This window comes from Selaginella moellendorffii, unplaced genomic scaffold (assembly GCF_000143415.4).
Source record: "Selaginella moellendorffii unplaced genomic scaffold, v1.0 SELMOscaffold_18, whole genome shotgun sequence".
Lineage (NCBI taxonomy): Eukaryota > Viridiplantae > Streptophyta > Lycopodiopsida > Selaginellales > Selaginellaceae > Selaginella > Selaginella moellendorffii.
This window is the reverse complement of record NW_003314279.1, coordinates 1,161,433-1,225,878: the sequence shown is the minus strand read 5'-3', so window position 1 is coordinate 1,225,878 and position 64,446 is coordinate 1,161,433. Positions and strand designations below refer to the sequence as shown.

The 64,446-nt window shown below is 46.0% G+C and overlaps 13 protein-coding genes and 1 long non-coding RNA gene across 19 annotated transcripts in view; 9 read left to right on the top strand and 5 right to left on the bottom strand.

Annotated features, from left to right (window-relative positions):
• Positions 1 to 2,339, top strand: part of LOC9650173 (3-phosphoshikimate 1-carboxyvinyltransferase 2) — a 2,473-nt gene extending 134 nt beyond the window's left edge. Inside the window, exons 2-9 of one of the 2 annotated variants that reach the window (XM_024676945.1) lie at positions 22 to 378; positions 448 to 692; positions 755 to 908; positions 968 to 1,182; positions 1,248 to 1,365; positions 1,427 to 1,637; positions 1,706 to 1,767; positions 1,899 to 2,339. In XM_024676945.1, coding sequence (XP_024532713.1) covers positions 58 to 378; positions 448 to 692; positions 755 to 908; positions 968 to 1,182; positions 1,248 to 1,365; positions 1,427 to 1,637; positions 1,706 to 1,767; positions 1,899 to 2,117 — 1,545 coding nt within the window. In that variant the 5' untranslated portion in view covers positions 22 to 57 and the 3' untranslated portion in view covers positions 2,118 to 2,339. The remainder of the gene's footprint in view (positions 1 to 21; positions 379 to 447; positions 693 to 754; positions 909 to 967; positions 1,183 to 1,247; positions 1,366 to 1,426; positions 1,638 to 1,705; positions 1,768 to 1,898) is intronic. The other variant, XM_002972077.2, reaches the window with a different exon arrangement.
• A 5,130-nt stretch (positions 2,340 to 7,469) lies between these two features.
• On the top strand, positions 7,470 to 8,981 carry LOC112347004. Its single transcript, XR_002992635.1, has 2 exons — positions 7,470 to 7,722; positions 8,413 to 8,981. It is a non-coding gene; the product is annotated as an uncharacterized LOC112347004 (long non-coding RNA).
• A 7,423-nt stretch (positions 8,982 to 16,404) lies between these two features.
• Positions 16,405 to 17,940, top strand: LOC9640496 (nodulation-signaling pathway 2 protein). The gene has a single exon (XM_002972075.2). The coding sequence runs from the start codon at positions 16,405 to 16,407 to the stop codon at positions 17,938 to 17,940; it is 1,536 nt and encodes a 511-aa protein (XP_002972121.2).
• Positions 17,941 to 18,206: 266 nt separating this feature from the next.
• Positions 18,207 to 19,106, bottom strand: LOC9650171 (photosynthetic NDH subunit of subcomplex B 5, chloroplastic). The gene is made up of 5 exons (XM_024676944.1): positions 18,871 to 19,106; positions 18,747 to 18,810; positions 18,631 to 18,696; positions 18,510 to 18,568; positions 18,207 to 18,435 (listed from the first exon to the last, which is right to left on the bottom strand). The coding sequence occupies exons 1-5, from the start codon at positions 19,093 to 19,095 to the stop codon at positions 18,268 to 18,270; spliced, it is 582 nt and encodes a 193-aa protein (XP_024532712.1). The 5' UTR covers positions 19,096 to 19,106; the 3' UTR covers positions 18,207 to 18,267.
• Positions 19,107 to 20,430: 1,324 nt separating this feature from the next.
• On the top strand, positions 20,431 to 21,932 carry LOC112346932 (replication factor C subunit 1-like). Its single transcript, XM_024676892.1, has 7 exons — positions 20,431 to 20,449; positions 20,500 to 20,608; positions 20,672 to 20,832; positions 20,883 to 20,925; positions 20,987 to 21,057; positions 21,108 to 21,278; positions 21,337 to 21,932. Exons 1-6 carry the CDS (start codon positions 20,442 to 20,444, stop codon positions 21,253 to 21,255), a joined length of 540 nt encoding a protein of 179 aa, XP_024532660.1. The 5' UTR covers positions 20,431 to 20,441; the 3' UTR covers positions 21,256 to 21,278; positions 21,337 to 21,932.
• A 266-nt stretch (positions 21,933 to 22,198) lies between these two features.
• LOC9650170 (probable F-box protein At5g39490) lies at positions 22,199 to 24,473 on the top strand. Its single transcript, XM_024676701.1, has 2 exons — positions 22,199 to 22,397; positions 22,457 to 24,473. The coding sequence occupies exon 2, from the start codon at positions 22,516 to 22,518 to the stop codon at positions 24,442 to 24,444; it is 1,929 nt and encodes a 642-aa protein (XP_024532469.1). The 5' UTR covers positions 22,199 to 22,397; positions 22,457 to 22,515; the 3' UTR covers positions 24,445 to 24,473.
• Positions 24,474 to 24,477: 4 nt separating this feature from the next.
• On the top strand, positions 24,478 to 25,075 carry LOC9640495 (cytochrome c oxidase assembly factor 6). Its single transcript, XM_002972073.2, has 3 exons — positions 24,478 to 24,609; positions 24,669 to 24,803; positions 24,882 to 25,075. The coding sequence occupies exons 1-3, from the start codon at positions 24,541 to 24,543 to the stop codon at positions 24,981 to 24,983; spliced, it is 306 nt and encodes a 101-aa protein (XP_002972119.1). The 5' UTR covers positions 24,478 to 24,540; the 3' UTR covers positions 24,984 to 25,075.
• LOC112346879 (triacylglycerol lipase 1-like) lies at positions 25,046 to 26,977 on the bottom strand. Its single transcript, XM_024676702.1, has 9 exons — positions 26,624 to 26,977; positions 26,468 to 26,563; positions 26,275 to 26,415; positions 26,103 to 26,213; positions 25,902 to 26,045; positions 25,803 to 25,843; positions 25,654 to 25,745; positions 25,484 to 25,579; positions 25,046 to 25,426 (listed from the first exon to the last, which is right to left on the bottom strand). Exons 1-9 carry the CDS (start codon positions 26,801 to 26,803, stop codon positions 25,125 to 25,127), a joined length of 1,203 nt encoding a protein of 400 aa, XP_024532470.1. The 5' UTR covers positions 26,804 to 26,977; the 3' UTR covers positions 25,046 to 25,124.
• Positions 26,978 to 27,086: 109 nt separating this feature from the next.
• LOC9650169 (chromatin modification-related protein EAF7) lies at positions 27,087 to 28,546 on the bottom strand. The gene is made up of 7 exons (XM_024676703.1): positions 28,148 to 28,546; positions 28,029 to 28,091; positions 27,862 to 27,969; positions 27,740 to 27,803; positions 27,565 to 27,686; positions 27,401 to 27,511; positions 27,087 to 27,336 (listed from the first exon to the last, which is right to left on the bottom strand). Exons 1-6 carry the CDS (start codon positions 28,508 to 28,510, stop codon positions 27,455 to 27,457), a joined length of 777 nt encoding a protein of 258 aa, XP_024532471.1. The 5' UTR covers positions 28,511 to 28,546; the 3' UTR covers positions 27,087 to 27,336; positions 27,401 to 27,454.
• Positions 28,547 to 28,599: 53 nt separating this feature from the next.
• Positions 28,600 to 36,445, top strand: LOC9650168 (protein SHOOT GRAVITROPISM 6). Of its 5 annotated transcripts, XM_024676700.1 has the most exons (51): positions 28,601 to 28,692; positions 28,746 to 28,836; positions 28,883 to 28,937; positions 29,011 to 29,154; positions 29,207 to 29,278; positions 29,347 to 29,437; positions 29,493 to 29,588; positions 29,642 to 29,720; positions 29,772 to 29,835; positions 29,884 to 29,987; positions 30,047 to 30,146; positions 30,193 to 30,282; positions 30,330 to 30,407; positions 30,465 to 30,535; positions 30,591 to 30,690; positions 30,748 to 30,924; positions 30,974 to 31,069; positions 31,119 to 31,184; positions 31,240 to 31,338; positions 31,385 to 31,459; positions 31,533 to 31,592; positions 31,642 to 31,722; positions 31,765 to 31,886; positions 31,939 to 32,068; positions 32,121 to 32,200; positions 32,251 to 32,383; positions 32,437 to 32,518; positions 32,570 to 32,727; positions 32,795 to 32,875; positions 32,928 to 33,028; positions 33,082 to 33,233; positions 33,285 to 33,394; positions 33,442 to 33,570; positions 33,616 to 33,690; positions 33,746 to 33,879; positions 33,926 to 33,998; positions 34,046 to 34,177; positions 34,226 to 34,401; positions 34,449 to 34,568; positions 34,615 to 34,675; positions 34,734 to 34,832; positions 34,880 to 34,980; positions 35,037 to 35,142; positions 35,195 to 35,308; positions 35,360 to 35,434; positions 35,489 to 35,587; positions 35,636 to 35,707; positions 35,763 to 35,848; positions 35,903 to 35,996; positions 36,058 to 36,165; positions 36,235 to 36,445. In XM_024676700.1, the coding sequence occupies exons 1-51, from the start codon at positions 28,656 to 28,658 to the stop codon at positions 36,376 to 36,378; spliced, it is 5,073 nt and encodes a 1,690-aa protein (XP_024532468.1). In that variant the 5' UTR covers positions 28,601 to 28,655; the 3' UTR covers positions 36,379 to 36,445. The 5 variants fall into 5 exon arrangements, with proteins under 5 accessions (XP_024532467.1, XP_024532466.1, XP_024532463.1 ...); XM_024676699.1 differs by having other exon boundaries at positions 28,600 to 28,692; positions 28,886 to 28,937; positions 33,082 to 33,394; XM_024676698.1 differs by having other exon boundaries at positions 28,600 to 28,692; positions 33,082 to 33,394; positions 35,040 to 35,142.
• Positions 36,446 to 40,131: 3,686 nt separating this feature from the next.
• Positions 40,132 to 42,505, top strand: LOC9650167 (acetyl-coenzyme A carboxylase carboxyl transferase subunit alpha). The gene is made up of 10 exons (XM_002972071.2): positions 40,132 to 40,608; positions 40,747 to 40,821; positions 40,872 to 40,979; positions 41,058 to 41,218; positions 41,275 to 41,389; positions 41,447 to 41,601; positions 41,658 to 41,709; positions 41,769 to 41,837; positions 41,893 to 41,970; positions 42,022 to 42,505. Exons 1-10 carry the CDS (start codon positions 40,291 to 40,293, stop codon positions 42,298 to 42,300), a joined length of 1,410 nt encoding a protein of 469 aa, XP_002972117.2. The 5' UTR covers positions 40,132 to 40,290; the 3' UTR covers positions 42,301 to 42,505.
• Positions 42,489 to 43,993, top strand: LOC9640494. Its single transcript, XM_002972070.2, has 5 exons — positions 42,489 to 42,548; positions 42,605 to 42,736; positions 42,796 to 42,933; positions 43,022 to 43,105; positions 43,254 to 43,993. Exons 3-5 carry the CDS (start codon positions 42,919 to 42,921, stop codon positions 43,914 to 43,916), a joined length of 762 nt encoding a protein of 253 aa, XP_002972116.1. The 5' UTR covers positions 42,489 to 42,548; positions 42,605 to 42,736; positions 42,796 to 42,918; the 3' UTR covers positions 43,917 to 43,993.
• A 262-nt stretch (positions 43,994 to 44,255) lies between these two features.
• LOC112346982 lies at positions 44,256 to 46,067 on the bottom strand. The gene is made up of 4 exons (XM_024677034.1): positions 45,919 to 46,067; positions 45,522 to 45,731; positions 45,276 to 45,355; positions 44,256 to 45,145 (listed from the first exon to the last, which is right to left on the bottom strand). Exons 1-4 carry the CDS (start codon positions 46,065 to 46,067, stop codon positions 44,256 to 44,258), a joined length of 1,329 nt encoding a protein of 442 aa, XP_024532802.1.
• Positions 46,068 to 63,779: 17,712 nt separating this feature from the next.
• LOC9640491 (protein ecdysoneless homolog) overlaps positions 63,780 to 64,446 on the bottom strand; it is a 2,964-nt gene continuing 2,297 nt past the window's right edge. Inside the window, exon 5 of the mRNA XM_024676952.1 lies at positions 63,780 to 64,446. This exon is cut by the window's right edge and continues 35 nt beyond it. The gene's annotated coding sequence lies outside the window, so the exon portion shown is untranslated.

Sequence of the window (64,446 nt, the reverse complement as noted above, 5' to 3'; positions counted from 1 at the left end):
CTCCTCTGGTTTGGTTTCTAGGCTTGAGTGAATGTTTTGAGCATCGCCAGTTACAATATGGCGTCGCTCAGAGTAGCCACCACTCACTGCTGCCAATCGCAATTGAAGCAGGAATTTGGATCGAGTTCGCGGCCGCTGAGAGGAAAGGGCGCGGACCTGAGCAGAGCAGCAGCTAGGAAGAAGATCCAATTGTGCTCGTCACCGTCATTAGGTTCCAGGACCGCCGTGATAAGATCCGCCATGGCTGCTCCACTTGAGAAGCCGGGACATCTGGAAAAGCTGGAGCTCAAGCCCGTCACCACCATCTCCGGTACTGTCAAGCTTCCCGGCTCTAAGTCCCTGTCAAATAGAACACTACTTCTGGCCGCTCTCGCCGAGGTTGATACAAACTCTCCCCTCTTTCGTGCCTTCCGTTCTTCTGGAAGCTGCTAACTTCGTGGAGCACAGGGAACTACGTTCGTGGAGAATTTACTGGATAGCGATGACGTTCGCTACATGGTGGCAGCGCTCAAAACTCTGGGACTTGATGTGAGTGAAGATCGGCCGAATAACACTGCGACCGTGGTTGGCTGTGGCGGAAAATTCCCAGTCAAGGAGCAAAATGGAGAGGGAATAGAGCTCTTTCTCGGCAACGCGGGGACGGCTATGAGGCCATTGACAGCAGCCGTTGCTGTGGCCGGAAGAAATGCAAGGTCACTTATTCCTTCTTCCTTGATCTGGAGTTCTTATCAGTTGTTTGTGGTTTTATCACCAGGTATATATTGGATGGAGTTCCTCGAATGCGGGAAAGACCGATTGGAGATCTAGTCGACGGTTTGAAGCAACTTGGAGCGGATGTGGAATGCAACCCGAGCACAAGGTGTCCGCCTGTGACTGTGAATGCCAAGGGTGGTCTTCCCGGAGGAAATGTAAGCTTTTTTGCTCTCTTTCTTCTTTTTCATGGTCGAACATTGGTTTTGGATTGTAGATCAAACTCTCTGGATCCGTAAGCAGCCAGTATCTCACCGCATTGCTGCTATCAGCTCCTCTGGCTACGGGTGACGTCGAGATTGAGATCGTCGACAAGCTCATCTCGGTCCCATACGTTGATATGACTCTAAAGTTGATGGAGAGGTTTGGAGTCTCCGTGCAGCGCTACGGAGGCTGGGAGAAGTTCACGATTGCTGGCAACCAAACTTACAGGTAACCTGGTTCTATTCCTTCATTTTTTTTCGCCCTTTCCTAAGCTATGGGCTTTTGGAATGTAGATCGCCTGGGAAAGCATACGTCGAAGGAGATGCGTCCAGTGCGAGCTATTTTCTCGCAGGAGCCGCAATAACTGGAGGCACAGTCAAAGTCGAGGGCTGTGGTACTACAAGCCTTCAGGTAAATACAAAAAAAAACCCTCTTTGACAATCCTAGCATGCCTCACCGAAATCTTTCACAGGGTGACGTGAAGTTTGCCAAGGTTTTGGAGAAAATGGGAGCCACTGTGGAATGGACGGAAAGCTCCGTGACAGTAACCGGCCCTCCAGTGAGCGCCAAGACGGGCCGGAGGCTCAAGGGGATCGACGTGAACATGAACGCCATGCCCGACGTTGCCATGACGCTGGCGGTAGTCGCGCTCTATGCTGACGGCCCGACCGCCATCAGAGACGGTAAGGCTAAAGTTTCTATGCTTTGTCTGATTGATAGCTCTGTCTTTCATTTGTTTCTTTCTTTGCAGTCGCAAGCTGGAGAGTGAAAGAAACCGAGCGCATGATAGCGATTTGCACCGAGCTAAGAAAGGTAAGCTACATGATTTTCTCCTCTTTCTAGCTTGCTTGGTTTCTCTTTTTCTTTTTCTTTTTCTTTGTTTTGTGCTCTCCTTCGATCGATGTTGCTGTTCTGAAAGATCTAAATTTTTGGACGCGTTTCAGCTCGGAGCAACCGTGGAAGAGGGCCCAGACTACTGCATTATCACTCCGCCAAAGACCATCAAACCCGCAGCTATCGACACTTACGACGACCACCGGATGGCGATGGCCTTTTCTCTGGCGGCGTGTGGAGACACGCCTATAACCATCAACGATCCAAGCTGCGTGAGGAAGACATTCCCGACTTACTTCGACGTGTTCAGCAGCATGGCAACGCTGTAAAGCGAGAAGTTTGAACGAAGAACGAGGAAACAATTGACAGGACTTATTTAACTTCGCTCGGCAACCAAATTTCTTCACGGAAGAGCTAGAGGACGGAAAAGACAGTACAGTCAGGCATTGGAAAGATTAGAGTTGTCTGTTTTTGTGAGGAGTTTCGGATGCGTTGAATATCCGACCGTTGACTTAAAAGGTAGACAAGAAAAGCAGTTATTTTGCATAAAAGATGTTTAAACACAGATGATCCAGTAAAGCTGATTTTGATTAGGGTTTAGAGATTAATGACGGAGATCCGGGCGCTGGATGAGCTGCTGGGGCATGCCGAGTCGCGGCTTGCAGCACAGTGCTTCAGTGTTCCTTACCAGGGCCATGCGCACGAAGAGCTCTACCGCCGGGTGCGTGAGCTCCGTCGAAAGGTCCGGCAAGCCCTCCACTACAGCGTGTATGCTGCGTTTGTTCAAACGTCGGGCTTTGGCAAAACGAGGGCGGTGTTGGAAATGGCGTGCCTGGGGGTGTATATCTGCTACTGCAGCCTGGCAGCCAAGGGCTCCTCCGCATTTCCTCCCAGGACGGAGCTCCTTGCGGACAGGCTTTCGCAGGCAGCGAGCGAGATCGAGATGGTGCTGTATCTCAAAGCTTGGCTGCTTGTCCTGTACGAGGAACTCCAGCGAGGTGTCACCGCCCAGCAGTGGAAAGACATGCAGCTTCCCGGCGGTGAGAATCTGGCCAAGAGAGTCCACCAGGTGTGGAGTGATCTCCTTGACAAGCCTAACGAGGAGGAGTGGATGGTGTTAGACGATCCAGACAAGGCGAATGCTGCCATGTTGGAAGATGCGGTGAGTAGAATCAATGGCATGTTTCCGCCTTCGGCTTCTCGGCCCCGTGTGATCTTCGTGTTCGACGAGGCCAGAGGACTGCAGGACGACGCAGAGCTTGGAAAGGCTCCTTTCAACCAAATCCGGAGAGCTCTCAGGGTGTTTTTCAACCACAGGCGGTTCTTTGCTCTCATGCTGGACACGGCTTCAAAGATCTGCAAAGATTTGCTCCCGAGGAGGAGTGAAGAGGACAGCGCAAGAGCTTTGAAGCTTGCACTGGGGCTGCTTCCGCCGATCTACTTCATCCCCACCCTGAGCGTCAACAAAGTTGTGGCGGGGAAGACGAAGGAGGAGTATGTGAATCCGTTCACCTGGATGACATACGGCCGGCCTATGTGGGCAGCGAGGCTTGCAGTAGAAAAGGATACAGCCAGGCTTCAGGAGTTTGCAGTGCAGAAGCTGGTGGGTGTTGTGCGTGGCGAGTTTCATGGCACGCAGGTGAATGTTGCGGAAGGGGAGATGACGGAGAGCCAAGCCATTGCAATGCTCACGGCTTGTGCAGGTTTGCAAGTATGTGCTCGCTCGCCTCTTGCCGAAGTAATGGCTGCGTCGCATATGAACTTGGTGCTGCGGGTGGCAAAAGACCCAAGCCGGATATTCGTGGGGCTTCCAGTGGAACCCATCCTTGCCGAAGCAGCAGCAGGGCTTCTGCGCGACGACATCGTCAAGCAGAAGGCGCTAATGCACGTAGAGAGCGCATGCATGTCTGGCTACGTGACCCCAGGCCCCAGGGGCGAGTTCGTTGCCAAGTTCATTTTGGTGGCGGCATCATGGGCCTTGGCAGACGACAACTTGGACGAGCACTACCTCCGTCCGGTTCCCGTGGCTAACTACGTCCGCAAGCTTCTAGTCAATGGGCGGGCCGATCATGCCTCCTTCAGGGAGCTCGAGCGCAACCTTCCAGCCGGCGGTCTAGTTTTCTTCAACGCCTTTGTAGCCGTCAATACTGTTCCGGACGAGGCCATGCTCGGGAAGTGCTGTGCGAGTGGCTGCGCCATCATGTACAGCGCCGACAATAACTTGCCAGGAGCTGACGCGATCATTCCGGTATGGACACCCCAGGCGATGACGTGCATCGTCATCTCGGTGAAGAACTTGCAGAGGGCCGGGTGGCTAGAGAAGGCTTCGGTGGACAAAGTCAAGTGTGAGTTCACCAGAGTGGAGGTAGCACAGGGTTTACCAGTTCTCACGGTGGCAATGTCGCTCAGGGAACCCAGCATGCAGGACTCAACCAACTGGATATTGTGGGATGATCTTCCCGATATGCATAGTCATGTCACCTGCTACGGGATCCAGCACAACTATGACTACTTGTCCACTGAAGTGAAGCAGCTGCTGCAGAGCATCCTGGTTACCGTGCCTGATCCCATGCACGGTGCGAACAAGGAAGAGGCGGAGTGGATCAAGCAGATGTTGCCAGAGCGTTTTGAGAAAGCGGAGAGGCTCTTCCGTCGCTGGAATTGATAGTGTTTTCCTTTGTGAAGGTTAAGTGAATATCTAAGTATATGTGCTCTTAAACTGAACACTACTGGAAGCATTTTCATGCTTCTGTTTTCAACAATGTGAGTCTCTGTCACGGAGTTCCACGCATCACTGTGTTTGACAAAGTTTTTCTCTAGTAATCTTAAGAGGATGTTTTGCAGCATTATAGCTGAAGGAATTGATCCTAGCCATATTTAGAGCGAGAAATTAAAGAAAGTAAACAAATATAATTTTTAAAAAATATGAATAAATAAGTTTTGTTTAGACCCCAAATTATTTTATGGATCATCAGATTGATAAGGTTCATCTACACAATATTCTTGCTTAAAGGTTAGTAAAAATATAATATATGCAATCTAATGGTTCTATGGAAAGGGATGGTTTAAAGTTGAGTTGAATTCATGAGTTAAGTTCAGTGTAATTTTATTGGTTTGTTGGTTTATTATTACATTAATAATATTAAGAAGGATAAAGTATTATGAATTTTATTGTTGACAAAGAGTGCAAACTTAATAAAATAAAAGCTATTGATTGGCCATGTGATCTTAACAACTTGCTCAATTATACGTTTTAACTAAGGATATTAACGTACAATGGTAGTTCTATCTTTTAACTTTTATCCAAACCATCAAAACTGAAAACAAAAAAAAAAAACAAGAATATGAAAAATACTCTATTGACATCTACTACATTATAGTTATGCTTTTTATTGGGCATCCAAATACTTTTTTTATTACCATTATCAAAATTTTAATTATAAAAACAATCATACAATAGTAAAACATAACTCAAATAAAAAAATAGTGGAAAACATTTAGAGCTGCTATAAAAAATCTCTTTGTAAAAGATTGTTGCCACTTTAGTAAAATAGAAATAAAACAAGCTATGTAGTTGCTATTGGAAAAGATAAAGAAGTTATTTCTCTCTCAGAAGTAATATCAGAAAATGAATTATAAAATATCTGGACCATTAAAAAGTCACAAAATAAAATATTCTCAAAGCCATCTAGGTATACTTAAAAGCATACCAAAAATATAGACTCTTGGTGAACTTTAAACTATTAAATTCAATTTGTTACCACTTATTGTTATGTAAAAGAACTCAATTAAAACATAAAATTCATCAAAATCACACACATTCTAACTTTTAAAGTCTCACCAGCATGGGTATGAAAACTGGATTTTACTGCATGCAATAATAAGATTTATTATCAATGATCCAAATATAGGAAACTTTATTATTATTTAAAAAATAGTTATTAGGAAAAAGGAAAACACTTACTTTAATCCATCTTCCTTCATGTTTAAACATCACCAAATTTTAAATCCCAAGGCTTTCGAGTATGAAAATCAAATGTTTTTGGCTGGAAACAAATTTAGAAAGATCTATCAAGTATATTCTTTAGTATAAATGTTTAATGCTAGTTTTTAAAATTATTATTGAGACAAAGATCTACTTTGATTTCTCCCTTGGTTTGTGGCTTGATCTCAAGCGAGGGATTGTACTTATACAACATGGAAATACATTACCTCCATCTTCTCATGCTCTTGACATGATACAAAGGATCCATGATACGTACAATGTTCCTCCAAGTTGGTTCTCGTTTAGAATCAAGAAGGTGATGAAGTGATATATTCAATTGGAAGTCAGCAGTGCCCTTTATTGATACACAACTGTCCCAAGTTCGATGGCTCCGTGCCTGCCTGGAGCCTTCATCCTCAATAACGCGCAATATGCCTACAGTATGGCCTGGTCTTGTCACAAGCACTTTGTTGGTCCCCACAATGGTTACATTTACAAGGAGTACGACCGTGACATTGGAGTTTTGAGGATTTTCTTCATCAGGTATAACCTTCTGGGTGTGTGGTTCTTTGAGAGCTAGACAAGCTCACAGGAAAAGGGAAGCTGTCAAACAGGTGGTATGATGACAAGAATTGGAAACCGAGACAACACTTTGTCATTGCTTGTTAGGAGCACAATATTAGGGCAAAGAAGACTTTCGTTTTACTCTAGCCTTTGACTCTGGAGAAATAAGGAAGAATCGCAGTATTTGAAGGGTAGTATGATATTTTCTTTCTTTGGCCTTGTGTAAATTTTTTTTAATATATTAAAATATGTATGAGAAGTAAAGAGAAAACCCCTCATTATTTCATTTAAAATTTAAATATTTTATAATTAAAATGATCATCTTGATAATGAAATTCAATGTCTCCATATTTGTTGTCAAAATGTGGAAGTACTGTTTGTGTTGATTCTTCACTAGAATGTCATAGAAAAGCTTGATCCCAGTAACAAAAGTTCCTATTAATGAATCTAAGATAGTTTGTCCAGGCAGTCCTAGAATAAGAGTACATTTTTTTAAAATATTAAAACCATACAATTTCACACCAAGCTGTTCATCCTACTCAATCTAAACGGGACGGAAAAGCCTCACATCAGATGCCACAGAGGAACTTAACCAAGAGAAAGAGAAAAAACTGTCGGTCAGTCCGCATTGGGGCAAATTGGTCTTTGCTCGCTTTTCCTGTACGATGCAAAGAAGAATGGCAGTGGCAGCAAATTGAGGAGGAAGGAGTGATCTATTTTGTCGAGAACTTTACAAGGAGATTCCTCTGGAATGTCATAAGTACAAAGTTTACACTGCAGAAAGTGGACAGTCCTTCACTCTCTTTTGGCCTTCCTTGTGTTCAGACGCTCACGCCATGGACGGTGCATTAGATTAGATTAATCGCACTTAAACTAAATACACACTGCTTAGCACTAACACTCCCTCCCCAGTGTGGTCCACGATATGACAAACTTCGCTTCACTCATGAAATCGACGTTCGATTTGCAGCTTGTTGACGCCAACTCACGTCATTGACGGCTAGATTCCGCTGACGTGGCTCAGCCACGCTGGAAAATGCCCGGCCAGCGGGACGGCGGGTCATCATTTCCACACTGTGGCCATATTCATGCCAAGCGACTCAACCGCGGTTAGGTCTTGTAACCGCGGTCACTCCATCCAGAGTATAGCTTTCTTGTTCTTTTTGTGGATGCGAGGGAGGGAGGGAGATGGTGCGCCTACACGCTCGCCTCGCCCACCCGGGCGCACAGTTCTTGTTCTTGATCTCCCAGGCGCCGGGGCAGATGGATGGCGCCATAGATGCGCGCCGCGTCGAGATCGGCGGAAAAGATTTCGCTCGCGTTCTCGCCATTTTCGGCGCCGCGCACCGCAAATCCTTCGTCTTGGAGCTGGAATCGCCCCCGAGGTACGTAATATCGCGGTATCCTCCGCGGCGAGCGATTTAGGAGGCCGAATTGCAGTGTGTCGAGCCGAATTTCTTCGGATTCCACAGTGTCAGTGTCGCAATAGGCCCCGGCCTTGATCGCTAAACCTGTCGTGTGGATCCGGCCTAGAAGTAGAATCAAGTGTCGCGAGTTTCTTTCTTGGCAGGGTTTTTGGTGCTCCGTTCGTGCGTGGCACTGCATATAGGAAGGATTGTGATGCATGGCATGTGTTGATGGGAAGTTTTGCTTGCGAGAATAGGCTTGGAGAGCTTGCAATCGCTGATCAAAGAAGGCTTGAGGTTTTTCCAGGAGAAATCTCGAAGGTTTTGTTGCTAAATTGTGAGTGTGTCTGTGATATTGACAAGGCTCAATCAGGCTGCAATGCTACTCGAGCTAATTAGTGATGCTGCCAGCTTGAGCCGTGCCAATATCACATAGATAGCTAGCCATGTCTTCCCTGATCCCGCGTGTTCCTCGAGTCGAGCTTGACGTCTTGGACTTTCCATTTTCAAAGGCAAATTCTTATTTTTCTTCTTCGTCTTTTTTTCCATTGGACTTTGCTAGATTGTCATGGCCAAGTTTTCCGGCTCCGTATGTTTAGCTCTTGACTAAGTTGCTTAAACAAGTAGCAATCGCGCGAATGTGCTCTTTCCAGCTGACGTGCTTTGCAGGCTTTGAGTAAATCTGGCCAGCTTAGAATCCATTCTTGAAAGGAACGCGATGTTCATCATGCGAGTGGGGACTAGGCTATCACTCTGGGAGACCGGGCGGCGTGGTTGCAATGGAAGGTGAAAGAAGGTAATGTTTAAGCTATTCTTTTCTTTTTTTCTCCCCCGCGGACTAAATCGTATTCTATCATCTTTTCTCAAAATGTCAACTTCCGGGCTAGAAAGAGACCTTTGAATTGCTGCAAACCAGCTGTGTCGAAGGCGATCACCAATCGAGCGTTACGCGAGAAGATTTTAATGTTTTAAGGCATGGGCGACAAGATTGAAGCGGGGTTGACTAAATTCGAGTAAGAAACTCTTGGAGGATTTGAGGCCGCGCGCATGACACTGGGTGTAGTGAGCTATATCTGGGAGAAGTAAAATTAATCCTCGCGCGCCAGGGGGGAATGTTCGCAAAGAAATGGTCACAGTGCTCGAAGGATGGCATGATTTGTAATGCCGGATGTGTGAATATGTTTAAACAAGCCATGGTACCATTTCCATGCACGCTTGGATTGGACCTAGTTAAACTATGTGTTGACCCGTGAAATCCCAAGATCGTTTTGGAAGCTAACAACACAAGCTATAGTTATCAACACACACCAAAAACTTTCTTACCCCTTCCCTCCACGCGAGGTCAAGGCCGTCATGATGATTTACCCGGGTGTCGAAACAACCATCTCGGATTCTTTACTTTTTTCTAAGTTTTCACCCTCTCTCGGGAATCATGAATCCACGAAGGAATCCATTAAGGCAGCCTCGGAATTTCTCGAAAGTTTAATGAATGGTACATTTTGTGCTTGCATTGCAATGCAAGCTAAGGTAAAAATGTAAGCTTATAGCTGACCTCCGTGTTATTATAATTGTTTAGCATCTTTCTATGAAGATTTGCAGAGAGAGCTACTCTAAGAGTTTCTACCATGAGGGGGCAAAAAGGAAGACAAGCACAAGCTAGATAAGTTCTATAGCATGATGTATGTGGCATGTGGCGCATGCCACCATGATCATCATGATCTCCACCCCCGGAATTTCCACGCACGCCGAATTGTACCGTGGAGAACACCGACCGATCCCCCAAGGAAAGGCATGCGCCACCCCCATGCCATTCATGTGATCCCCATCTCCCATAGATTCTCTCCCCATGCAGCAAATGCCCAGTTGCGGCAAAAGCAAGCGCGCAAAACGCACGCCCCTTTTTCGTCAAGACGATGGAAGACTCTTGCTCCAGGTACGATGTCACGAAATACCACTTCCTTGCGCGAGGTGTCAATCTTTTGAAGTCTCCGTCCCAAAGACAAGAGATCGATCCAAGCGCGCTTTTCGTGAGAACCAGGATGATTACACGGAGAAATGTCTTTCGTCAAATGGCTGGCTTGACATGCTCGCATATATGACCGCCAACTTCCATTCGCTCTCGTTCTCTCGATGTTCGGAGTATTTTAATTCTATGTAGAGGTCGTATAGGCAGTTGACTCACTAATTTACTAGCATGCCTTGTCCTGATATCGATCATTCAAAAACATGGCGCTGCCTCCAAAGTGATTATCACAAATCGAAGCTGGTTTTCCTGATATACTCCATGGCCAGCCCTCAAGAACTTTCGCATTAAACTGTGTCGTTTCTTTGAGTGGGATGGGATCCATCCATTCCTCGCCTTGATCCCAGAGCGGTGATTCTATACTAATATATATATATATACACCTGCAACTACACGAAATCGAAGTATTCAAACGCAATAGCAAGTTATAGTCGTCGCGTACTGCTTGGATCTTCGTAACTGGATCACAAAAGGAGACCGCGACCATCAACATTGAGCCGCGCGAAAAGAAAGGTTTGCGCATGAATGAATGGAGGCGTGCCGCTGGGACCAATTTCCCTCGCTTAGATTATCTTGTATACAAATGTATTCCAGTTCCCAACAACAATAGCTGGGGGGCTTCACCTAAGTTTTACATAATTTCTTTGTTTTCTCTCCAGTTATTTTGGTGTGTAGATCACGGGATGGAGTACAGACGTACGCAGCATATTGTATCTCTACATGCTCTTTGAAAGTCAAGGTTTATGCTTGTATATACAGTGTTGAGCGAAGCTTTACCACAGCAATCATTCGCTTGTGCATGCTTGAGCTCGAAACTTCGAGATCTGGAACAAAATTATATAGCATAATGTTTGTTTAGCTTGTCTTTATTACTCCTGAACCTCGCCTGATCATCTAGCTAATGGATGGTGAGTGACTTTTGCAAAATGGGTGTGTGAAGAAAAGGTGGCCAAACAAAAAGAGGGGAAAAAGTGGTGGCTTGTCCAAGGCTCGCAATCATGGAGACAAAATGTACAGTGTTTGTTTTTCTGTGACTTTGTCTAACTGTTTGATTTTGAATGATCATTCTGACAATCTGCATTTCTGTGTTGTACTGGAGAATAAGTCACAGGAATAAAAAAGCTCAAGAGCAAGGAAGAAAAACATCAGATCAGAAAGAAAAGAACTAGCATCATTCCTTTTGATACCTGGCAATTGGCTTCACTCATTTCATCTCCCTGGCTTGGCTTGTGGTGGCTTAAACCTTAAAACTGCATAATTATACCTAGTTTGGCATCTTGGAACACATGAGTTATCAAGCAAGTATTGTTTATCTATGATACATTGGTGATTGGTGTGTACATTTAAAGTCAATCAGTCACAATTCCATCGAGAATTCCCTTTGAAGCTGCTGGGTGGATCTATTCTCGACTTCCAACAAACAGGATTTTCAAAAATTCGAATTCGGCATATTCGGATTGTTTTTTATGCGCCATTTTTCTGGGGGGACTAAAAGTTTGATTTTCCTCGGAAGATGGAAAGTGTGTGTGTCTTGCGGGGTGAATGAATGGGAGAACGAGGGCTATAAAAGCTGTGCAGCATGGGGCTTGATTGAGCATGCGTTTTAAGATCCTTTTTCTTTTGGGTTTGTTCCTCTTCTTGAATCCACACAGGGGCTGATCGATTCCTTTCCAGATTCCTCTTCCTCTTTCTGAATCTGAAGTACTGAATTCCTCCTTCTATTGGTGTGTTATTATGGAACAAGGTACCATAGATGTAAGATAAAGCAAAATCCATTCAAATCACCCCCTCCCAAGTGCAAGAAAGTCTATGATCACACATATATAGGTGAGGCTTTTGTTTCCATCCTTTTTGTGTGTAGAACAAAGGGTGTGGATTTTTTGGTGGGAATGAATGCAGCCCGGATGCCTTTGCCAACATGGGTGTCTGTGAAAGCTTGCAGGGGAATATTCGCATGGGTAGCTAGTCATTATGCTGGTTTCATCCTTTCTTTGTTGCTTGGGCAGGCAGCGAATTGTAAGTAATTGTCTGGGTGGTGGGGGAATTCTTGTGCTTTCGGTGTCTCCAGATCTTGGGTTCTTGTGAAAGTCTTTGAATTTGCGCCTCATAATGTGTGTATGCATATATAGGTCCTGATTTTGTTGGATTTTCATGGTTTTGATTTTGGCTCTCTCTCTTTCGGGTCGCTCTTGGAGGAACGGGCAATTTTTTCTAATCTCATTGCATTGAATTTGGATCTTGAATTTGTGTGTTGCTGTCACTGCAAGCTGGTTGCTGATTGGTATGGCGCGATGCAAATTTCTCCCATCTCAATCGAGCAGGCGCATTCATATCGATCGTTTTCTTTGCTCTTTCTTCGTGTTTTTGTTTGTTTGCTTGTTTTTCTTTCTTTCTTTCCTTCTCACACAGGCATATGTGCGGAATGTGTAGGTCTTGACAATGGATGCTCGCAACAAGGACGTCAGCAAGGAAAGAACAAGGTGAAATTTTTCCTTTTCTCCATTTTTAAAATGGACGAAAGATCGCATATCAGATCCTCTTGGCGATCACTTAAAGGTAACAGGTTAATTCTCTCACAGTCCCTCCTCTTTGGTACCGCGATGGCGATTGCCTGCTTGCGCTTTCTTTCTTTCTTTCCTTCCTCTCTCTTCCTGCATAATTGCTGATCACAAGCTCGAGTGGTTCTTCTTGCCTGCTCTTCACTTGACAGAATCCCAGCATGTTTTTCCCCGACCATTAACTCTACACCACTCCCGTAAGCTTCAAGCGAGCGAAAACGAGCAATCGTCTAGTGAGAAGCATATCATCTCATCAATCACTCACTGCCAGTCTAGACTTGTGTGTGTGTGTGGGTACAGTTGTTTTCCTTGTCCACGAGAGTGATGATACTCTAATCCAATCCAATGCATCCAAACAGTCGTCATCGCCCCGCTCTGGACAGTGCAAAGTCCTTGTCACCCCCCGTTTGTGCTCCCCCGTTTGCAACAGAAGCACACACACAAGCTTCACACAAACCTTTGTCATACAATTTGCCTCAAGCCTCTTTGTAGCCAAGGCCTCTATTCGAGCCAGCAGCAGGAATTCAGGCCGGAAGCACGCATCTTTCCACTGCAAACGGCTTCTTTCTTCATATCATTACCACACCAGTCCTTTTTCTTTTGTTGGGTGATAGCGGCAGAGAGAGCTTGCCAAAACCTCATCACAAAGAGTGTGAATGTATGTGTGTGTGTGTGTTGTGTTAAGAGCGAGTGCTTTCACCACTGCACAATTGCATTGAATTCCACCTCTCTGGACGACTGTTGCTGAGCGTGTGAGCGTGAGAGCAATTGAGAGAGAGTCACTGTGCGCGCTCTAACAGGAACAAACAAATAGTTTGTTTGTGTTTGTGAGGCACAGCAGCGGCAAAACAGTCGCAGCAGCAGCGGCAGATGCTCACGCTTTGCTCATTTTCGCATCGTTTCCTGCCTAGTATTTCTTGTGTACTGAGCACAGGTTTTCATTGTGTAGTCGTGTGGGAATTAACTTCCGAATGCCGCCTTTCCTTTTTCTTTCTCCTTTTTTTTCTCTGGCTTCTGCTTCTGCTGCTCCTGCTGGTCTATCCTTGTACCTATGCCGAAAATGAAAGGCGTACAAATATACACACGCAGTACTCTTGGGGAGGGTGTGTTCTTGTTGGTCTGCCTCGTACTGTCACTGAGAGCTATACAAGATGATAGATCCACACACATATACCCTCCTTCACTCTCTTCTTCACTTCACACTACAGTTGACTTTAGAGGCCAGTTTTTCACTTTTATTTTTGCCAAAATGACAAATTCTTGTGCATTGGCTGGCTGCTGCTGCAAATGCCTCCTGGTTGTCCTGCACTAGAGCATTTAGTACAGTTGCACAGGGAAGTTGTGAGTTGTGTGGCATTACTTGGCTCCCTGGCTGTTCATTGTTACTATTTAGCAATTTTCTTGGGATTTTCCTTTCTTTTTTTTTTTCGGTATTTTTGTTTATATAGGTGGCAAGTCATATGTCACCATTTGTTTCTCAAAGACCTTACAGGAGGCAGCATAGAGATCTTAGTTACTAATCACTGCCAGGGGGAGGATCAAATTTCTTGTGATAGCTACAGTTTCCATCTCTTTCTTTCTCTCTTCCTTTCTTTCCTCTTCCTTCCCGACCGGAGCTCGACTTTCTCTTCCATTCCCTCATGCATCGATCGAGTGACTTGTTCTTCGTCTTGTGACTCTCTTCTTCTTCCTTTTTTGGTTTTCTTTTTTCCTCTATTCTCTTCCTTCCTGCTCAAATGCTCTTGGGCCGAGTCCTTGCTCCCCATGAATGAAGATTGATTGAGTTTGAAAAAATGTATGCATTGAATTGCCTCCTCCTGGCCACTCCTGCAGCTCGACAGCAGGGAGACCTCCCTCCTCATCGTAGATCTTTATCTTCCTTTCTCTTTTACCCGAGTTCCTTTGTTTTACTTCCACTCTCGGGCATTTGCAGATGCTCGAGAGGAAGAGAGTGTGAGAGAGTCAAAGCTGAGATCTCCTAGCTCTTATTTTCCTGCTGGAGTGGAAGTATTAAATGAGAACAATGCTTGGAAGAGTCACCACGTTTCTTTCAAAGCATTCAAGGTGGCTGAAGTGCCATGCCATGCAAAGCCTTGACTTTTGAGGCACACATCCGGATTTCTTCTTTCTTTCACCATTTTTCTTTTCCACTGCTGCGACACTAGAGTCACTCTTCGCTCCTCCTCGCTGGTGTGGTGTGGTGAGAGGGGACCGGACCTGATTATAAATAGAGCGTTAGAGAGTGTGGGACTTTATTGCCACGGTTTAAAATCTTTGTGGTGGTGATGGTGGTGGTGGCGAGAGAGGTGAGAGCCGGCCGATCGATCGATCATCGGTAGAAACAGTGGCACAGCAGCAGGGATGGATCGGATCAAACAAGCTTCGGCTTTGTAACCGCTGGAGGTTTCGGTTCTTCGCTGCTGCTGCTAGTGTATATTCTTGTGCCACTGTTGTTCTTGCCGGGTCGGGTTGGAGAGATCCGTTTGAGAGAGAGAGAGAGAGAGAGAGAGATCTGTGAGAATCTTGGCGTGGTTTTGTTTCTTCCCGGCATGCTATCACTGCACTGCTACTGCAAGTATATCTTGCCTTTTCTCTCCTAACTGACGCTATAAATCGCTGCAGGCACCGCTTATCGATTGAGATCTTCGGACTGGATCTCCAGATCGTCATTTTTACTATTCCTTTCTTTCTCGAACTCTCGCGTGCTTTTGGTTTTCTCGTGAGCTAGCTCCACTCGGGACTCCACTAACGATTTGATATTCGTCGTCGATCGTCCAGGGAAATATATGCGAGGTATGTGATATTGGGATGGCTCAATCAGATGGCGTTCGCTGCAATGCTCAGCCAGCGCTCTCAAATTGAGCCGCGCCAATATCACATCCTTGGAAAAAAACCTCTTCAAGATCGCTGCTGGTCTCCAGGTTCCTTGTTTTCTTTCTTCCTCAGTTTTTCTGTTTCTCCTTTGCTACTTGTCTTTGCTACTTGGTGTTCTTCTTGCTTGTTTGGAGGATAAAACTATGCGAAGGTAAGGCATTTGGATCTACAAGTTCGTCGAAAAGTCCATGCATTTACATCTAGAACGCAGCTGCGGCGATCGAATGCTTCCAGCTTTCGTCAAGCCTTTTTCCAGGACCCCAAGATCATCATATCATTTCTTTCGTTTCAGCTCCTCATGGTCGAGTTTGTGGACTCCAAACAAAGACGTTTGTCAATGATATTCCTTGCTTCTTTTTCGATGAATCCTTCCTTCTCTCACTCAGGTATTACTCCAGATGGCTACTACCAGCTTACTTCCATCTAATCGGTCGGTCTTTACTCGTCTAGATAGACATTAATAAATAATGTGAGCCAAGTACCTCTAGAGCCTAGCTTTCAAGTAATAGCCTTTGAGCAATTTGGTTCTCTTACATTAAATAATCCATTTATGAGCACGTACTGTCGAACCAATCGTGGATATTCTTTTAGGGCTTATACAAAAGGTTTCCGATGTAGCGCCTGAGATTCCGGAATTGTCAAGTAGTAAGGTCCACGCCTTAAGAGAACATATTTGATACTAAATTGTTCGGGAGGCTTTTTCATGCTTTCGTTTGCAGCATCCAGACTCCGCGAGAATGTTTACGTGACATGTTCCAATCAGACAAAGCTTGATAGCAACATCTGAGATGCCTGTGACGAGCACGAAATGAAAATCTAGAAACCAGATCAAAGAGAAAATCAACGCAAGTGGCTCTTCCAAGAACAGAGTGGAAATCGTCACCTCTCTTTCTTATCGAAGTGCTGCATGGCAGCACACCTTAATTCCTGCGCTGCCGTCGCCCACAGTGGTGTTGAAAGTTTGTAGAAGAACACCACGTGGAGATCCCACCGTAAAAGCTGTGGCCTCCTTGCGTCCTGGAGATTGGGAAGGGATGGGTTAATATAAAAACTTTGTACTCCAAGCTCCTAGGAAACCAACAAACTTACCTGAAAAGTTTTGAGTGTCCCCTCTCCTCCCTTCAAATGCTGCTCGATACCAGCTTTGGTCGTCTAAATAGTAGCTTCTCCCCGAATTGCTTTGGTTCTCCAGTCGAGGATGTCCCTATGGATACTTCTATCGCTGACATTCCTGTTTTGGTAGAGAGATGGAGCTTTGAGAGCCATTCACCTTCGTCCTTCGATGATAGCCGGAACTCCGAGGATACTGTCTCGCCCGACTACAGTGGTGAGTTCGTCCAGTCTTCAGCAACTTGTGAGGACGACGATCTCAGAAGATTGATGAAGGCTATGCTCGATGACCATGAAAGGTCTTTCCCGGATCCCCAGCAGGTTGCCGTCAATCCAGTTTCTCCTCCACAGTATCAGCAGCAGCAAGAGATCGAGAGGAGTTTAGTCGACTTTAGGCACCACTCCCACGATGAAAGAGTGGACTTTGTCTACCCGGAACTTGGAGTGCAAGTGCATCCCTGGGACGAAGACATGGACAGCATCCGTCTCGTCCATCTGTTGCTGGGAGCTGCCGAAGCCACCGTCTGTGGTGAGACTGATCTCGCCATAGCCATAATTGACCGCCTGAAAAGCTGCTGCTCCACTCAGTCAGGAACAACAATGCAAAGAATTGCGGCTTACTTTCGCGATGCTCTCAATTGCAGGCTCCACGGGCTGAAGTTCTTCAGCCGGACCGAGTCTCAGTTCGACACTGTCGGAGCTTTCCATGTCCTGCACGAGATCTGCCCCTACATCAAGTTTGGCCACTTCTCAGCAAACCAGGCCATCCTCGAATCCGTGGCCGGAGAGCAGAGAGTCCACATTTTTGACTTTGATATAACGGACGGGGTCCAGTGGCCTTCGCTGATGCAATCGCTGGCTTTGAGAGCTGGAGGTCCTCCGCAACTCAAGATCACTGCTCTCTACCGGCCGAACTCCAAGGGGGCCCTCTCCACAACCCAGGAAACTGGGAAGAGGCTGGCTGCTTGTGCTCGACAATTCAACGTTCCCTTCGTTTTCAACCAAGTCCGAGTTGATGGAGAATCTGAGGAGTTCCTCAGCTCGTCCCTCAAGCTCATACAAGGAGAGGCACTCGTTGTCAACTGCATGCTCCATCTCCCACACATGTCATGTCACTCCCGGGATGCTGTCCGTTTCTTTCTCGGGAAGATGGCGGCCCTCCGGCCAAGAGTCCTGGCGATAGTCGAGGAAGATCTCAGCTGCACGTCGACGACGTTCACGGGACGTTTCCACGAGGCCCTGTACCACTACTCCACCCTCTTCGATTCCCTGGAAGCAACGCTGGCATCGGAAGATGAAATGCGTTCTCTGGTCGAGCGTGTCTTTTTGGGACCCCGGATTAAGAACACGGTCACTTCGGCCGTGAGTCGATCTCCTTTGGAAAAAGAAGCTGTGAGTCACGTAGACTTCTCCGGCAAGATGGTGAAGAACAGATGGTCGGGCCTTGCCGAAGCCGTCGGCTTCCAGCAGCGTTCTTTCAGCTCTTATAATCGTTGCCAGGCAAGGCTCCTCGTTGGACTGTTTCAAGACGGGCATCAAATTCAAGAAGATGAAGATACGATGTTACTTTGCTGGAAATCCAGACCTTTAATTGCAGCTTCTGTCTGGAGTTCCAGCAGCGATCCAGCATGATTATTCAAAACTCGTTTTTCCAGTATATAAAAGTAAGAGACACCTTGAGCAGAAACCAGCAGCTTTATCCGCATAAGCTTACGCTCTTATGCCGACTTTGTTCCAGACCAAGCTCTCGCTTGCTTTCTCACTTGGTTACAAAGAAAGCCTGCAATCCATATGAGAACGATGCTTCCTTCTAAAAGTTTGATTACCTCTAGCAGCTCGAGCTGAAAAGGATTTCCTGCATACAAAGCTTGAGTATCAACATAAGAAAGCGCAGCCCGTACAAGAATCGATCCTTTCTTATCTTTGCCTGTACATGTAACAGTCGACTCAAAAAAACAGTTACATATCATTTCCCGGACCGAGCTCCAGCATTTTAGCTTTGTCTCGCTCGGCCATCATCTCAAGGTATGTCTCCGGATCAAAATTATGAGGCTGGTCTGGTTTATCCATCTCAATACCGATAAACGCGAATATAAAAAGCACGGTGTAGAGAAATAGATAAGTTGCCTGGAAGCGAAGGTCAGACCATACAGACAAGAAAGAAAACAAAAACAAAAGAATAAAGATAAGGAGAAGATTACAGGCGCTCCGAATGCCATGCCGGTGAAGAGAATGGGCAGAAAACTCCATGATATCCATTCTAACAAAACAAAAAATTACGATAGGAAAGAGGAAGAAAGAAAAGAAAAACCAAGAGCTCACTTTGGAGTCCTGACGTAGGACCTCCAGCTTTTTCAATCGTCTCAGCTACAATCTCCCAATATGGTCCTGCTAGCCTACACAAGGTTACTTTCAAGCAAGTAAGAAAAATTACATACTGTCGTCTTCGTTTCCATGCCACGAATGAGCGCCATCGGCAATTCCCCAAGGAAAAGAATCCAGCTGCCCATTCATACGAAAATCTCACATCTTTCCCAGAAGAAAACGAGGAAAGTCCCATACCTCGTCGTCACCCTTGGTCTTGGCCGGATCCCACACCTCATCCTCATCGATGTCGGGCTCGACGTAGAATCCGAGCTGCCCGTTGGGCGGCCGCAAGAGCAGCCTCGGCCGCGAAGAAGAAGCTACGCGAATGCCAAACCCTAGGCCCTTGGCGCCGCCGCATTCCTGGTGGACGGAGAGAGAAGCTCGCGGAGGAAGCGGTATGAGCGCCACAGCCATTGCCATTTAATCTGACACGTCAGCTAGGGCTTGTCGGAATCTCCATAGTTTTAAATTTCCCGCTCAAACCTCTATCTAGGGTTTATGGTCTTTTCCGGATGCAAGGCGCGGCTTTCTGGCGGCTGGATGGAGCACGGCGTGATGGCGCTGACGAGCGCAGGTCAGATTACACGAAGATTTCTCGATTTTTTGCGAAGTCACAGCAGCAGCTACCTCAGGTATGAAATTTAAGTTGGATGGATCGAGATTAACATCGTTCGTATTCATTTAGTTGATGCTTCCAAGCTTTGAGGCGTGCTGTGCGAGGGAGGTAACTGTAAAGCAGCGTTTCTCCTTGGAGCCCAGGCTGTATCCTCCTCCAAAGAGGCAAAAGGCGGTTTTTCAAGCCGGGGAAAGCACGGAGAGATCCTTATGTGCTGAATCTAGCTTGTGGACACACAAGTATCGGCCGAGAACGAGAAGTGACATTGTGGGGAACCAAGTGCTTGTGAGTCTCGATTTTTTATTCTAGCTTAAGTTCTTTGTTGTCTGGCAGATCACGCGTTTGCATACTTGGTTACAAACATGGGAAGAAAACTTTGCTTCCAAGACGAGATCAGTAAAGAATGTTAAAAGAGCTGTTATAATCAGTGGGCCATCTGGTGTAGGAAAGACATCTGCTGCTGTTGCTGTTTGCGAGGAACTGGAGTTTAGCCCTGTGATGGTATACTTGAACATCAAAAAATTTATGAGCTCTTAGCTAACTCCTTGTACTTGTAGGCTGTACATAGAAAGACCTGGAACATACGAGCTGACAATCAGTGTCTAACAACAAATCTTGGACTAAGTAAGAAGGTTGTCCTTATATTCGATGAGATAGACAACATCGACGAGACAGCGATTCAGGCGGTGCTTAGCCTTTTACAACAGGGACGGCTTCCGATTATGTGCATCTGTAATGACATTTACGACAAGAGGCTTCGCAGGCTCATGGAATATTGCTCAGTGCTGAAGTTCCAGAAACCCAGTAGAAGTGAGGTGCGTTTTCCTTTCTGTTTAGAAACTTATCTTTGCTTTTGTTGCAGATCTTAAAACTCCTCATTCAAGTCCAAGAAAAAGAGTGTTTACGTGTGGACAAGGTAGTTTCCTGTCGCTAATGTGTTCCTGATCTGAAAAGAAAACGGTGGTTAGTTATTTTTAAGCTCGCTTGTAGACAGCGCACATCGCGACGTTCGCCATGTTTTGATTCAAATGCAGGTATGAACCGGTGTGTCAGATCGAGTTCTTACATTTTTTTGCAGTATGCATGTGCAGGGTATTCTCTGAACTCAGGAGTGGATGTTAGAGATGCTTGCTTGGGTTCTTTTGGGATTATGGACAGGTCAGTTTTGAAAATTCTATCGGAAAGTTTACCGATCAGTGGATTTACAGTTTTTGTGCCGAAGCGGGTGAAGGAAGAGGAGCCAAAACTTCATACACAATAGAAGCTCGCGTGAACATGGTTCTTCAAGATGTTGGTTTTATATTCCTTCTTGTTCAGGTATGAGTATCATCAGGTGTGGCTACTTCTGTCCTGGTTGTCCTGACGCAACTGTGCAAACAGGAAAACTATCTTAATTACAAACCTTGCAGAGGAGCATCCATCCTGAATGCCTTTTCGAAAGCTTCAGATTACTTGTGCGATGGAGACGTGATGGACAAAAGCATTTGCCGTGGCAGACGGGAGCTGTCGGAGCTTTTCTCGATGATTTTGGTTCTTACCTGGTAAACTGCCGTGTTTCATAGAAGTTTTTATAATGACTGCTGCTTTACAGCTCATCCATTTTGCAAGGAACAAGACAATCCTTCGACACGACTGTAAGCGGTGCTTGTGCGGTTTTCCTCACGACGCTAACATGCCTCGTGATGCGCGTCACAGGCGGATCACAAACTAAGATTTCCAATGTGGTTGTCTAAGAGTTCTAAGAAAAGGAATTTATCCTTTAAGAGGTGAGCAGGATCTTGGTTGAATGATCTGTAACTTATCAACTGCTTAACAGATGTGATCTGGATACTCCTTCCTTCCTCAAGGGACAACTCAAAATAAGTGCTGACGATAATCCCAAGAATGTTCAGCATTTCAGCTTCAAAGCTCCCGATCCTACTCGAGCTTCAGAGGACCTGTTTGCAATACTGAGACATCGATAAAAACTCAGTTGTTGCACTAAAAGGTTTGCGACTCTAAACTTCATATTTCCAATTCTTAGGAGCTCTTTTCGTGTGGTGCAGCTTCCTTGTTCCAAAGCCGCACGTCCAAAAGTACCAAACGCTGATGCCCAGCACACGTCACGATGGAAAGCTCCTCACAAACCAGTCCATCATGTAAGTCTCAAAGCAGGAAAAAATTGGACGAGTGGAGAGTGGAGGAGTGCAACTCGTCGGCTACCTCATATCGTCCATCGCCATCATAACATAAATCAAGAACATGCACCGGAAAGCATTACAGGTTGCTTGATTTTGCTCGGTAGTACATTCTGCCTCGTTCTTAAAACTCGGTACTAAACTGTGGCTCGAGTCCAGGTAGATAACTTGCGGACCCCAGCGCCCATCCATCCAGATTCCAGCTTCGAGATCGTTGAAAACTCTATCGAAGTATATTATTATTGCTTGGAGAGTTGGGATCGATCTTTGCAAAACTAAAGAATTTGGGATGAAAAAATCCTCTTCGCTCGGTCAACAACAACAAGAGAAATCAATATCAATCACTGTGTTACGTGATGTTTCCATCGTGATCCAGCACAGCTTCGGCTCACGAGAAACATTTGCCTAGTGGTTAGCAAGACTGGAAAAATTCAATAGTTCTGGCTAGTGAAGTTGAAGTGAAACGTGACAGCAAATCTAAAGGACGGGGCCACCTTTTGTACGTGCCTTGTTGTGCTCTCTCACGACGACTTTCTACGCTTTCTAAGGCTCCTTTATTCTTTTCGTTGGACACGGGAATCTTTGCCGAATCTTTGGCAGCCGTTGGATATTGCAAATCTGGGGCGTTGGTAGTCTCAAGAATCCTCGTCAACGGTCAAAGAGTTTAGCGTTTTAAACGTTTTCCTTAATTATCCATCGCGTCTTTAGTGCGTGGCGCCCGATTTTTCGTTTAGGTTATTTGGCTGCGAGCTCTTTTTCTTCCTTGCGTACGCGGTCCTGGCGGGGCATCTGTCGATCAATCGATGGATGATTGATCGATCGCTCGCTCTCGGTCGCCAGGCGCTTTGCCGGCGCAAATGGAGGTAGTCTGACCTAAAAGATCGGCCGCCTTTCTTCCAGCTCCAGGGAGAGCCGGTCCAATGCGAAAGGTGAGCGTGATTTCTAGGAAATTTCTTCGCTGATTCATCTTTTTCGTGCCATCGATCAGAGCTGAGGCAGCGCGGGCCAGGTTCTTTTTTCTTTTCGATTCTCTCGCTGGGCTATCCGATGGAAGATTTCGGCGGAATTCCGAGCGCTCTGCCCGATCTCCCGCTTGACCTCCTCGGATTGATCACAAGCCGGGTCGGCCACAGGGATCTCTGCATCCTCAGCGCCACTTGCCGCAAGCTTCGAAGCGCGTGCTCGTCGGACAAGCTCTGGCTCCCGCAGTGCCAGCGCCTGGCCGAGGGCGAATCCATCGACTTGAATGCCTGGAGGAGCGGGATGGAGTCACACCGGGCGCTCTATCGCTTCCTGGTTGGAGTGAGGCCCCTCCTCGGCATCTGGGTGCACCAAAACCCAGAGCTCGGCAACTTGGTGTACGTGACCTGGGGATTCCTCTCCATCATCGGCTGCCGGATCATCCCCCAGGAGCTCGGCCCGCGGGGGATGAAGCGCGGCCTTCTCTGGGCGCCAGTGTTCGAGGTGATTGGAGCTCCCGATGGATCGCTGGCCTTCTTCCTCCACGGCAGGGACAAGGAGGACTGGTGCTACCCGGGGCGAGTGGAGCCGGCGAGAGAAGGCTGCAACGTTTTGATGCTGGAGGTCGAGTCCTTCCTGGAGGCCGAGGGGGGGAGGAGGAGCCCGAGTGGCAGCCCGGACAGCACTCTGGCCGGTGTCGCGGTAGAGAGCACCTGCAGCAGCGACGACGATTGCTCCGGCAGGAGATTCAGCGCGAGGAGGCCGTCGGAGGAGGACGAGGGGATCTGCTTCGGGAGGCTGAGCTTCGGCGACCGGAGGCGGCTGCTGGAGATGGTGGTGGCGGAGATCCGGATCAAAATGCCGGCGCTGGCGCAGGGGCCGCTTATCTCCCGGCCGAGCTTGGCGTCCAAGAAGGAGCTCAGGGCGATGACCGAGAGGCACGCATTGCTGCTGTGGATGTACGTGCATGGGGACCCCCGCAGCACAGAAACCGGTCGGGGAGGTGGAGAAGCGAAGACGCCTTCGTCTTGCCACTGCCACCACCACAGGATTGTGGACTCGGAATGTTTGTCTGGGAAGTTGGGAAGCTCGTACGCTAGCGAGGACAGGCCTGCTGCTGCCACTGCCAATGCTGCCACTTCTACGATCGCTGCAACGACGCCGGCTTCGAAAAGATCCGGTTTTGCGGGCTTTCTTAAGGCGAAGATTAGGCAGATCGTCCTGCGGAGTAAGCTGGCGGCGCAGGAGGGGAAGAGGAAGAACAGGACGGAGGTGGCGTCACCGGGGGCAGCACCGAGCAGGCGATTGACGCTGCGGGAGTACCTCCGGCAGGGCGCCGGGGTTGGGCTCCGGCTCGAGGCGGCGAGCTTGAAGTTGACGCTCTACCGGGCCTGGCCGATCATCTGCGAGAACCGGTTCGCGCTCTACAAGCTCCCCGAGCAGAAGGCTGTGGAGGGCCGCGAGCTTGCCGGCCTGTGGGGCGGGACTTTCGGATGGCCGCCGGGGCGGCCGGACGGGGAGAGCAAGCCCGGGAAGCCACTCTTCTTCCTGCTGCTCTCGTACGACGACGAGGGCGATCGCGAGAGAGATGGTGGTGGAGGAGGAAGGCTGCTGATCGCGACCAAGATCCTGGAGGGGACTCACTACGTTCTTCATCCGAATGGATCGGCGATGTTCACTGCGAGAGTGGAGGAGCCATCGCCGGAGAGGTTCCCGTGGGAGAGCTACCGGGATGGGAGCGTCGTGGAGACGATGGAGTGCTACCAGGGCGAGGGAATCTCCAACGGGTATGGCTTCCGGTACCCGAGCTCCAAGCCCGGGGCGCTGTTCGTGCACCGGAGTGGGATGCTCGCGTTCGTGTGGAGCGAGTCGAGGGCGGTGCTGACGCTGGAGAAGCTGGACGTGGAGGAGATGCTGCGCAACGGGGAGAGAGTCGGGGCTCTCACGCCCATCGCCAACTTCGCCTATCACACCAAGGCCAATTCCAATGTCTTTGCTGGCTGTGCTAGCCATTGAGGAGATAAATATTCTAGGAATATCCGCCTTCCAGCGAAGAACCCTAAAAAACAAAGAGCCCTTGAAACAGAGGGGATGGAGTTGTGAGGAAGCTTGATGGGAAGCGCGGCGAGCGGGGACGTGGACGCCAAGGTGCTAGCGGCGGGCAGATCGGCTTGCTACAAGGTAGACGGTTGTGGTTGTGGGTGTGGGGTTTAGGGTTTATGCGGAGGGGATTATTCTAGGCACGCGACGCGTTCTTCCAATGCGTGGAGAGCTCCAAGGGCGCTGCGACGGAGAGTGGGACGGTGGGGCTGCTCTATCCGTCGGATTGCAAGCACAGCCGGGCGCAATTCGAGAAGATGTGTAGATCGACTTGGGTATTATTTCTCTCTCTTCTTTCCTGGCGTTTCTTTTGTTTCTCTTTGCGTGATCGGAGCTTTGTTGGTATCAATCAGGTGAGGCATTTCGATCGGCAGCACTGTGCGAAGAAGAGAGCCCAGCGAATGCTGGAGCCCGAGACTCGAAGTGGTCCCATAAACATCCCACAGGCTACTTGAATTCTTTCTCTAGCTTTTCTCGAGAGATGTAAATCTAGATGAGGGACGAGCACGAATTTTGGTAGCTAAAAAGAAGCGTTTTTTCTTGGTTAGAACTTTTGAGAGTACTTCGCAAAGAGATCAAATGGGGATGATAATTTCCTACTTTGCGAAGAAGTCGATCACCTTCCTGTATACCAGCGCAGTGGCGTCCACCCCGAGCATCACGTCTCCGTGCGCGTAGCGAGGAACCACGACGAGTTGAGTCGCGGATGGGAGCTCTTTGACGAGCCGGGCGACGTCGTCCTTGTCAGCAAGCTCGTCTTTCTCGCCGCGAATGAGTAGGAGTGGGACGGTCCTGGGAAATGCTGAAAGGGAGTACGACGGTGGATCCAAGCTGCCATAATGGAGGAGGTTTCCAACATATCCGTGATCATACTTTTGGAACTCTCCTGAGCGCACCACTGTAGAAGAGAAGAACACCATGAATGTAGAAATACTACTCCATGCGAGACACTTACGCTGCGCCATGTGTGCCACGTTCTTCATTGAAGTTGCTTGCATCTCGTAGCGATTGTAAAAGGGCCTCCTCGTCGTGTTTATGCAGCAATTCGGACCTTGAAGACATGCATTCTTAGATGAACTGAAAATACCAACAAAAAAAGAAAGAGAAGGAAAATGCTTTGTTTACCAGTGACCATGTCCAGCAAGTTGTCAAAGCAGTCCACATGCTGCATACGTTGGGACCTGCAAACGGTGTTGATCACTCGCCGGCCTCCAGAGCTGCGCATTGATTATATTTCAGTTAGTCCATGGACCGAGTATGGAAAAAGCACGTACTTTTCAACGCGGAACTCATAGACTCCGGCAACAAGAAGAATCTGAGCCAGGAAAATTTAGCACACTGGCTAAGAAAGATATAGAGAAAGAGAGACGAACCCTGTCCAGATACATATTAGACGCAATGGAGAGCATTGGTGCATCCACATTCTCCAGATATGCAACAGGACCGAGCATTGCAGCCTTCTTTACAAGTCCCGAGACATCACTGTGCGCGAAAGCAGCAAAAGCTGTCATGGTGCCCTGTTGCAAACCAGAAGACGAGAATAAGAATCATTTGCCTCTATAAGACAGTCTTACCTGTGAGAATCCGACATACATTGTTCGCTGATTAGTTTGACTGTGGACGAAGCGCAGCATAGTCGGCAAGTCCTGCTCAACAAGATTGTCCCAGCTCCAATCCCAGAAATCCTGCAGAAAACCAGTTGTTAAAGTTGGCAAATGAAACGGATGAACCAGAAATTGTGCATACATCGTCTGAGCGGGACAAAGTGGCATGGCCATAGCTGAAATTGGAAGTTCGAGTGTTTCCAAGGAAGACATCGTAGCCAGCGTCTGCGAGCTGAAATGCCAGCGAATCTCTCGGCTGATTGATCACCCAGATGTCCCCTCCCTGCTCAACCAAGCAACGGTAAAGAAAACGCCCAAGAATTTAGAAAGCACACCTGCATGATCCCATGGTAGAGGAACACAGGACCCTTGGATCTGTTTGGACCATACAATCGTTGGACACCAAGCAAAAACCCATCTTGTGTTGGAACCTGTTCAGAAGGAAGTTAGTTCGCAGAAAAAGAAAGCAAAAGAGCGTAAGCTCTACAGACCGAGAACTCCCTGCAACCATAGTTGTACGGGTGAACAAAAGTCGAGCAGAGTCCATTCTTGTTGTTGAAGACTTCGTGAGCGTATGGTGCCGCAGTCACCTGGTCGAGGAGGTACACGAGTTTGACGAGTAAACCCAAGGTAGCCACCCACCAAGCAGCTCTTCGGCTCCTACTCTTCATTGAAGAACGAAGTGATTGCCCTTTGCAGCCACTGATTTCAAGGCAGGGAGATTATATAGAGAAGCTGCTTCATTGTCTCCGGGGCTCTTGAGTCCCTATCCTCAATCCCTGCTGTACTGTAAGACCGTTTTCATAGCCCCGCAGCCAGAGAGCCAGCCTGCTGCCAATTTTTATCTGCAAACTTCCAAGGCCTTTCAGCGTCACACGGGATCAGGCATCACGGGTGGCTGCTGATGTTGCACTCCTTCGGACAAAGATATCTCAGAGCGGAACAGCCAGCAAATGTGTAAACCCCGGCCCGGCCGAGCGAATGTAGATAAAAATTCCTGAAAGCCTGGCTCAAGCAACAGCGAAAAAAGGAATGGTGCTGCAATGACTTCCAGACTGCGTGCCAGTATTTACGCGTAGCAAATATCCCATTATGATTCTTGTGACCAAAAAGCAACCGTCTGTTACTGCCAGAGAGCCACTTCCCAGTTCCATTCATGCATGTCCACTGTAGGCCGCTGTACTAGCGGAAGACCCATTCACACCTGCAAGCACTGTTTTTGAGTGCATGCCATAACATAGTTTGAAAGGGGTTAGTCGGCAACTAACCCGTGAGACTATGTCTTGGCGGCGTAGGTCTCTATTAATTCGCCGCTTCGCATGTCAATCTTCGAGAATATGGCAACGCGTCGACATGTTTAGAAACTCGTCAAGATTGAGCTGCAAAAACTGGCGTACTCAGAAAACAGAGATAGAAGCTTCCATAAGCTTACCATGCCATCTTGGTCGGTGTCAAAAATTCTAATCATGTCTTGCAGTTCCTGCTTTGTCCAAGTGAAGTTATGTGCAGACGCTGCTTGTTGCAATTCTCGCAGCGAAAGGCCCCTTCTACCTTCTGAAGAGTTAAAAACTTTAGGTGACAAGTAAGAAAGGCACACTACCACTTACGAACGATTGCGTGATAAAGAATGTCGATATCCTTTGTGGACAGGTGAAACGAGCCTCTTGCAGCCTGAAAGCAACATGTAAGAAGCACGTAATGAGCACAGGTTTAAATGCTATCTTCTTACCGGTTTTTTCCTGCGCTTTGAATCTTCTTTTACTGACTTCTTCACAGCTTTAGTTCTACTGTCGATTAAGCTTCCGTCATGTACCTCCTCAAGAGACAGAGCAATAGCCTACAGCCTCCAAAAAATTTAATGACTCTCTCTTTCCATGAGAAAACAAACGTACAAACCTCTTGAAGATCGAAGTCCTCGTCCTGCTTGAAATCCAAATGGGAATTCACAAGCTCTTCGGTCTGTCCCATACGTAGCCGCAGTTTAAACAAAGAAGAAAAAGGAACTCATATCATACCTTTGGTTGATTAGACTCTTCGTCCTCACTCATATGCTCATCATCACTGCTGTCCTCGGAAACATGCTCTTCATCAGCTGGGGGAACGTAATCCTCCTCCTCGTCACGAATCTCCCGTGTGACAATCATCTCCTCGTCACTCTCATCAGAGACCTCCTCATTCTTGTTGCTCTTGATGGCCCGCAATCTATCCGACCTTCTTACCGGCCCAGCCGATGTGCTCGGCTTCGCCGGCTTCGCTTCTCGAGCTGGAGCCTGCGCTTGAGAGGCGATATCCCTGGCCAGATCGCGCAGCCCTAGCTCGGCAAGGCGCGCATTGTTTGCTCGAATGCGCTCTTGGCGTACCTTCTCGTAAGCGCTCATCCTAGGGCGAGGGCAAATTCGAAAGATAACTAGGGCTTTTGGAAGGCGGGCAAAAGGTTTAAATGGATCAATTACGCGTGGGCCACCTGGCAGCATGACGTGGAATGGGGGGAGTAGGGTTTAGACGAGAGTGATCGCTTTGGCAATGGCGAGCGATGAGGAGCCGGCTTCTCATCAATCTGGTAAGAAAATCTAGCCTCAATCTCCCTGATCTCGGTTCTATTCTCTTCGTTAGTCGTCATTCGAGCACTGGTTGGAGCGCTGTCTGATTCCTCGGACGCGGTCAGGGAAGCCGCGACGATATCACTTTGCAAGGATGCTAGAGGGTGAGATTGAGGATTTTCTCTCCAATTCTTATTTCGGCTTGCACAGAAGCGCTCATGTGATTTTGGATTGCTGCCTCACGAGCTTGAGAACTGTTAAACGGGTAATCAACTCTTTGTGCGCATTTTTCTTTTGCATCCTCACCTTCTTTTCTATTTTTTCTCTCGCTTGATCAGCGTGGAGGACAAGTAGCAGTTCATCGATCAAGTGTCTTGAACGTAATGGCGAGAACAATCCGCGACATGGAAAGGATGCAGCTAAGCGAAGACAAGATAAAATCCATGGTGAAAATCTCCTTCACTGAGATGACGAGCTGCAAGGTCTGTACATTTTGTCCTTTCGATTTCTTCTTGCACTAACAGCTTTTATCAGGATCTGGATTCAAGCTGGGAACACGCAGCATCGAGTCTGCTGGTTGCAGTTTGTTGTCAAATGCCAAGCTTGGTAAAGCTTAGTCTCGCTTTCTTTCTTTTTTACCTACATTATTAGTATTGCTGCTTCTTCGTTTTCAGGTTATGGAAGAAATATTTTTGCAACTTGTCGGAGGCTCGGTGCCGGTGTTGGCATTGGTTCAAGCTCTTGCCGAGTTCTCGACAATTGATGGTAACTTCAGCTTATCATTATGTGATGGGATTTAGTTGGAAGCCTTTGTTTGAAGCTGTCCAGTTCGTCCCTCATATGAAAGGCGTGCTTTCTCGCGTTTTACCTCTTCTTGGTGGAATTAAGGATGCGCAGAAAAAAACGTTTGCTGATGGTAGGATATATAATTTTGCGTTGAGCATATGGACTGATATGAATCATTGTCAGCTTTTGCGTGTTGGAGTGCCGGGATGATCGTGTATGTTGAAAAGTATCCGTCAGCTCCGTACCTTGGTCCTGATATGCAGTAAGTTACGGGAGTATCTTCTCATTTTTGTGTACTTAATGTAATTTACAGAGCTCTTTTACACTCTGCATTTGATCTTTTCCTGGGAAGATGGCTCTTGGCTCGTGATGCAAAGGTATGTGCAGTTTCTTTCCTTAACTGACATAAATCTGGAACATATCAGGTTTCTTTGGCTACTGTGGAAGCTTTGGCTCAAATGTTCCCTCTCATAAATAAAATTCAGTTAAAATCGGCGTTGCCTAAGCTCGTGCCTTCTATCTTATCAGTGTAAGCATCATTGAAAGTTTCTCTTTGTACATCACCCTGGCTCTTTTGTTATCATTAAGGTACAAGAAAGACTCCAGTAATTGTTTTCCAGTTACCCATGCTCTTCACATGCTTTTGGAAGTGGTTTTACCGAGTGGTCAGCCGATGCTAGAGTTTCAGGTTCTTGTGTTTAGGAAACAGTTACCAGTATTAATATGTTTTTCAGGCTGTTGTATCTATTCTTAATACGATTTTGCCTATGGCTTCTATCTACTCTCGTAAAGAACGAAATGGAGAGGCCTCTGCAATTTTAAAGGTAAAGCTTTAATTTTTCTTTATCGTAACATTCTCGCTTTTCTGCAGAATTTTAACGAGGTTGCTACTTGCTTCGTAATTATTGGAACTGCCTTTCCGGAAGACCTTTTCAACTATCTACTCTCTGTGAGATGCTGGAGCTTTTATTCTCATTCGTTTGGGTTGATAAAGTGTTTTTAAAAGCAGCGTTTGAATGCCAAAGAAATGGAAGCATCACTTGGAGTTTTTTTGATACTCAAACATTTACTCCCTAGGTGCGCTAGCTGTTCATTCAAGTATGATAATTTCAACGGTGATTGTTTTTGTTAGACTTGCTACAAGCTGGAATGGTAAACGTTCCACTCTACTCGAGGCTGTAAAGGTCTCGCTGCAGGAGCCAAATTTGAACTTGCGGAAAGCTTTGGCAGAGGTATATTTCCTATATTTTGCACTCTGCAAGGTAGTTTTCACTTCTATTATCATTCAGCTCGTTGCGATCATGTCAGCTGTTGGGTTTTTGCAACAAGATAACGACAGGATATTCTTAGAGTTTTTAGTTAAGCAGTCAGCTATTACTGATTCTGAGGTAAAGATCCTGCACTCACAGCAGGAGGCCCTGGAAATAGCGTTGGGCACGCGAAATGCTGAAATTCATCAAAATCACGTAAGATTTTTCTTTTTATATAGTTTCTTCCTAACCCTTAACGTCCCAGCTTCGTCTAAAAGTTGGATTCGTATCGCCTTCAGAGCTGCGGGTTGTGTCCGATAAAATTTTATATTTGCTGGCAAGCACAACGCCTCATATGGAAGTATGAAGATACATTCACTTCTAAGATCTATACTGAATTTTTGGTCCAGGAGCTTATGTGGCCATTTCTACTGAAAGTCTTGATTCCGCCATGCTTTACAGGAGCGATAGCCACGGTAAGTTTCCTCCTAGAACCTGAGACATATGTTGACGACAGTCTTCCTTTCTTAGCTTTGCAAGTGCATTTGCGAGATTATCAAGAGGAAAAATGGCAAAGGCGAACCAGTCTCTGTCGACTATAGATTGCAACCCGACGTTCCACGACCAGAGGTTTCCCGTCGAGGCTTTTTCTTTCTCTGATAACAAGCCAGTGCAGGAAGTGCTGGGAAGGTTGATCGTTCTTCTGCAGAATCCCCATGCGAGGAATCATCTTGCTGCATCAATTTTGACGGTGTCTTTTTTCTTTCCTTTGTTTCTGACTTCTGACGTTTTCTTAGTTTCGCCAACAACTTTGTACTTTGTAGGCTCTTTTGAACATGTCCTCGCTGTTTCCAACCGCTGTCCAGTTGCTATGGGAAGACGAGGTTCGTGTGTTAAGAACATTGGGCACGAATTAGAGTCTATTTGATGCAGATTCCAAAACTAAAAGCATATATCAGCGACTCCGAAGATGACTCATGGCAACAAGAAACATGGGAAGAAATGATATTACACGTAAGTGTTGTCAAACTGTTTCCTACTAATGTACAACATCAGCTTCTGTCAGAATCTGTGGACGTTATCAGCAGTTCTGAATGGACTATGTCTATGGCTAATGCTTTGTCTGGCCACTACTGTTTATACGAAGGAGATAATCAACATTGTGCCTTTTTGCACAGGTAATTAATTTTCTTTAAGTTTCTTTTCTGAACATCTGTTGCATGTCTGTAGATGCCTTGGTGTGGTTCTGTCCAAAGTTGATAACAGAAGCTTTGTCCGGGAAAAGATCGCCACAATGTATAGGCAATCCAACGTTGCAGACACAGCTAATAGGCTTGGTCTAGCTATGGGAATGGGCCTGGTAAGTACTGTGGACATGTCTGTAAATGGTAGATGACTTTGTTCTGATAAAGGTAGCAGCTTCTCATTTGGATACCGTTCTCGAAAAGCTGAAAGATGTGCTTGAGAAGGAGAGTAGAAGAACAATCACGAGGTCATTCTACGTCCAATTCGAGGTTTACGTTAACGGACTTCATTGTGCAGGTTCTTGGCTTCCTTCTTCGCTCAAAGAGAAAATGATGTGGACAATATCTATGCGGCATTAGCTTTGATGTACGGTTATGCTGCTTCTTATGCTCCATCCACCGTTATTGAAGCTCGAATCGATAAGCTTGTGGTAACTTTTATCTTTGAAAGCGCACTTCGTTTTACTAAATAGCTCTTTTCAAGGGAACAAATGTTTTATCAAGGCTACTTGATGTGAAAAGTGCCGCAGCTAAGCAAGCCGTTATCACGGCTATCAATCTGCTGGGTACAACGTTTTTCGAATCCTGACGAAAACAAATTTGGTTTTGTATTCCAGGCCAAGCTGTTATAAAGGCTGGCGCCCATGGGGTTCCATTCCCTTTGAAGAGGCGAGATACAATGCTGGATTATGTTATGACGTTAATGGTGTCCCAAACTTCTAGTTATGTTCTTGCCACACAAAGTTTACTAGAAGCGGATTCACTCCGAACACAGGTGAGATGGACGTTCCATTTTTTCATTTTTATTTTTAGTTTTTTACTCTGTTTTGTGGATCCTCAAGAACTTGGCGATAAACGCATGCACCACCTTGGTATCTGTTGAGCCTAAGTTGACATCTGCATCAAGGGATCGTATACTTGAGGTGATAAAAATTTTGTTGGGTGATTTCTGCAATTGTTTATGAGAATGTGCAGGCTACTTTGAGGTTCTACACGCTACCAGCAGAACCTGCACCCGTTGTTGATTCTGTTTTGTCAGATTTAACGAACTTGCTTTGCGTAATTCTAAGAACCAGGTCTGTTTTCTAGAAATTACAATTTACGATCGAAAGAATAAGATGTTTTGCAGTGGGGAAGATGGGAAGAGTAGAGCGGATCAAGTTCATCACTTGCTCAATAGTCTTGACCAATACATCTCTTCACAAGTTGATCACCACAGAGAAAGAGCTTGTATGTCAGTACTTGCGCTATTGCGAGAGTTCCGAACATTCTGTACTGCAGGTTGTAGTCACCTTTTCCTATCTTTATGCTTACTTTACAAAGTTGTTTCAGGTACGCCTCTTCTTCCCTCACGCGACGCTTTGATTCTTGGAAAGAGAGTGATGATGTATTTACCTCGTTGTGCGGATGTTTCTTCCTTGATACGAAAGTCGTCTGCTCAGGCATGGAAACTAGGCAAGCATTAGGGAAACTGACATTCCGTCTGCAGATTATTGACCTTCTCTTCAGCATTGCTTTAACTTTGCCAAAACTTGGGGGTTCCTCAAGTATGGAAAGCAGGCAAGTTTCTTTCGGTGCATTATCCTCACTAGAAGAGCTCATTGCTGTTTCTAAATGGGTAAGTCGACTTTTGTTGGGTTGAGATATTAACCAATGTTTATAGGATTCTACTGCTGAGTTGGCTGGAACGTTACAGCAAATTGTTGGCGCTGTTAGCATCCTTTTGACCAATGACGAGGTAAAGCTTTTTGCCCCTGCCTGCGCCAACTTTTGTTTTTTTGGTTTTTCCGCAGTATGTGTCTGCTTTGCAGTATTGCAACACAGCTATCTGTGATATAATCCCTCAATGTGGGGAGGGTGCTACTTTTGCTGTCAAACAGTTAATTCTGGAGAGAGGCAATCAACTCGGCGAGCGCGATATTCCTACGTAAGATTCAATTTGTTTCATGGTTTTAATGAAAGTTTTTTTACAGTATAACACAATCGCTGTTTAAGGCTGCCACATCTGTTGCGGAGGTTGGAAGGCGTCAGAAAGTGCTAGAAACCGTAAGTCAACATTTTTCCATTTCGGCGATAATTTTTTTTGTCTGCAGGTGTGTTCTCTAGCACAAGAAACGCAATCCAGAATAGTTATGAGTGAACTTTTAGCTGCAGCAGTCAGGGAGGCGCAAGTTAAGGATTCACTGAAACAAAAAGGATCATGGCCGATAGACGAAGCCTTTAAAGTAAGTCTTTAGTTTTCTACAATGTTTGCCTTCTCACACCGCTAGCAGGCATTTGCGAACCATGTGGATTTGGCATTGCCATTTCTCGACTATTTGGTGTCCGTACTGGATCAAACTCCAGTTCTGAAGGACGACACGGACAAGAACGAGCAGTCTTCGCATGCTCCTCATATCATCGACTATTTTCCAATAGCTGCTGTCCGGGCACTGACAACAGCTTTCAGGTAAGCCTGGTGTATACCATTAGCTTAATATTGATGCTGTTCAACAGAGTAGGAGGGGATCCCATCAGGAAAGCTCTTGAACAACGTTATGCAACAGTTTTTTGTGCGCTCTTGCTTCAAATTGGAGGCTCACATGGCACTACTGGTTTGGATAAGCAAGCGTCAAGGTAGGACATAAAAGATGCTGTACGTGACTAATTCTTGCAATTCTAGGGACATTATTCTTGCGTTCAAAACGTTTTGTAGATTTGTTGGGGATTTGGACATGGAGAATGTAAGAGATTTTTTGTGTGCTCATATAAACCATTTTTACGGATTTGTATTTTGTGCAGGTTGTAGATAGCAGCATTGACGAGCTCTTGACTGAAGGATACTGGATCAAAGCCGTTGGAAAAATTGCGCATTGCGTTGCTTTGACACACCCGAAAAAAGTGAGCTTCTTTAGTTCTTTGTTTTGGACTCATAGCATTTTCTACAGGTTGGTGCAATTTGCAATCTTCTGTGGCCTGTTCTCAAAAGAGACTACGTTTTCCAAAGGATAGCAGCTGCCGCCGCTTTATCGGAATATGTCAAAACCAGGTTTCTTGGCTCTTTTGTTTCTTGTAACTAGTTTATTTTTATGGATGGTGGGGCAGTAGGGGGACCGCTGACGTTTTGGAACAACTTGTTGGAGTCTTGAGTCGCCATATTGGAGATGAATCTCCTGTAGTAAGACGCTTATGCGTCGAAGGCCTTGTTCAGGTGTCTGTACTTGTTTTTTCTTTCAATAAGCTGTTCTTGTACTCCTCGACAGGTTCCCCATGACGATATGGCGCAATACGCACCGCAGGTGTTGGGTGTAATCGTTACTCTGATTGACGACGATGTGGAATCTGTATCGTATGCCGCCGTGCAAGGTCTCCCACTGGTAAGAGTCGGGTTTTCTCCGCTTTATTTTGTTCTAATTACCTTCGCGTAGGTGCTCGAGATAACAACAGAAGAGACAGTGGTTCCGGTTTTGCTTAACCTGTGTGTACGTTTAAGATCTCTCCAGGTACTCGGTTTGTTACATACATGTTTCGTTCAATGCTTGAAAGATTGTTGTTAGACGAGGGAGAGCGTTCATATGAGAGCAGCATCGTTTGGTGCACTTGGGACGCTAAGTGCTTTTGCCACTGGATCGCAACTGGATGCATTTCTGGAGCAAGTAAGCTGAACCTTACCCGAGCAAGGCTTATTCCTGCGCTCGTTACAGATGCACTCAATCCTCCCGCGTGTGCTTTTGCATATAAATGACGAGGATTCATCTGTCCGACAAGCATGCAAGGTATCCCAGTGAAGTGTTTCTTTCATTTACATTCCACTGTTGTTCTTTTTCACAGACAACATTCAAGAGAATCGCTCCTCTCCTTCAGGCTGAAGAGCTCAAACATGTGGCGAGACTCGACTGCAAGGAATCGGACAACAGGCTCGTAGAATCTTGATCTCCTCAAAGTTAAACTAACCTTTTCTCTTTCCGCAGGCTGTATTACGACGCGTTCTTGAAGGAAATAACGAGACATCTGATAACTCGATTTTCAGACAGATTGGACACATACTTGTCCTGTGCAATCCAGGTAAGGACGTGGTTTCCCTGTTGCTCACTCCTAAAAGAAAAGCTCCCGTTTGATTCCACAGGCGTTTGATTCGCCATGGCCGCGGGTCCAAGCCAACGCTGTTTCGTTTGTAGCCTTTATGTTGTCACAGCTCGAAGATCAAAGATCCTCCTCGATTTACGTGCCACAGGTAATGCTTGAAAACTTGGGAAAAAGTAAAAGTTCGCTTACTATTCTTCTTTTATGCTCGATCAATCAGGTAGTGACACTGCTAATGCGAGCTGTCGAAAATTCGCCCAGCCAGATTGTAAGAGCCCGATCGGCATGGGCTCTTGGAGTTCTTCTTGAGCAGCTTAAATTGTCATCAAGTTTTAGTGGGGACGTTCTTGCAGGATGTACATAATGTGAATTATATGACGTTATGAAATTTAATTCAATCCTACATACAAATAACTTCGTGAATTTCTAAACTATCTTACAATTTATCATGACATTAAAAGAATTACACATCCATAATTAATGTATACCATTGTTTTTTTAAAATTATTTACTATAACAATCATTTCAATCATATTCCACTATTACTCTTTTTTTAAATTTAGATTATTTACTTTCAACTTTATGTCATAATATCAAGATATTGTGTGAAAGCAAACTTAAGTTTTTGCACAAAATAATCAAGAGTGATATTAAATTTCATTGGGAATTTATAATAAATGTTTAAGCCAAACATTGAGCAAACTAGTTAAACTTAAAATTTGTTATTTGTATGCATTATAAACTTAAATTTAAATTACCATAAAATAACTAAATATCTACATATCTAAATATAGAAAGTTAGAATATCTTTACAAAATTTGATAACTAGGATTTATAATACTTCTCAAAGATTAATAACCTGTATAAATTTATAATTGAGAAAAGTAAAAATAATAAAAGAAACTACATAAATTTATTAAGTGATATTTTTGAGTAAGTTTAACAATTTAAATTATAATAACTATTTTAAATTTATCACCAATTTTTGCTTATGACTTTTAGTATTATATGAGTTTGTCATTAGCTTGATGTTAGTGTTGTCTATTTTCTTTAGCATATAAAAAACACAAAATGATAATAGAAAATAGAGATATAGACATATTTATAAAAATATCTTCTTTACATTTTTCCACACAAAATTATTAATAACATATGCTACTCTCACCTATAATGTTACATTAAATTTTCAACAACAGCAATTTTAATACTCACTCACTTCAAGAAGTTTTAGTATTAGGTTAGTTTATATGTTATTTCCATATATCAGTAAAAAAAATGCAAAAAATTTCAAATAATAAAAAAATACTATTTTGTAAAATACATTATCATAATTACTACAGGAAACAATTGTAGAAATTTAGATATGCAAAAAACCTATACAAAAATAAAATAGTTTAAAATAGTTTAGTTTAAATATTTTACTTTATTCAAATATTTAGATATTCCATTATATAAATAATATTTTCAAATATCTTTTTCCCTAATATTATGTAATAGAAAGATCTAAACATAAGTTTATTTTAGTAAAACAGCTTAGAGTGGCAAGAAAAATGGTATACCCAAACATCAATTAAAATATTCTTTAAAAAACTACTTTGAGGTTACTCCAAGAGCATAAATTGAAAAACCATTTAGGCTCTTGAAAAGAAATATAGAAAATAATAAGTTAAAAACTTATTCTAAAAACATCAGTTTTATATATATATATATATATATATATATATATATATATATATATATATATATATATATATATATATATAAATGCCTAATCAATTATAAATTTTCTGATAAAACCAGAAAATTTAATAAGTTTACAAAAGAAGGCTCTATAACTTTTCAGAAAAATTCCTTCCTCTTTGTCATTTAATATACATTTACATTCTTTCTTTTATAGGTGAATTCCCTTGTTGATCCTAAGAAATCTAAAGATTATGTACTAGTTATTTCATCCAATAAGAAAAGGATGAAAGTTAGTGGATAACTTGTGCTAATCTTTACTTAAAGACTCTCAACACACTTATATTATTGCATGTAAATGCAAAATAATAAGAGGCAATAGATTGGAATATGACATATGGTTTGAGACGAAAATAAGAACTTGAGATATATTGGCAAGCTAAATATTATATCTTTTATGAAAGCCTACTTTTGTATTTAAAGGTTGTATTCTTTTACTTAATAACTAGTTTTCTTAATTCAAAAAAGGTTTTACAAAAAAGAGAGGTGTTTTGCTGAGGAATTTCCCTTTTTATAATTTAGACCTACCAAGTTTGCATAGTTTATGTCTTGATGTTCTAAAAGAAAGGCAACCTCATTCTGCATACACATTTGCAAGAATAAAAAAGGGCAGATAAAAAACATATGTTCTTAGTTGTCAAGTCTGCAGTGTCCTCTAGTGCAAGATGCCACTGGACACATGTCAAATTCATGTTTCACCTCAGTCAGCCAATGAGCACTTAGGATTTCGTCCTCACTGCGGGCTCATACCTGGATATAAAATGTATGAGCTAAGTATTTCAATAGATAGAGGAACTTATCAAGCAAGAGAAAGAGCCACTCCAAGTTTGTTTGTCTAAGATATGATCTGGGCCACATACCATGGCTCCAAAGCCCAGCTGAGTTGTGGAACGTCTCTACAGCCTTGTTCAGAGCAGACAATCATTCTGGAGCAAAACCTCATCACTCTCCAGTCAACTTTCTTTCAAGAGATTTCTACCCTTCCTTTTGACCAAATTTTGACGAGCATGGGCTTTTCCTTCACAGGTTGGCTACAAGGATTACCAATTCTTCTTCAGCTCATCAAATAGGCAAGAAGGCATATGGCTGACCACTGCAGCTCAAGAGTTATATAACAAATCATTTTATATAATAGAATGAATATAAAATATAAAAATGAGAAAGTAGAGGATTTCAATTAGGTAGGCTTGATGGTTTAGAGTTTTTTGAGCTGAATTTCTTTGTCTTTTTAGTTGCATGCTGTGAGACAGTAAAATAAATTTATAGTTCTAATTAATAGGCATATATAGTTTTACTATATTTGAAAATTATTCTTGTGTTTATAAATTTCCATGATCAATTTAATTAATAAATAGGAATCACACTACTATTAAGCATTACTGCATGCAATGTGCATAAATTTGTTTTGACAACAATGGAATTTAACAATTTCTATGTATTGTTTCTTCCCAAGAGGTTCATTCATTTATTCATTTTTATATTATTCACAATGCCCCCAATTAGAAGAATGAAACCAATGGATTCAAAGTATGCTACCATAAAACACTTGTTTTGTTCAATCTCTTTTACATCAACATTGTCCCTTCCACAATAAAGAGCAAGTTGAATGGCTAAGAAGATTGAACTCTAGATAATGAACTTTGCTAGTATTTGTGTTATGACTAAGGAAGCCAACTTTTTTAAATAATGAAAGAACCAAACCAAAGACCAACTAGTTTTCCTACCATTCTAAAAACATGTTATCTGTTTTGCAAGCTATACAGAATTATAAAAGCTCCCAAAATTTATGACACACTGCCACCAAGAAAACTTTCTTTCCATGGTGAAGTACCATAGATCCACCAAAACTGCCAGATTCTTTGTTAGGTACCAGCGCTGCAAGGCCGACATTCTATCTCACTCTCAGGATCATTCTTAACACTTGCGCTCGGGTCAAAGCTCTGGAGTGATCCACCAAAGCTAGTGTGCATTGAGCACAGCATTTTGTGAATCAAAAGCTTTGAAGTTAATGTCTCAGGTAAACAAGGTGAAACCCTCAAGAGGAGCTCATGAGCGTCAGCCACCTAAAATAGAATAGGTGACAAGAAGAATAGAATCTACTTGCATATTCTGTATAGAAAAATAATGTACCACTCCAATTGAAGGTGTACATGTATGTAAACATATGATGCCATCGTCATAGCTTTCCAACAACCAGAGAATCGACGGCTCTAGGTGACACCACGCGCTGCGATACCATTGGCTCCCAAGTATTCCGGACCCTCCTTCCCACATGGACGATGTGAGACCATCGTAAGCTCCGGCCCATGCCCATCCATGGCCTCATGCGCATGCCCATGGATGTCCCATTGCTTAAGAGCTAATCGCGATTATTTAGTGGCCGGGTTTTATATCCACGGCCTTTGTTTGTTCGCCAGGAGAGCTCGTCCTCCGCCCCCCCGCCGGGATTTCTCCTCTCCTCCACTCCCTCCGCGCGGATCTCACATTTCTCCCGATCTAGCTTCTCAATCAGCGCCGCGGGCGAGGGGATCGAGCGATGGATTGCGCTCCCGGGGCGTCGCTGTCGGCGGCAAGGGTAGGTCTCAATTTCCAGCACGGAGATTTCCGGAGCGCAAGGCCCAGGTCTGGCTCCTCCATCGCCTCTTCCTCCGGCCGCTCCGGCGCTCTCGTCGTCCAATCCAAGAAGAAGGGGCCCGAGGAATGGAGCTATCCGTGGCCCAAGAAGATCACCAAGGACATGCAAAAGGATGCGCTCAATCTCCTGTGCCGATACAAGCCCCTGCCGGTCAAGCCCAAGCCCGTGACGCTCCCGTTCGAGAAACCTATCATCGATCTCGAAGCTAGAATCGAAGAGGTATGATCTTACACTCCATCTAGAGCTAGCAAAAAGTTTTGGTTCCATCCTCGCTTGTTCTCTTTGCTTGCATGCCGTGTTTTTCTGTGCTCGTGTGTGATCTTTGGCTCTAATGACCTTTAGTTTTCTCGATATCAGGTGCGAGATCTTGCCAATAAGACTGGCGTGGATTTTAGCGGCCAAATCGAAGAGCTCGAGCAAAAATACCACCAGGTTGGTCCGACGAGTTTTTAGTTCCTGCTAAGTTTTGTTTTTGTTGGCAGGTCCGGCAAGATCTTTACAAGAATTTGACACCGGTCCAGCGATTGAATCTAGCACGTCATCCGAACCGTCCTACATTCTACGATCATGTTTTAAATATGACTGACAAGGTAACACAACGGCCGTGGACTTCTTTTCCATTTTTTTCGAAGCCTTCATCTTCTTAGCCTTTGAACTTCGTGTTTCAGTGGCTGGAGCTTCACGGTGATCGTGCTGGTCACGACGATGCGGCTATAGTTACAGGGATCGGGAAAATGGAAGGCATGAGCTTTATGTTTATTGGACACCAGAAGGGACGGAACACCAAGGAGAACTTGTATCGGAACTTCGCCATGCCTCAACCTTGGGGGTATGTATAGCGTTCTTTCACTTGCAGAAAGTTATATGCCGTGGTTCTTTTTCCAGATACCGTAAGGCTTTGAGGATGATGAAGCATGCAGCGCACCATGGATTTCCTATTTTGACATTTGTGGACACTCCAGGTGCTTATGCCGGTCTTGAGGCCGAGGAAACTGGTCAAGTAAGAAACTTTGTTTTGTGTTCTTGTTTTCTGACTTCCCTCTTTTATCTTTGCTAGGGAGAGGCAATTGCTATGAACCTCAGAGAAATGTTTGGCTTGAAGGTTCCAATTATAACAACCGTCATTGGAGAAGGTGGCTCTGGTGGTGCACTAGCAATTGGATGCGGCAACAAGATGCTTATGATGGAAAACTCCGTCTATTACGTGGCCAGGTTTGTACACTTTCTGGGACCTCTTCCGGTTTCTAACTTTTCCCTTCCTCGTACAGCCCTGAAGCGTGTGCTGCGATTCTTTGGAAGTCCGCTGAAGCTGCACCAAAGGTAATGCGGAAGTCTTCATCTGGTGCGCAAATTTTGACGAGATTCGATTTTGTCTCCAGGCAGCAGATGCTCTGAAAATTACGCCAACCGACCTTAAGGAGCTTAAGATTGTGGACGAAATAATTCCAGTAACCAAAGCCTGTTTTCTTCTCTGTTTGCTAACAGAGATCATCGGTTTTGCAGGAGCCGCTTGGAGGCGCACAGTACGATCCCGAAACCGCCTCGAAAAACATAAAGAAAGTTTTGCTTAGACACATGGAGGTATGGATGAACGTCTTCCGTTTCGAGATATAAATGTCGTCGTGTTTGCAGGACCTGCTGAAGATGGATACTCAGTCCCTATTGAAGCAACGCCACAACAAGTACCGCTCAATCGGAGAGTTCGAGGAGTTTGCGAATCTCGATTCCTCCGAGAAGCGCAGCATGAAACCCCGCGACGCGCCTGTCCCGGAGGAGCCGGCGGAGGAGCTCCTCCTCCCAGACGGCCTCTCCACGTCCAAGCCAGCGAATGGATTTCCATCGTCTCTGCGAGTGGATGGAGTCCCAGTGAGCAGCGTCGAGTATGCGAGTGCAAAGGAAAGAGCGGTCTAAGTTAAGTTTTCTCCATGCCAAGATCACCAAGAACAGCAAGAAAGAAAGAAAAAAAGAGGAAGTTTTGGGACGAGCGAGCTCTCTACTAACAACCACGAGACGACAGATCAAAAGAGAGAATATAGCGCGTAGGATCACAGCTCCAAGATGGTGTGTAAAACTATCTATACGTATCATTGGAATAATAAAAGAGTGAGGTTTCTTTTGAAACTATAGGGCAAGATGGAAGAGCGCTATGGCGGAGCAATGTGATGATCGATGATGCCCGTCTAGGGAAGATTTTCTCATGGCTGCATTGGCGCAGAGTGGAGCTCGGGGCATTGGATTTGGGCAACCGCTGCTAGTTTCCTCGAGGCCAAGACCTAGCTTGGCCGTGCCGGGGAGAAGAACGCGCGGCTGGAAGCGATTGCTCGTCAGGGAGCGATCCTCCACACAGGTAATCGCTCGCATTTTCCGAAATTCTTTCTCAAGCCGGGCTTGGATCCTTTCTGCCAGTGGGAGTTCCTACTCCCGTGTTCCTTCTCGTCGCAAAGCGAGGGCAGCGGCGATGACGACCAGTACAAGGGCGAGCCGGGCGATCCATCGCCATCGTCGTCGTCTCCAGAGCTCTCCTGGTGGATGAGACTGCGGAAGGCAAGGTCTCGTTACATTCTCACACTCCATTTTTCTTTTTCTTTCTTTCTCATTCATCGCGAGCTATGAGCTTTCTTCTTTTCCACAGGTCGATTTTCTCCAGCTCCTTCTAAACCGCTCCCACAAAGACAAGGCCTGGGCAGTCCCCTGGACAGGGCACACCATATTCCAGGTAAAAACAATCAATCTTTTCCATTGAGCGCTCTTTAGCTCGAGCTCTCGAGCTTTCTCTTCTAGTGTCATCCAACTTTCTTTTTTCCATTTTCTTTGACAACTTATCATCGATCTCAGAACTAAAAGCTGGTATCTCGTTCTTTCAGGTGATGTTCTTGTGGTTTGGAGCCTTCTGGCTGGTCGGCTCGTGGTTCATCCCCATCGCCGCTCACGCTCTGGGCTACAGCAAAGACTCGCTCACATACCGCGGCCAAGCGCTCTACAGCCTCGTCACGGACATCGCCGAAGGCACCGTCGGGCTGGGAATCCTCCATCGCTGCCTCGCCGAGTTTCATCCCCTCTCCAAGGACTGGTTCCCGGTAAGTTGGCAGGGACAGTGGTACGTCGAGGCCTGCCTCGGCTGCCTCATCTTCCCGCTCGTCAATTGCCTCTCGCAGCTCAACCTCGATCTCCTGCCGCTGCCATCGCCATTCACGGCCTCGAGCGTGGAGCAGTCCATCTCCGCCAGGGATCCCATCGCCACCCTCCTCTACGCGGTGGTGGTGTCTGTGTGTGCGCCGGTGTGGGAGGAGGTGCTCTTCCGGGGGTTTTTGCTGCCATCGCTCACGCGCTATCTGCCTCTGTGGGCGTCCATCGCCATCTCCGCGCTCGCCTTCGCACTGGCGCACTTCAGCCCCCAGCGCCTCCTGCCGCTCACTTTCCTGGGTCTTGTGATGGGGGTGGTGTTTGTGAGGAACAGGAATCTCCTCTCGTCTATGCTGCTCCATAGCCTGTGGAACGTCTTTGTCTTCGTGGAGCTCCTCAGGTGATAAGCTAGAAAACAACCGCGAATTTAATCAAAAGAAATTTTGCTAAGCCGTAAACATAACAGAATCTCATTAAAAAGAATCTAATCTATAGCAAGAGAATCCGGAACAGCTATAGGCTATAGCAAGAGATTCTTTGAAAGTTGCATTATAAACAACTTTGCTACCTGATAAGAAGAATATAACTTAGTGTTTTGAGACTATTTTGAGTCAATACGTTTTAATAAAAAAGTCAAAGTTAAAAGTAAGTTTTCTTCTACTTTAGGTATTTATTTCATTAAAATATTTTTAACATATAATATATACCTTTTTCGAGCCAATGGCAATGATATCTTACAGTAGTTAAGAAAAGTCTAGATCACCCTTTTGATGGTTTCTAGAGACCAAGTAGAGAATCCCAAAGGTGGCAAGCATTGCGATCCAACCGCCAACCGTGACGCGCGTCGAGGCGGCGAGGATGGGCGCCTTCCCAAGCCTCGCCCCGCATGCCCCAAATGCCGCCAGTCCCATGCTTGTCGACAACCCGATAGCCGCCAGCCGCCAGCGGTACGCCTCCACGAACCCCGCGGCAAGCAGCGGCACAGCGCCGCCGGTGGTAAACGCCGCCGCCGACACCGCAGCCGCCTGCCACGGTCGCGCCAGCGCGTCCACGTCGATGCCCAGCTCCTCCCTCGCATGGACTTTAACCACGTCCTGGCCGTCGCGGGATAGCTGCGCAGCCACCTCTCTCGCCAGCTCAGGCGTCAGTCCGCGCGTCACGTATATCTGGGCCAACTCCTCTAGCTCCCGTGCCGCCGCGTCACCCCCGGCGGCGTGCTGCCGCCGCTCCCTCTCTATCTCGGCCACCTCGGTGTCGCGCTGCGAGGACACCGACACGAACTCTCCCACCGCCATGCTGCACGCGCCGGCGATGAGGCCCGCGATGCCCGAGAGGATGATGCTGCGCTCGTTACTGTTCCCGGCACTCACGCCCAGAAGGAGCGATGCTATCGAGACCAGGCCATCGTTGGCGCCAAGGACGAGAGCCCGCAGCCACGGAGCTCTGTGAGCGACGGGGAGGCCGCTCCCGCAGTCCTCTTTGGCCGCTTCTCCATCTCCCTCGGTTTGTTGGTTTGCTGCTTCATTTGGTAGCTCTGGGGACTTCACTGCCTCGTGATCTAGTTGCTTTTCTAGATCCTCGACTTTGGAACCGTGGAAACACATGATCGAGCTTCTCAAATACCCGACATTTTCTGCGATCCAAACCGCAATGTTAAAATCTAAATTTAAAAAAAAAAAACGATTAAACATGCCTTACCTGTGCTGTTTCCAAGATCTGGGAGAAGAATTCTGAAAGTGAGGCAAGAAAACAAATATGAATACCTGGTAACTGAAATATATAATTCTCGGATCCCGCAAGAGCAGCATTCTCGTCCGAACGCGTGGTCTTAAGTTGTAACGAGCTGTGGAGTCCATGAGCCGAGCACACTCCACGGTCCCACTCGTTGGTTTCTACGAGGGAAGCTTTGTCCGTGTCTGTCTCGTCCAACTCGACGCGGTTCGTCACGTCACTTCCTCCGCGTCATACGTTATGCTCCTCCTTGTCGTCCATTCCCATCATTCCCAGACTGGTCCTGCTGCGATGAGTACGAGTCGAGCAAGTTCTTAAGCAGGTTCATGTCCACGTCCACGGGCAAGTATTCGTCTCCGGTAGAAGTAGCAGATGCTGACCCAGCGAATGTTTTGGAGGCGCTCGAGTTTTTCAGCTCGTGTTGGAGAGCGTGGGAGTACTCCTCATAAACTCGTCCTCCCCTTTCGAAAGGTCTTAATCTTTGTCGTCTGAGTTTTCAGAATAAAAAAGAATGAAGACTTGCAAACTGAGAGGAGAGAAAACGAATAACTTCACGTCAATCTTCACCAAAACGTTTCAGTTTCTCGGTAGCTGGCCAGCGTCCAAAAGCGGGCGGTGTTCTTGAAGAGATTGTTAAAATAACCTCCTTTCTGTAAGTTGGAGCGTTCCCAATACATCATCTCGAAACAGCAGGCCCCACTCTCCTCGCGAGAGTAAAAAGACTCCACCGCCAGGCGGAGAGGTGGGCGGCGGACACACTCTGTTCCGGCTGTTCTCTGGTTTCCACCATCTTGGTATCGCTCTATGAGCAAAAACTCACCCATGATACGCACGTCTCGTAGAGCAAGTAAACCACGAACGATTCATCCTCCAGATTATGCCCATACCTCATTCTTCCAGGCAGCCCGGGGATAGCAACGAGGCGCAAGTCGAATTGCGCGTGCTGCGGACCAGGGCCAGGCAGGTGCTGGAGCTGGATGCCATCGCTCGCGCCTATACTAAAACCCAAAACCCAGCAAAGAACGCCAAACCCTTGAAAATGTTGATGCGGATGATAAGCGCGACTAGGAGTAGGAGCGGCATCCTCACAGCAAGCACGAGAATCCGCAGCGAATGCAGGAAGCTGTCTCAGGTGAGCAAACCACCGACCCTAGAAGCCTACAAAGAGTTTGGAGAGTTTCTGTGGATGCTGATGCTCCGCCTAGACAACCGTGTCCTCGGCCAAGCCTTTAAGGTGCTGGGCAACTCTGATCTTACCACCGACTGCTTCGAGGGGTATCTCCTGCATCACAGCCTCAAGTACACCGAAATTGTGGGCGGCCAATTCCCCCGTCTTGAAAAACCACTCGGGTTTGACGACATAGGCGACTACCCCGTCCCATATACACACATGATCAAGCTCGTGGACGACGTCTGGGAGGATGCAAAGCGGGACTCGCGTGGAGAGCCCCCCCTACATTACTGCACACGTGAAGAAACACGCCTCGTCCACGACTTTTGCCGGACTCTTGCCTGCCGAGCCGAGAAGGAAGTTTTCTCCGGGGAGCCAAACGTGCACGAGTTGCAGGAGCAGGCGCGTCTGTTTGGCGCTGAGTGCTGGACCAGGTTCTTAGGTCTGCAGTCCAGAAACCTCACCATTCTGATCGAGGAGCAATCTAGCTCATATGCTACACCAGTCGTTCCATGCACTGATTTCTTCTCCAACGCTTCCTTGACAAAGTGTGGCAGGGGCCTCGAGTTGGCGCAGGAGGTGGCTGATGCCGGGGGGCTGCCTCAGTTCCCTGATCACGGCGGTCTAGTTGCTCTCTACAACTTTGAGAAGAAGCATGCTTACCAGCTGCTGCTAAACTGCCTCAAGCACATTGATAAAGGTATGGCTTTGATCCCGCCTGGAGTTTTTTTATTTCTTTTTCTCTGTGGCGTTCAGGATATGACAAGCGCAAGCTATTGTGGTCGTCCTTCGAGAACCAGCAGTTCTACACTGTCGATGTGCAAGTGCCGGGTAAGTCAACTGCAGACAACGTTATCTCATGTTTTTTTTTTCTCTTGCGTACTACTGTACAGGTCTCTCGTCGCTGGATCAAGTGCATGTTGAAAAACATGGACGGGGTGTGCTTGTTTCCACGGAGATGGACGTTTACCGCCCCGAGAAGCTTGCCGTTCCTCCTTACGCCAACGTCGACGGTTTAATAGCTAATCTGCAGGATGAGATTCTCACCATTCGCCTTCCCAAGGGGGCCGCTGCGCTCGAAGGGACAACCTTGACAGTGCCAATTGAGGACCGTGACGAGGCCGAGCTGGACACAAGTATTTTGGTTTTTTTTTCTTTTACCTCTACTAATTTCTTTTCAGCCACGAGCAAACGTCTCAAGGCAGCTATTGTAGATGACAAGAATCACCACATTCTTCGTGTCGAAGTTCCAGGTTCTGTGCCGGCGTGTCGCGAGAGGAAGTGATTGTGTGCACTAGGAAAGCAACCATATCCATGTTTAGCCATCTTGAGATTTATTTTTATAAAGGTTTAGTTCCAATAAAATTCTAAGAGTAAAATTATTCTATTTCTTTTGGTATAAGATAATAACACTTTGCTTGAATGTCATGCTTACTTTTTGGAGTTATCTTTCATACATGAATATTAATGTTTTTTTCATTAATATGTTTTCATCCTATGAGGCACAACAGGATTCAAAATATGTAAGATACATTGATGGAAAGCAGCTTAGAATATTCTTAGAATAATCTTTAGATAGTTACGATATTTAAATTAATTTTGTAGTTTAGCTTCTCACAAACCATCCAATGATATAATCAGGCATATTCTAGGATGGTAAGGATATAACATTTCTTGGTGGTGAATTTTTGTGACCTATGGGAGATTTAAGCATTTTCTTATCAATGGTTTGAACAACTTATCATTTCAGTGGGACCTATTGGTTTGTGCCTTGAGCAAAAGCATTTCTTTCATTAACCCCCTGAGACAGTGAATATTATGTGTCATATAGGCATCAATATGGCATCTGGCTGAAGACTGGTATTTTATCATATTTTGCTTATAAAAGCCACATCAATCACAAAACACATGCACTACTTCGGAAGCAATATGTGAATGAGAATATATTTTACTTTTAATTTCTTGATTGTTTCAAGAGTACTTCAGCTTTTTTCTATAATCTAAAGTTTAGAAGAAAGTTAATGGATAAATAAATCTTACTTACAATTATGATTAAATAGTTATGCCTGGATATTATAGGAATAATTTTTTACCAATAATAGAATCTTAGAATATAAAATTTAAATATTCCACATTTAAACTCTAGAAATGGTCAACAAGTATTTAACTTGTAACATACCCCACAATCCCACACTCATTGTTTTCTATGAGGGAAGCTTTTTTGGATGTCTGTCTTGTTAAAATTTATATAATTTGTCATATCACAGCAACAAGTATGTCGCAAACTCATATCTCATGGTTGTCAATGTCCAAGCTCACATGCAATGCATCTAAAATTTGTGTTGGTGTTAACAGATCCTCGGTAGGGGTCCCCTATGACTTCTCAAATAGTGCTAGAGTTGGAAAATTGTTTGGAAGAACCACCACTTGGGCAAATTCTTCATTGTGCTAGAGCAAAGGAATTGATGTGAAATCCCTAGATTTGTTGAAGCCAAGGGATCTTTGGACTTGTGTAATGATGGTAGAGAAGTTAAGTGTTAATGTAGTCCACTCCATATTGTATTGCACTCAATAATTTAGATCTTCAGCAATATGTCATCTTCGATAAGTTCTGGGAAAAGAACTTTGAGAGCCTAGTCAACTTTAGTGATGGAAGAAGCATCCACTTGAGACAAGCTGGATGGAAGTAAAAAATGACCATAGGCATTAAGAAGGGTCATTGTATAGACACTATAGGTGATTGTTGATTCTCCTTTGGCCTAAGTTGTTGTGCAAGTAGCAACAAGATGCCATGGCCGTCCTAGGATGATGGAGTCCTTCAATTTCCTAGATCTGAGCTGCTGGTAGTCCATTACAAGAAAATCTAGCATGGAAACCACTCCTTGCACCAAGATCTTGACATTGTAGCAAATGCTTGCAGGACATAGTGAGTGATTAACAAATGTTTTGAGGATGACAGTTGTATTGCCAACCATTTCCAAGCCACTGGAGTATGCCAAGTCAAGGGAGATGATGTTGCTCTGGGATCTAGAATCAAATAATGCTTATGCTGTCAAGGATTTATTGCCAATCTAGACTTTCACAAAGAATGCTCCATGATAATAAGTGTGTTGATGATTATATATCATGCTAAGGTTCCAATCTAGACTTTCACAAAGAATGTTCCATGATCATGAGTGTGTTGATGATATATATATCATGCTAAGGTTCCATGAGGATGTCAGTGGACTTGGCAAAAGCCTTCAGCTGAAAAGTAAAAATGGGTACACATCACAAAAGTTTATCAAATGTGATCAAGACTAAAATGCCAACAATTTGAGCAAGAACCTCTTGTGGGACCCGAGAAAGAGTGGAGGGTGGCTAAAAGATCCCACTCTAAAAAGTCAGATGTTGTCTTGGAGCTAGATTTGAAATTGTGGTTGAGGATGTGGGTGGTGTTGCAAATACCAAAGCATGACGTAACTTGCATGCATGAAGTTCCAAAAACTGATGCTAGATCTAACTCACCAACAATATCTCTAGAGGGGAACCTTTCTTTCACAGTAGCCACCTGTAAGCCACAAATTTTTCCTTTCCAATTTGCCAGCTTACCTCGCCTATCCAACCAACTCTGCCTTGGCTTGTGCTAAGTTCCCTCGCCAAGGTTCTCGCCTATGGTACCAGCTCCTACTTGGTTTCAGCTACTTACTACACGAGCAACGGAGTGTTAGCCATCCATCTACGGATTCCCAAATCTCTCCCAATCCCCCTCCCCGGGTTAGACTGGACTTAAGGTTCGGCTACACTCCCCGCAGGCACAAGCAGCCAAGCACACCAAGCCTCCAGATTCCTAACACCCCTTGGTACCACAAGACTTGATCATGGGACCCTTTAAATCCCAAGCCTTGGGTGCAGCACTTGCTTCGGGACGTCGGGGCGAAACACCGTGGCCTAACGGCCCGGTATGGGTACCTCTACCCCCCCTCTTCCATCCCAAAGGGAAGGCCCAAGCCCCCGGAAGGGCGAGGACCAATGAGCCACAAGGTACTCAAGTGGGGCACCACTCCACCTGAGCCGGGAGCACTGCAGTCGGTTTCCCTTTCGGGAGTGGGAGCTGCTCTTGAGCACTTCCTTGGATGGCCCCTCCGGCACCAGCCAAGTCCATGCTCACTCCCACCCAAGGCCCCTCGGTCCCAGTCTCAACCTCAAGTCGGTTTGGAAGCCCAACTGGAGAGTCCCTTCAAAACTGGTTCCTGGACCTCACTATCCCTACTATACTTTTGGAACCCCCTGCAGCCCCCCCCCCCTGGGAGACGCACGCTTTGGGCTTTCACCCCTTGACCCGTATTAGTATTTGGACTTAGTCTCTGGTTCGATCTCGGACCCGATTTCAGATCCGACTTCGGATTTGGTTTCGGACTCGATCTTGGACTCGATCTCGGACCCGATCTCGGATCCGACCTCGGACTCGACCTCGGACTCGGTCTCGGACCCGATTTCGGATCTCGGACTCCGTCTCGAACTCGGTCTCGAACTCGGACTCGAACTCGGTCCCCGAGTCGGTTTTGGACTCGATTCCGGACCCTATCTCGAACTCGGTCCTAGAGTCGGTCTTGGACTCGATCCTTGACTTGGTCCCATCCGATGAACTCTTTGTCATTTCGGTCAAGCTTTTGGGGATCCTTTAGCCTACGACATCTCGGGGAGTCGGTTCCTTACAACTCCACCACCCATAGAAGAAGTTCGATGCCCACATCGAACGTCTCGTTTTATCCTACGACTTGTTGACCATGTCTCCGGGGGCATCCCCCCACTTAGCGGTGTGCCTAAGTTAGCCTCCCCGGCCAAGAGCCCATGACAATGGAATATAGGTGTCCCTATACTCCTCACCTCACCATGCCCTAGTATGGGGTCGGGACTTGAACCCAGCCTTGCTTTACTAGGGGGTTGGGACTCGAACCCAACCTCCGTAGAATACGTCTACGGATTCGACATCCCCGCGGGGAGTCGGGTGTAGTGCCCTACGCCTGGTCGACCTATCCAACCCATGCTAATTAGCTTACCTTTGGCGCGCCTTTGGGTCCCAACATATGCCACTTGCTCAACTTTGCAAATTGATATTTTTAATTGAATTTTGCATAAGTACATAGAGTTCTGCCTTGCAGAAATTCCTCCACTAGATCTCGAGCGTTCGCTAGGTTCTCCTCCGGTTCCCATGTTGCTTCGCATTGTGGAAATCCTCTCCACTTCACATGGAACTCTCTCACCTCGCGTCCTTGTCGCTTGCTCTTGCGCGCATTGAGGATGGCCTTGACTTCGTATTCCTCTTCCCCTTGGATAACCTCAGGTAAAGGTCTCACTTGGTCCTTGCGAAGCGGATCCTCAAAGTACGGCTTGAGTAAGTTCACGTGGAACACTGGGTGCATCTTCCCCATCTCTCGAGGAAGTCGGAGTCGGTAAGCCACTTTACCGATTCGTGCCTCAATCTCGTAAGGCCCCGCGAACCTGCTTAAGGAACTCAAGATCAATTCATTTACAGGAATACATGCATCTTTACCTTTGGGTCAACTTTCGGCTGATCCCACTTGGTAGTCTGAGGTTCTTGGTGTTCAGCCACACCTTCTCCCCAGCTTGGAACTCTACATCCCGATGCTTCTGGTTCGCGTATTTGGTTTGCCTTTGTTGAGCCCGTTCCAAGGAATCCCTCACTAGGTTCCAAATGCTGAGTCTTTCCGCCGTGAATGCCTCCACTGCGGGCAACTCTCCATGATACTCGGCCATGCCGAGTTCCACAGGACCTTCAATAGCTCGCCCATTGATGACTTCCCATGGACTCACCCCGATACTCGAATGTGGTGAGTTGTTATAACACATCTCCGCAAGTCCCAAATGACTTACCCAATCGGTCTGGTCTCCCGAGACATAGCATCGCAAATAATCCTCCAGCTGCCTATTCACCCTTTCCGTTTGTCCGTCTGTCAAGAAGTGTTAGTTCCCACAACTTGACTCAATACCCCATACCTGTTTGTGGGTGATAGGCTGTGCTGAATTTCAACTTGGTGCGATACTGTTCCAGGAGAGTCCTCCAGAAACTACTGGTGAAGATCTTATCTCGATCGGAGATGATCTCTTCCGGTCTTCCCCGCACTCGAACCACTTGTTCGAAGAACAGCTTTGCCACACCTTCCGCATCCACCTCCGTTGTGGTGGGTATGAAGTGTGCCATTTTCGAAAATCGGTCCACCACCACGAATATCGCATCAAACCCCTCGCTTGGAGGGAGTCCCGTGATGAAGTCCATCGTAAGACATTTCCACGGGCGATCTGGAATTGGGATGCTTTGCAACAAGCCCCCACTAGCCTTAGTCACGGCTTTTACCTGCTGACATGTTGGACATGTCTTTACATAGTCTTGGACGTCCTTAGCCATATCTGGCCAATGGTACTTCCTTTTGAGTAAGCCCATCATCTTGGGCACTCCACCATGTCCCGCAAGAGGTCCGTCATGACACTCTTCTAAGGCCACCTTCCTTAGTTCCCCTTCTGGAACATACACCCTCGTTTGCTTGTAATAAATGAGTCTGTTGCGTTCCGCATAGCCTGTTTTCTCTTCCGTTGGCAGCTCACCTCTCTGGTGAGCTTCCCGCGCCTCTAGATTCCTCAGCAACACTTCTTGTGCTAGACCATCGTTCTCATATGCTGTCCGCACATTGTCCCAGAAGGTTGCTGTTGCGCTGGATATTGCCAACCTCAAGCTCGCTTTTCGACTTAGCGCATCCGCCACGATGTTGCTCTTCCCAGGCTTGTACAGAATTTCGCAATCAAACTCGGCCAAGGCATTGGCCCACCGACCTTGTTTCCCTCTTAGGTCGGGCTGTGACAAGAAGTGTTTCGTTGCCACATTGTCCGTGTAAACCTTGAAGTGTCTCCCAAGGTAGTGTCGCCACTCCTTGAGCGCCTTGACCACCGCAAACAATTCCTTCTCGTGGGCAGGCCACTTCCGTTGAGCCTTGTCCAACTTCTTCGAGAAGAACGCTACCGGATGGTTGTCTTGCTTCAAAACTGCGCCCAACGCAAAGTCCGAAGCATCTGTTTCTACCTCAAAGTCCTTACCAAAGTCTGGTAATGCCAATACGGGAGCCTTCCTCAACTTCCCTTTGAGGTGGACGAATGCCGCCTCGCATTCCGCTGTCCACACCATCTTCCCTTTTCCTATTTGGTCCGTTAAGGGCAGGGCTACTCTCGAATAGTGTCTGATAAACTTTCGATAGTAGTTGCATAGCCCCAGGAATGCCCTCAACTCATGTACATTGGCTGGTCGCTCCCATTCCTGGATCGCTTGGACCTTCTCCGGGTCCACCTTGAGCCCGTCCTGGCCCACCACATGCCCGAGAAACTTTACCTCTTGTTGAGCAAAGTCACATTTGCTCTCTTTAGCATACAGCTTGTGTTCCCTTAGTTTCTCAAACACCTTTGCCAAGTGTTCGGAATGCTCCTCTAGCGTCTCGCTATAGATCAGGATGTCGTCGATATAGACGACCATAAAGTGATCCAGATAGGGTACAAAGATATGGTTCATCAACGCCGAAAACGTTGCCGGCGCATTGCACAGCCCAAAGGGCATCACCAGAAACTCAAAGCTTCCATACCTCGTTCGACAGGTTGTCTTCTCGACATCTTCCTCGGCTACCCTGATCTGGTAGTATCCTGACCTTAGGTCAATCCTCGAGAAGTATTTTGCCTTTCCCAACCTATCGAACAGGTCCTCAATCCTTGGCAAAGGGTACTTGTTCTTCTTTGTATACTTGTTGAGCAACCGGTAGTCTATGCACATGCGCATAGATCCATCTTTCTTTTTCACAAATAACACCGGCGCCCCATACGGCGACTTGCTCAACCTAACATACCCTTTGTCCACCAACTCCTCTAGTTGGCACTTGAGCTCCTTGAGTTCTTTTTCGTTCAAACGATAAGAGGGACGAACCACTGCCTCAGCACCCTCGACTAGCTCAATCTTATGTTCTATCGGTCGTGCTGGGGGTAGCCCCGCTGGTAGCTCCTCCGGCATGGTATCCTGGAATTGGTCCAACACCCGCTGGATCACTAAAGGTACTTCTTCCATTCCTGTCTTTTTGTCACTCTTCACCGAGAGTAAGCACAAAAAGGCCGCCTTAGTTCCTTTAGTGAGTTGTCCTCTCGTGGACACCAGGTTTAAGCAGGAATCTTTGGCCTTGCTTTGCCCTACCTTTAGATCTTGGGCCTCCACCCTAGATCTTCTTCCTTGTGCATTCGCCAGTACCACAAGGTTTCTACCTTGTCCATGCAGGGCTACCATGAATCGATTGAACCAGTCCATTCCGAAGATCACGTCAAATCCCACCATGTCCAACACGGTGAAATCCATGTCCACCTTCCAAGTCCCCACTTCGACTCTCGCTTGTCGAAGTACCTCATCGGTGCTTTGGCTACCTTGAACAAACTCTATAGTCCTTGGTTCGCCTAGCCGCTGCACCGTTAGTCCGGCTTGCCGGACTATGTCTGCAGCCACAAAATTATCCGAAGCACCCGTGTCAATAAGGATCTTAACAAAGCTACCTCCGAGCTTCCCTCGGAGGGCTAGTAGATGTCGCGAACGACTCTCTACCAAAGTTGCTCGTGTAATGAGTAACTTTGAGTTAGGGACTGGATCACATACCTCGTTTTGGACTTCACCCGACTTGATGGCCATATTGGCTCTGGCTTTCTTCGGGTAGGGACATTCCCTCGAGAAGTGTCCCGCTTCACCGCAGTTGTAGCATACGTTGTTTCCCACGCTGCTATATGACTTGACCTTCTTATCCATGGGTTTATCTCTTTTCGCCTGACTCCCCCACGTACTCGCTCGCTGGCCACCGGATCTGCCTTTCCGGAACCCCGAGGACTCATTCTTAGAGAAACTCTTCTTGAATTTCCCTCTGCTAAACGTTCCCCTTGGTTTGGCCCCTTTGCTAAACGTGGATCCCGACCCCGTCATGTTCCCCTTTCGCAGGTTATCGTTGAAATGCACCTTGATGGCCGCATCCAACGCTTCTTTGTAGTTGGTCGGGTTCCACCGCATTACTTCGCCGCGAGCCCAGGTTTGCAAACCTGATATGAAGGCATGGAACGCATCCATATCCCCCATGTCCGTGACAAGTATCCTCTTTGCCATAAACCCATTCACATACTCCTGAATGGTTCCGGTCTGCTTCAGCCTACTCAGCTCGTCCCTTAGATGCAGAGTAGCATTTGGAGGAACGTAAGTTGCGCGGATCCTCGCCTTCATCATTTCCCAAGTGGCCACCGGTCCTTCGTTGGCCTCTATCGTTTTCCACCAAGACTTGGCATTATCTGCCAAGTATGGTTTTGCACATGGGACCTTCTCCGAGCTTGGTAATCGCAACGCTCGGAAGTAGTCCTCCATATCGTAAAACCAATCCTCCACCACCTTATAGTCGTTCACTCCCTTGAAGACCGGTGGGGGCTTTGGTTTGTACTTGGGAACTGCCTGAGGGACTGATTCCACTTCGGTCTGTTCGACCTTGTCTGGTTTTGCCTCAGTCCCTGCCGAAGGGTCCGCACCTTCTGCGCTGCCAACATCCGCAGTCTTTCGCTTTTTCTTCCGCTTCTCGTCACGCTTTAGCTTGCATACGAGAGTCTCTAGCAGGGCATTGGTCTGTGCCAATTGTCCTTCTAGAACATCCAATCGAGCCTTGGACGACCGAACCTCACCACCAGACTCCTATTTGGAAGTTGCCTCACTGGAGTCCTCCTCATGCAAGGATTCCTCATCCATCGCCTCCTGTTCGACCGGAGGCTCCAGCTCTGGAGGAGGTTCCGTCTCTGCCTGGGTTCGCTTACGTCCTGCCCTTGCCATCTCCCAGCAATCCGCCTCTATCCTTCGCTAGAACTGAGAAAGAGGCTCCGATACCAAATTGTAAGCCACAAATTTTTCCTTTCCAATTTGCCAGCTTACCTCGCCTATCCAACCAACTCTGCCTTGGCTTGTGCTAAGTTCCCTCGCCAAGGTTCTCGCCTATGGTACCAACTCCTACTTGGTTTCAGCTACTTACTGCACGAGCAACGGAGTGTTAGCCATCCATCTACGGATTCCCAAATCTCTCCCAATCCCCCTCCCCGGGTTAAACTGGACTTAAGGTTCGGCTACACTCCCCGCAGGCACAAGTAGCCAAGCACACCAAGCCTCCAGATTCCTAACACCCCTTGGTACCACAAGACTTGATCATGGGACCCTCTAAATCCCAAGCCTTGGGTGCAGCACTTGCTTCGGGACGTCGGGGCGAAACACCGTGGCCTAACGGCCCGGTATGGGTACCTCTACCCCCCCTCTTCCATCCCGAAGGGAAGGCCCAAGCCCCCGGAAGGGCGAGGACCAATGAGCCACAAGGTACTCAAGTGGGGCACCACTCCACCTGAGCCGGGAGCACCGCAATCGGTTTCCCTTTCGGGAGTGGGAGCTGCTCTTGAGCACTTCCTTGGATGGCCCCTCCGGCACCAGCCAAGTCCATGCTCACTCCCACCCAAGGCCCCTCGGTCCCAGTCTCAACCTCAAGTCGGTTTGGAAGCCCAACTGGAGAGTCCCTTCAAAACTGGTTCCTGGACCTCACTATCCCTACTATACTTTTGGAACCCCCTGCAGCCCCCCCCCCCCCCCCTGGGAGATGCACGCTTTGGGCTTTCACCCCTTGACCCGTATTAGTATTTGGACTTAGTCTCTAGCTCGATCTCGGACCCGATTTCGGATCCGACTTCGGATTTGGTTTCGGACTCGATCTTGGACTCGATCTCGGACCCGATCTCGGATCCAACCTCGGACTCGACCTCGGACTCGGTCTCGGACCCGATTTCGGATCTCGGACTCCGTCTCGAACTCGGTCTCGAACTCGGACTCGAACTCGGTCCCCGAGTCGGTTTTGGACTCGATTCCGGACCTTATCTCGAACTCGGTCCTAGAGTCGGTCTTGGACTCGATCCTTGACTTGGTCCCATCCAATGAACTCTTTGTCATTTCGGTCAAGCTTTTGGGGATCCTTTAGCCTACGACATCTCGGGGAGTCGGTTCCTTACACCACCTTATAACCATCCTTTGCAATGTAAACCGTGCATATATGGCTTGATGAAAGGGTGTCTTTAATCGCTTTATGCTCCAATTGTTGCTGGTATCTGTCTACTAGTCATGGAAGAGTTATCCACTAGAAGCTGTTGCTAAACATGCTAGATAGAAGGTGGTCAAAGTTCTGGGTGAAGCTTCCAACATCTCTCTATGATGTGCATTATAACATCGCAATGCGAGTAGTACCAAAAACAAGGAGGGCATCTCAGTCTCTTTGCCTATTGTAAACAACATGCTCTAAGCTCCTTGAACAACTTTTCTTGGATTTTTTGCTGCTACTAGATGATTTCCTTGTATCCCACAAGCTTCAACAACACCTTCTCAATCACCAAGGGAACTCTATCATCACTATGTAGAGCTGGAGAAGAATAGACCACAATATCACAAGAGCTCTCCTCTAAGGGTGGGAGGAAAGCCTCCTCTACCCTTGAAATCCCAAGCACTTGGTGGAAACTTTGTGTGAATTGCCTATATTGTAAAAGAAATGAACAAACTAAGAATACGAGAGAAAGAGAAAAGAATGGAAGAGTGGTTGTTTATTGCTATGCTTGCTTGACTTGATCTTGCACTTTGCTGCAGCTAACACAAACAAACACATAGAAAGTAAAAAAGAAGAGTGACTTGAGTCCTTTGATCCCTAGGAAGGCTTTTGTCAAGGTCATGAGCAAAGATAAACTTAGCATCACTTAAGTATTCTGGATCTTAAGTATATGGATGTGTATTGATGATGAAAGGCTAGAATACAAAAGACCCCTTTAACTAATACTACATGGTGGCAACCACCACTTTTTCCTGTTCTAGAGTCTTAAGATTTGAGTCTCAAGACTCAGGATGATGCTTCTAAATGCAAGGTTGATTTCTTGTGTTCTATTTTTCTCCCACAACTAAATTGAGCTTCATCTCAAAGCTCTCAATGCTCCATGGCATTGAGCAGTTTTGTTGCTGTTGCGACTCCAGAGAGCTCGTTCTTGAACTTGTCAAGCTTCTGTCAGAACTCGTCATCATTGTCATCGTGATCACTCTCATTGTCGTCATCCATGACAATGGGTGGCTGCTGTGCTTTGAGCTGTCAGATCTCAATGTGAAGCTCTGCATTCTCCTTGGAGAGTTCCTCATTCATGCACTAAGTCTTTGTGCATACAAATCCTTGGAAAGCCGTACCTCAAATGCTCCTCTTGAGTTGGAGAATGTCATTCTGGATCTTTGTGGCCTTTGTGTCAAGGGGCTGGTAGACAATGCATTGATCATAACCTAGACTCAATCTCACATGAAAATGCTCATCTGCAAGCCTCGCAAAATCTGCAGCTATTGGCATCTGTGGCATTGGTTGGAGATGCTACATTTTGTCCATAAACTGGAGAAATGCTAAGCTTAAGATCTGGTGTAGAAGCTCAGGCTCGCAGTGTTGCCCTTGCTTGGGACACTTGCGACTGTGGTGTTCATGGTGATGCAGCATGTTGCTGGTGTCGGTGTCGAGAGTTGGATCTAGCAATATTGCTGTATGCTGTAGAGATTTTGGAGGCTGCTCCTACTGGGTCATGTTCATGTTATGCTCCTCTAGCTGTGATGACTGTGAATTTTTGAATGTCCTTCTTGGCATGGATAGTCGTCTGTAGCCAGTTTGAGTCCATGCTTTGAGTTTGCATCTGAAGTTGCCATTCCTCTGGAAAATGTTTGAACTTACCAACAAATTCATTTACAAGTTGCAATTGAATGCTATAACTTTTCTAAAACCTCAATAGGCAAATTTTCAAAGAACCAAGGTACTAACACTAGCTTATCATAATAAATCATTTTTGATAATCCAGTCATACTACTTAACAAGTAAATTAGCATCATTATCAACTATTTTAGGATTGATCATCATATGTAACTTTGTAAAGCAAGCAACTTTGTAAACACATTATCAATATATGATATTGAAATCACAATAATTTGATCATTAATTACGAGGAAAGTCCACATTACTACTATAAAGATTTACATTAGTATAATGTGATAACTTTAATCAAAAAAATGCAATACAAATGCCACACTTCATTAATAGAGATTTACAACACTAACACCTATAAATAAACTCATACCACTCTAAATTAAAAATTAATAAAAAACCAAGGTACTCAATAAGTTCCCCAAAAAAGAATTAAACATTACAATCTAAGTTTAGGCAAAATGGTTTAGCTGTTCATCACTACCCATTCCATGGTATACCACTTTTAAGACCACTATAACTAACATGCATCAAAGTAAATATTATTGATTATATGATGTGAACATGAATAATGACATCATACTTCATTATGGATCATTTCTTGGAGAGGAAAAATTAATTTATATATTTGATCCTTCGTCCTCTTTTTTCAAACTTAAATTAAACTAAACCTTTGATATAATAACTTTTTTTTCAGATTCAAACTTAATTAAACCTTAAACTTGCATTTGCACTACCTTAGCAATTAAGCTCACTATCACTATGCTGCGATCAACAGCATACTTGCAACACATTCTCAGCCAAGAAGAGATTAGCAAAGACAACCATGGAGCCCATGATCACCCTACAGAGCGCACTCACCATCAGTTGAGCTGAGAGACGTCATTGTCAGTTGAGCTATATTTATCTCTTTGCTCATTGCAAAAGTATGATCAAGCTAGTGAATGATCAAACTAGTGAATGCTGCCTTGGATGATAAATTCCACTCCTGCCATGGAGAGCCACTCATAAACTGGTATGCTGTCCATGAGCCTCATCTCATGCTCATAAAATGTACATTGTCCCGTTGAGTCGAAAAATTCCAACTGGTGCTTGTTGTCTCCTCAGTCCCTAGAAAGCAACAAACAACTACCAGTGATCCATGAGCATTCATAAATTTACAATACTGCTATGGTTGTGTTCTTGAAAGCCCTTGTAAAAACAATAAAAGTCGGGAAATCCTTTTACCTTTATTCAACAAATACCCCTGCCTTTCATGTGTATCACGCTTGCCAGTAAAGCTTCCATGAGTGGAAACCTCCTTGCAGTTGAGAGCTCAGGCAACTTGTTGCAGTAGTGCAGCTGTGTCGACACGAGCAGGTCCAGTACCTGTATGAAACCTGAAAGAGTTACGTACTGAGAAACGAGAGCCTAGCGACTTAGAAGTGGTGCTGTAGCAAACATGTACGAAGTCCACGCCACCTCTAATGCGCTCTTATTGTTAACCACCCTTGACATCTTTGTTAGTGGAAGGTGTGCACCCCCATCCCTGACAATTAACATAAGCCAAAATCAAAGAAAATTTAAAAACCAAACCTGTACTGCTTAGCTAAGATGTAGTGGTAGGAGCCCTTGAGAACCTGTTGTATCTCACCTCATGCAGTAGTGTTGCAGCCACTCCAGAGTCTGTGTGTAGTGACTTAATACAAAAGAAGAATATTTTAAACACACAAAGGAAATTATTGTATCAGGAAGTATGCTTGAATTAACAAGTTCACATCACTCAGCAAAAGACAAGCACAATCAGAATTCCCATGTTATGTGATGGTCTTTGACGCTACATTACTGGGGTACCCAGCTAAATGGCTAAGACAATCATATGACAGGCCCATCAAGTTGTTGACAGCTACCTCCACTTTTGCTGGTGTCAGATTTCCCAGGTTTGGATTATTCATCGCCAACTAGATCCTAATCTCATGTTTGAAAGCCTAGAGAGTTTTTAAGCGGATGTGCTTTAGGAATACAAAATACTGAATTTGCAGCATGGTAACGGAGGAATCTACTCCCAAAACAGTGACAGTGTCGTTTTATCCAAACTTATGCAATTAAGCAAGCTTTGTTCAATTCAGTTCTACAATGTCAACTCCTGGACAAACGAGCCAAGCCCTAAAATATGTTCAGGCGGCTGATTCACATGGCAACGGTGACTAGGAGTAGGAGTGGCATCCACACAGCAATCGCGAGTAGGAGTAGGAGCGGCAGTGAAGGCAGGAATGTCTCTCAGGTGAGCAAACCACCCACCCAGGAAGCCTACAAAGAGTTTGGAGAGTTTCTGTGGATGGTGATGCTCCGCCTAGACAACCGTGTCCTCGGCCAAGCCTTTAAGGTGCTGGGCAACTCGGATCTTACCACCAGATGCCTCCAGGGGTTTCTCCTGCATCACAGCCTCAAGTACACCGAAATTGTGGGCGGCCAATTCCCCCGTCTTGAAAAACCACTCGGGTTTGACGACATAGGCGACTACCCCGTCCCATATACACACATGATCAAGCTCGTGGACGACGTCTGGGAGGATGCAAAGCGGGACTCGCGTGGAGAGCCCCCCCTACATTACTGCACACGTGAAGAAACACGCCTCGTCCACGACTTTTGCCGGAGTCTTGCCTGCCGAGCCGAGAAGGAAGTCTTCTCCGGGGAGCCAAACGTGCACGAGTTGCAGGAGCAGGCGCGTCTGTTTGGCGCTGAGTGCTGGACCAGGTTTTTAGGTCTGCAGTCCAGCAACCTCACCATTCTGATCGAGGAGCAATCTAGCTCATATGCTACACCAGTCGTTCCATGCACTGATTTCTTCTCCAACGCTTCCTTGACAAAGTGTGGCAGGGGCCTCGAGTTGGCGCAGGAGGTGGCTGATGCCGGGGGGCTGCCTCAGTTCCCTGATCACGGCGGTCTAGTTGCTCTCTACAACTTTGAGAAGAAACATGCTTACCAGCTGCTGCTAAACTGCCTCAAGCACATTAATAAAGGTATGGCTTTGATCCTGCCTGGAGTTTTTTTATTTCTTTTTCTCTGTGGCGTTCAGGATATGACAAGCGCAAGCTATTGTGGTCGTCCTTCGAGAACCAGCAGTTCTACACTGTCGATGTGCAAGTGCCGGGTAAGTCAACTGCAGACAACGTTATCTCATGTTTTTTTTTCTCTTGCGTACTACTGTACAGGTCTCTCGTCGCTGGATCAAGTGCATGTTGAAAAACATGGACGGGGTGTGCTTGTTTCCACGGAGATGGACGTTTACCGCCCCGAGAAGCTTGCCGTTCCTCCTTACGCCAACGTCGACGGTTTAATAGCTAATCTGCAGGATGAGATTCTCACCATTCGCCTTCCCAAGGGGGCCGCTGCGCCGACAGTGCCAATTGAGGACCATGACGAGGCCGAGCTGGACACGATTTCTTTTCCTTTTCTGCTGCAGCCACGAGCAAACGTCTCAAGGCAGCTATTGTAGATGACAAGAATCACCACATTCTTCGTGTCGAAGTTCCAGGTTCTGTGCAGGCGTGTCGCGAGAGGAAGTGATTGTGTGCACTAGGAGCACAACTTCACAAGAAAGCAACCATATCCATGTTTAGCCATCTTGAGATTTATTTTTATAAAGGTTTAGTTCCAATAAAATTCTAAGAGTAAAATTATTCTATTTCTTTGTACTTATTTAACACAATAAAAGTATGAGATAATAACACTTTGATTGAGTGTCATGTTTACTTTTTCATACATGAATATTAATGTTTTCTTCATTAATATGTTTCATCCTATGAGGCACAACAGGATTCAAAACATATAAGATACATTGATGGAAAACAATAGTTTTAAAACAGCTTAGGATATTCTTAGAATATTCTCTATATAGTTAAAATATTTAATCATTTAATGTTTTTCCAAACCATCCAATGATATAATCATGCATATTCTAGGATGGAGCACATCTAAGGCTAAAACAAGCTTGAGTCGTGATTCTTATGCATGTGAAACATTCATCAACCAAACACAGAAGGTTGCTCATTTGGGGCTATGAGCATCTAGCATGAATTTTAACTCTTTCAAACTTAAGCTAGTGTGTGCTCAAACCGTTCCTCCAACAATTCAGATTTCAACAAAAGAGCAAAAATGCATAACAAAGTAAAGTGTTTCAAACATAGCACTGGAATGAAAGTGTTTCTCGAATTAAGCTAAATTTTTATTTCACATGGGAGATTTAAGGACTTTTTTTTATCAATGCTTGAAAAGCTGGGACTCCCCAAGCAAAAGCATTTATTTCCTACAGTTGAATATTATATGTATGAATATGCTGAAGGCTGATATTCTATCATATTTCACTTACAAAACCCACAACATCTCTGAACCCTTAATCCCATAATACTTGCAAAGCAAAATGTGAATGAGAATATGTTTTACTTTTAATTTCTTGATTGTTTCAAGAGTACTTCAGATTTTTCTAAAATCTAAAGTTTAGAAGAAAATTAATAAATAACGAAATCTAATTTAGTTTAAAGTATGTTAAAGGGATATCATAAGAATATTTTTTGTACAAATAATAGAATCCTAGAATATAAATATAAAATTTAAATATTCCATATTTAAACTCTAGAAAGAGTCGGTAACAATCAACTGTAAATGCCGCCAGTCCCATACATGTCGACAACCCGATAGCCAGGCGCCAACGCGGTGTTTGGCTTCGTCCACGACTATCCGGGCCTCAACACCATCGGCCTCGCCATGGCGGTACGCCTCCACGAACCCCGCGGCTAGCAGGGGCACACCACCGCCAGTGGTAAACACCGTCGCCGACACTGCCACGGTCGCGCCAGCGCGTCCATGTCAATTCTCCCGCACCCCCGGCGGTGTGCTGCCGCCCCCTCCTCTCTATCTCGGCTCGTGGTCGCGCTGCAAGGACACCAACAGGAACTCTCCCACCGCAATACTGCACGCGCCGGCGATGAGGCCAGCGATGCCCGAGAGGACGCTCGTTACTGTTCCTGGAGGAGTGATGCTATTGAGGCTAGGCCGTCGTCGAGAGCCCGCAGCTGAGCGACGGGGAGGCTGCTCCGGCACTCTTTGGCCGCTTCTCCATGTCCCTCGGTTTGTTGCTCTGCTGCTTCATTTCGCAGCTTGGGCGACTTTACTGCCTCGTGATCTGACTCTGGAACCGGTTTACTGGAA

Bases quoted from the DNA above. Each gene is read 5' to 3' on its own strand.
- LOC9640496 (XM_002972075.2), top strand. From the start codon at position 16,405: ATGGATACTTCTATCGCTGACATTCCTGTTTTGGTAGAGAGATGGAGC.
- LOC9650171 (XM_024676944.1), bottom strand. From the start codon at position 19,095: ATGGCAATGGCTGTGGCGCTCATACCGCTTCCTCCGCGAGCTTCTCTC. The intron at 18,811-18,870 runs GTATGGGACTTT...ATGAATGGGCAG, and splicing joins AGACCAAGGGTGACGACGAG to CTGGATTCTTTTCCTTGGGG. The intron at 18,697-18,746 runs GTATGTAATTTT...GTAGGCTAGCAG, and splicing joins GCATGGAAACGAAGACGACA to GACCATATTGGGAGATTGTA.
- LOC9650167 (XM_002972071.2), top strand. From the start codon at position 40,291: ATGGATTGCGCTCCCGGGGCGTCGCTGTCGGCGGCAAGGGTAGGTCTC. The intron at 41,838-41,892 runs GTAACCAAAGCC...TCGGTTTTGCAG, and splicing joins TTGTGGACGAAATAATTCCA to GAGCCGCTTGGAGGCGCACA. The intron at 41,971-42,021 runs GTATGGATGAAC...TCGTGTTTGCAG, and splicing joins TTTTGCTTAGACACATGGAG to GACCTGCTGAAGATGGATAC.
- LOC112346879 (XM_024676702.1), bottom strand. From the start codon at position 26,803: ATGAAGAGTAGGAGCCGAAGAGCTGCTTGGTGGGTGGCTACCTTGGGT. The intron at 26,046-26,102 runs GTAAGACTGTCT...GGTTTGCAACAG, and splicing joins TGTATGTCGGATTCTCACAG to GGCACCATGACAGCTTTTGC. The intron at 25,844-25,901 runs GTTCGTCTCTCT...TTCCTGGCTCAG, and splicing joins CTAATATGTATCTGGACAGG to ATTCTTCTTGTTGCCGGAGT.
- LOC112346982 (XM_024677034.1), bottom strand. From the start codon at position 46,067: ATGGGTGAGTTTTTGCTCATAGAGCGATACCAAGATGGTGGAAACCAG. The intron at 45,732-45,918 runs GTATTGGGAACG...CTGAAAACTCAG, and splicing joins GCCTGCTGTTTCGAGATGAT to ACGACAAAGATTAAGACCTT. The intron at 45,356-45,521 runs GTCTGGGAATGA...TGGACTCCACAG, and splicing joins TACTCATCGCAGCAGGACCA to CTCGTTACAACTTAAGACCA.
- LOC9640495 (XM_002972073.2), top strand. From the start codon at position 24,541: ATGGGAAGCGCGGCGAGCGGGGACGTGGACGCCAAGGTGCTAGCGGCG. The intron at 24,610-24,668 runs GTAGACGGTTGT...GGATTATTCTAG, and splicing joins GCAGATCGGCTTGCTACAAG to GCACGCGACGCGTTCTTCCA. The intron at 24,804-24,881 runs GTATTATTTCTC...GGTATCAATCAG, and splicing joins AGATGTGTAGATCGACTTGG to GTGAGGCATTTCGATCGGCA.
- LOC9640494 (XM_002972070.2), top strand. The intron at 43,106-43,253 runs GTAAAAACAATC...TCGTTCTTTCAG, and splicing joins CAGGGCACACCATATTCCAG to GTGATGTTCTTGTGGTTTGG.
- LOC9650169 (XM_024676703.1), bottom strand. From the start codon at position 28,510: ATGAGCGCTTACGAGAAGGTACGCCAAGAGCGCATTCGAGCAAACAAT. The intron at 28,092-28,147 runs GTATGATATGAG...CGTATGGGACAG, and splicing joins AAGAGTCTAATCAACCAAAG to ACCGAAGAGCTTGTGAATTC. The intron at 27,512-27,564 runs GTAAGCTTATGG...CAGTTTTTGCAG, and splicing joins ACACCGACCAAGATGGCATG to CTCAATCTTGACGAGTTTCT.
- LOC9650168 (XM_024676695.1), top strand. From the start codon at position 28,656: ATGGCGAGCGATGAGGAGCCGGCTTCTCATCAATCTG. The intron at 29,279-29,346 runs GTAAAGCTTAGT...CTTCGTTTTCAG, and splicing joins GTTGTCAAATGCCAAGCTTG to GTTATGGAAGAAATATTTTT. The intron at 33,395-33,441 runs GCATGGAAACTA...TTCCGTCTGCAG, and splicing joins TACGAAAGTCGTCTGCTCAG to ATTATTGACCTTCTCTTCAG.
- LOC112346932 (XM_024676892.1), top strand. The intron at 20,926-20,986 runs GTAAGCGGTGCT...TGCGCGTCACAG, and splicing joins GACAATCCTTCGACACGACT to GCGGATCACAAACTAAGATT. The intron at 21,058-21,107 runs GTGAGCAGGATC...ACTGCTTAACAG, and splicing joins AGGAATTTATCCTTTAAGAG to ATGTGATCTGGATACTCCTT.
- LOC9650170 (XM_024676701.1), top strand. From the start codon at position 22,516: ATGGAAGATTTCGGCGGAATTCCGAGCGCTCTGCCCGATCTCCCGCTT.